This window comes from Antedon mediterranea, chromosome 9 (assembly GCF_964355755.1).
Source record: "Antedon mediterranea chromosome 9, ecAntMedi1.1, whole genome shotgun sequence".
Taxonomy (NCBI): domain Eukaryota; kingdom Metazoa; phylum Echinodermata; class Crinoidea; order Comatulida; family Antedonidae; genus Antedon; species Antedon mediterranea.
Window position 1 is genome coordinate 1,270,826 of NC_092678.1, and position 56,491 is coordinate 1,327,316.

The window sequence follows — 56,491 nt, forward strand, 5'->3', positions numbered from 1 at the left end:
AGTATTGACTGCATTCTACCTTCATTACTCGTGTACGTGGCCTATCTGGTAGCTGCAATGGTAACCATTGTTTGAATTCTCTCAGCTCTACTATTAATAGCTGGGGTTCGAATCTTACGGACTTATTTTTTTAATAGAAAAATAATAGAAATTTATGTATACTTTTTTTTCAATGTTAAAATATTGGGTCTGATCTGTTTTTAGATGGAAAGAAACGGTACAGTTAAAATGGCAGTAACATTCGATCATGCCATGAATACAAATATTTTGGCATACATGGCGTTCCATCAAATTAAAAATGCTCACTGGTGGTGGCGCTCGTAAAGGGAAATTCCCCCATCCATTTTTTATTATTACATGTGTGTTTTTTGTTGTTGTTTGTGTTTTACAATTATTGTTGTTTGTTGGTGGTATGAAGATAAGATAGGTCCAGGCGCTACCATAGGCCTATTTATTATATATGCCCAATATTATTAATTGTTTTTGATGAATTGACTAGGCCTAGCCTTAGTTAGCTAGGCCTAGCCTACCAAGATCAGGGAGTTCCCTGGCTAGATAGTAGTATGCTATGCCCTACATACATTACATACTAGGCTAGGACTACTGGCACTAGCCTAGTATAGTAGTACGTAGTTAGTACTAATTATAGTATGTATGTCAGCCAGTGGAGGGCCTGCCATCATGAGACCTATCTAGAGTCTATGTTTATATTTATAAACTTAGTATTATTATGCCTATTCTATTATTTTAGTTACAGTTTGATGGCAGCAGGGGGATCCTGGCGATGGATAGGTGCATTACGGGTGTTTTCCTGGGGTTGCGGAGCAGGCGCTGTTACAACATTAACATTCTTTGACAAAGTTGGTTATTTTGCACGAGTTGATGGAAAGTCAATGCAGGTAATGTAACACAAACTGTAACGTGACCAATATGAACTCAAATAATTCAATTTTAATTCAATAATTTACAAAAGGAAGTCAATGTTAATCTCTCTGCTTTTTTTTTCAACACAGCCAGCCTTAAACCCAGATGGTACTAAGAAGACAAGTCAAGATATTGTGTTTTTAAATCGATGGGCTGTAAAAGAATATGTTATTCATCGAGGAGATGTTGTTTCTATGATGTAAGTTAAAACAGACACAAAACGTAGGCTTTCATTCAGAAGCCTGGCCCGCAATAATAAAATCTAATAAATAAATAAATTGCAAACTGTTTTCTCAATGGAGGTCCTTCAGTTAAATGATGCTACTCCAGTGGTAAATGATGCTACTCCAGTGGTAAATGATGCTACTCCAGTGGTAAATGATGCTACTCCAGTGGTAAATGATGCTACTCCAGTGGTAAATGATGATACTCCACTGGTAAATGATGCTACTCCACTGGTAAATGATGATAAATTGTTAACTAAAGTTTCATTTGTTCATCCATTATTTGCTTATATCACAGATCACCACGGGAACCAGATGAGATTATCATCAAGAGGATTATTGGCATAGCGGGCGACACTGTAAGGTAACTTTGTAACACAATTACTTTGCTGCTTACACGTTTGTATTCTTAATCTTACAGCTCAAGCAAATTGAGTAACTAATTGTTGCCATCAATATGACAGTATGATTTATCTAACCTGTGTACAAAGGAAACTGTTGATTTACATTTTCAATACACTTAACACTTTTAAATTTAATATTTATCAGAACACTGAAATACAAGAACAGATATGTAACAATCCCAGCTGGACATGTTTGGATTGAAGGCGACCATTCTGCTGTAAGCCTAGACAGCAACGTGTTTGGCCCTGTGAGTACTATTCAAATCTACCTTCATCGGATATCAGCTAGTTACAAATTTCATTAAATATTGATATATGACTTTACTGCTAACATGTTTGCATTTCTAGGTATCTCTCGGTCTCTTACATGCCAAAGCATCGATGATAGTGTGGCCACCGCATCGACGACAGATGCTTAAGCCGTTTGTGCCAGAAAATCGAAAACCAATTAATTGTAAACAATACCATTAAAATGGATACAGTAAAAATGGAAACCTGAAATTATTTTGATGTAGAACGTTAAATTAAACGACAATTACAAGATTAAAAGAATTCAAAAGTATGTCAAAGTTCTGTGCCAACACTCGAAGTCAAGGATGGCAAATATCTGACCAATGATCCGGTGTTTATAGACTATAGCGTAAGTCTGGGTCGATGTGTGGTCAGCAGGAGAGCAATACTGTTATGGACTTCCTCATATTGCAAATACAATTATTTAAATAACTGGTTATATTACAATAAATTATTTTATTGATTAAAAATTGAGTCAATACTGTACTTGTTGATAATATAATCTTATTATTACATAAGACATACACTTTTAATACGTAAATACAGAATGAGAATTGTATTGCGTAAAACATTAAAAAAAGCACAAAAAAATATAATCCACGATTCATATAGGATATAAAACTGCATACATGTATACTTTGGTGAGAGAAATGGCGTCGGTGGTCCTTACATAGGAATAAAGGCCACATTATGAATCAGTGTTTAACAATTTACATTTACAGTAGCTACTGTATGTGTTCAAATGATACAGTGTAAACAAAATCAGTATTTGTACTATTTTAAAATGTTGACATTTTTAGAAATATTTTTTTTGCAACAATATGCTAAGATTAAAATATACCAATACATAACTAAAATAAACATATACGTTAATAATAAATTTTCCTTTATATAATACATTTCAATATAATTATATTTTTACCAATTATACTGTAGTATACTGTAGAAATGAACATTTAATTTGTAGTTCAAAACAATTGCTCATTAAATAGCACACATATGACCAATTGTACATACTGTGTCTGCAAAATACCATCTTCTTTTAAAGTACCCTTTCCAAACATACATTTTATACAGTAATTTTGACATTAAAGACATTAAATAACTCAACTTATGTGGTATTGTAAACATGCATGTTCTTTGGTAATGTGATTTTTAGATATTTACTTATTTTAAAATGTTTAATTAAATCTAGGTAAGGGGGTGCAACCCAATGATTTTGTTTGCTAAGTGTTCCTATCAATTTAAATTCTCTTGTTTCTAGAAAGTTTTGCTTTTGTATTTTGGATTAAGAATAAGGCAATATTTTTTGTGCAATTTGGAAGTAAAATTTGGTCACAATTTTATAGCCTCAGTTCTCTTTGACATTTGAATATTACTATATTATAAATCTATGTTCTGCCATAAAATACAAATTATTTGATTTCATTGAGTCCAACCCGACCCTTATTTTTAAATTTAGGTTTAGACAGTGTTAACGTTACTCTAATAGTTTTGTTTCAGATTCATGTTAGATTACGATGAAATTGCTTAATTGTCATTGGTTAATAATTCTATTCAAAATAACCTTTACAACGATTAATTAATTAATATTAACAATACAGATGTCCAGCAACAGGTTGTTGGCGCTAATCAAACTCAACGTCCATTTGCTTGATTGTAGATACATCTTTGGCCAGAAGGGCGTAAACGTCCCGCGCTGCTTTAACCTTCGCTTCAGCATATAAAATCAGTGACTTTTGAAAATCCAGGGTGCGCTGTTGGTGGAATTTGGTAATCTGTCGATAAAGAACATTGTTATATTGCTGTGTTGCAATCAACAAAGAAGTTTACATGCCAAGCAATTGAGAGGCAAAGATATAAAACAATTTCTTTTGTCTAACTTTTAGGTTGTTAATTTCTCCAGTGCAATACGGGATGCTGCAACATCTGGGTCACAACTTACCTCCTTTTTTGCTACTTCTGAAATTGCATTTAGTTCTTTTTCAGCGTCTTCTTTAGCAGCCTCCGCCTGAAAATAACAATGGAATAACACTGGAATAAATGTTTTTGTTGCCATGTGCATGATATAGGACAATCGATTCACATCATGTTGCTACTAGACATAAATAAATCACCTTAAGCTCTGTCTATACTATCAATTAGTTTGACAAAAATGTGTGATGTGCCCAAATATGGTAGTGATAATAATACCCAATTATGGTAGGATATCATCATGTCCATATATGGGCACATCACATCAAGTTTGATAGTGTAAACAGAGCTTTACAAAACTCCAGAGTTTACAGCCACCAGGGCATGTATGCCCATGCCCAATGTGAAAGGGGCTTATAGTCTTTTAAATCTTACCATAGGCTTCTTGAGTGGCTTGGCTTTCTCTAATGTTTTTGATGCGTTATCAAATTGAACTAAGGCACATGTTCTTTCAAACAACATTTCCTAAAACAAAGATGACAACTGTTATTTTTATCACCAAATAAATGAGGAGCAAGCAAATGAAATTGCAATATACAGTGACTCAGATCTAAAGGTACATCAAGGGTCTGGGTCTATGCAGTAGAATGTCATTTGAATGCAAAACAACCTAAACTGCAATGTACAGTACCTATGACAATAGAATATCAACGTAGTGAGTTTAAATATACATGCATACTATTGAGTGGTTACTCACTTTACACGATAGCCAGTATCTGGAGTAAAGATCTAAGTGAAAGCCCAAAGTGGTTACTCACTTTACACGATAGCCAGTAATCTGGAGTAAAGATCTAAGTGAAAGCCCAAAGTGGTTACTCACTTTACACGATAGCCAGTATCTGAAGTAAAGATCTAAGTGAAAGCCCAAAGTGGTTACTCACTTTACACGATAGCCAGTATCTGGAGTAAAGATCTAAGTGAAAGCCCAAAGTGGTTACTCACTTTACACGATAGCCAGTATCTGGAGTAAAGATCTAAGTGAAAGCCCAATGTGGTTACTCACTTTACACAATAGCCAGTATCTGGAGTAAAGATCTAAGTGAAAGCCCAAAGTGGTTACTCACTTTACACGATAGCCAGTATCTGGAGTAAAGATCTAAGTGAAAGCCCAAAGTGGTTACTCACTTTACACGATAGACAGTATCTGGAGTAAAGATCTAAGTGAAAGCCCAAAGTGGTTACTCACTTTACACGATAGCCAGTATCTGGAGTAAAGATCTAAGTGAAAGCCCAAAGTGGTTACTCACTTTACACGATAGCCAGTATCTGAAGTAAAGATCTAAGTGAAAGCCCAAAGTGGTTACTCACTTTACACGATAGCCAGTATCTGAAGTAAAGATCTAAGTGAAAGCCCAAAGTGGTTACTCACTTTACACGATAGCCAGTATCTGGAGTAAAGATCTAAGTGAAAGCCCAATGTGGTTACTCACTTTACACAATAGCCAGTATCTGGAGTAAAGATCTAAGTGAAAGCCCAAAGTGGTTACTCACTTTACACGATAGACAGTATCTGGAGTAAAGATCTAAGTGAAAGCCCAATGTGGTTACTCACTTTACACAATAGCCAGTATCTGGAGTAAAGATCTAAGTGAAAGCCCAATTTGGTTACTCACTTTACACAATAGCCAGTATCTGGAGTAAAGATCTAAGTGAAAGCCCAAAGTGGTTACTCACTTTACACGATAGCCAGTATCTGGAGTAAAGATCTAAGTGAAAGCCCAAAGTGGTTACTCACTTTACACGATAGACAGTATCTGGAGTAAAGATCTAAGTGAAAGCCCAAAGTGGTTACTCACTTTACACGATAGCCAGTATCTGGAGTAAAGATCTAAGTGAAAGCCCAAAGTGTTTTCATCGTTGGCAGTACACACGTCAACAGCATACCCATAATGGTCTATGGATTTCGCAAATTCAACCTGAAGTCTATAATAAAAAGAAATACAATACCATAACGATTACCAAAGCCCTATTCACCAAAAAATAGTCATACCCATATGCTTATCACAAATAGTGACCCCGATAAGCATCTCACAAATAGTCACACCAATAAGCATATCACAAATACTTTAATCATTTACATCAAGTACTTACTTGTTAATGATGGCAGACGCACCATTATCCTCTGCACTCATTCCCAAACACAGGGCAGTTGATAAATGGTTACAGGCCATAGATATTCCTGACAAAAGAACAAACAACATTAATAGACAAACTAGTATTATCCTAAAGCTCTGTCCACACTATCAAACTTTATGTGACAAAAAAATGTGATGTGCCCATACATGGACATGATGATGTCATATCACTACCATATTTGGGCATACCACTACCATATTTGGGCACATCACACTTTAGTCAAACTAGTTTGATAGTGTAGGTAGATTTTAACAACGAACTATAAAATGTTGTGAACGTTTGGTTACCTAAATTATATACATACTGTTTGTTATATTTTGTGCATTAACTGATGCTGTCCACCATAGAATTTCTAATTTGATAACAATTGGTTGTTTTTATCAAAATAATTTGCTATTTAGCTTTACTTACGGCACAAGCTGTTCACCATTGTGTCAAAATTAAGGCTAGTTTCCTTAGCAATTTTTTGCATATCATTTGCTAGATCTCGTTCTTTCTGGAACATTTCATCTATGTCTTTGTGGCCACCCTTTCGTACACCATCTACTGCACGTGATAAGTTTGATAAAATACCTTTCTTCAGTTTGGCCCTTACTGGTGGCTAAAAGACAGTAAAACACTACTGTCACTATATTTTCAATGTATTCGAGTTGGGAGTATTTTGTTTACTGTCCCACACGCAGTTGCTGATGGTTTCAGTTAAAAACTCTTTGTTCTTCTATATCTGGCATTATATTTGGATTTAATCAGCTTACCTCTTTCTTTGTAAGAAAATTAGACAACGCCTCACATTTTCCAATCGCTTCATGTCTCACAATCCCCTGTAAATACTTCTCTAGTTTACGGCAATCTTTGTGAAATTCATCACCTATGCAAATAAAAAAAAGCTCTGTCTACACTATAAAACTAGTTTGACAAAAAAGTGGTAGTGATATGCCCAAATATGGTAGTGACATAACATCATGAAAATCATCAAGTCCATATATGGGCACATCACATTTTTTTGTCACATAAAGTTCCTTCCCTTGTCATCTTTAGAAATCTTAATATATTATTACCTTTTATATTTTTGCTTGCAGTTCCAAGTTGCTTGCGTGATTTGGCTTCTGCTTCAGCTGCAGATACTATTGGACGATCTGGCAAGGGTGGAAACTGAAATCATATAAAAAATTACTGGTATGCATTCATGTGTTGTAGTAACATGATTGGACTCCACTTTTTAAGACCTGATTAGAGCTTTAGTCTTTACTGTGTATGTTCCTTATGTATTTAAAATAGCTAACTCCTTTACCATTAGGCAGTATGTTTAGGCAGTGCTGTATTCTGTTCAATACACTTACTATAACTCCTTTAACATTAGGCACTATATTTAGGCAGTGTTGTAGCCATTCAAAGTCTTCATATTGCCGGTCTACTTCGACTTCTTCTTTGCATTGTTCAAGCTAAAAATAAAACGAAAAACATTTTAAGTTATCTTTAGACAGTACACAAGTACACACATAACTTTGCCAACCACCTGTGCTGCAGTATACTGCAGTAGATGATTTAAATGTACCTTGACTGTTGTGATTTGAAACATGACCACTTCGCCATTCTTACTAGCACCTTTAATCTGCACAGAGTACCACGGTTGAAATGGTTTCAATCTTATTTCTTCCTCTCCATTTATTTCACCATTTTCTTTTTGATGTTCGGGCTTTTCATCCTACAAAAAATAGATATAAAATAATATAAATGATAAAATGGTTTAGACTATAGTGTATGTATAATTATTTTGCAAATGCATTTTCATTTTAGTTTGATAAGATCACCACACTCACTTAAATTAAACAAATTTCCATCTGGCTTTACTTTATGAGTATTGCCCTCTTCCTTCATATTACAATTTGATCATTGACATTGTTTTCCTTATTTTTATGCCTTTTCATCTCTGAAATCGCTTTTGCTACTCAATAATATTTAATCAAGAAGAACATTTGTTTTTATATGTGGAAGAAATAAATGTTGATTTGATTGAAATAATATTAAACCTAATTTGTAGCAACGCAGATTAATTGCATGAATATACAAAATAATAAAAAAAAAAAACACACATCTAAATAGGATATAAAAATTACATACATCATTTCAGTATATTATTATTACTACTGTATAAGGAATAATTAATAATTAATATAAATTTAAAATCATTTGAAAACAATGTATTTTGAAGTGAGTCGGTATGAACAAATAAAATGTATTCAATGACCTATATTATATATCTCTATGATTATATATAGGATATCTATATGAAAATGAATCTTAAGTTGTTTGTGTTTTATTTCCTTGTAACGCTGTGTTTAGATTGCAAAGCTTCATCATAATTAGAGACTAGAGTTTGTATAGGCTAGGTCTCTATCTATTTTATTATGCCTATTAGAGAGTAGTAGTAGGCCTAGTAGATCCTCTCTAACTTTAGTTTAGAGCCGCCTATTAAAGTATTAAAACAAAGATATTATTTATTCATTAATAATAAATTATTAATAATATTAATAATAATATTTAATTATTATCAATATTTAAAAAATTATTCAATTAATTATTTTGTCAGTACTTACAGAATCAGACATTATACTCTAGTATCTTGAAAAAACAATCTTAAATTCCAAAGGACTGTAGGCCTAGGCCCTGTCAATGTGCAGAAGATGTTCTGTCAATATTATTTTAGGCAGCTCTAACTGCTTCTTGTGGGGTTGAAGTTTCCTGGTACGCAATTTATGAGGCCTAGCCTAGCCCACCAAGTCAACTTGTGATCAATTAATGTGCAACGTGACCCAACTTGACCTTGAGTTTGCGCCACCTACCGCAATATTAATACAGTAATATAATTGGCCTTTAATTGGTTTTTAGTTAACGACTGGCTGGAGACTATCTTAACTTCTAAAATGGCGACTTCCTTTCATTTTACGACAGAAACGCCTGCTGATTCCATGTTTACAGATATTCAGACATTTAATAAATTTGAAGATGAGGTATTGTTATAACACTACCGGTCCTAGCTAGCTAGTATACCATAGCTAACATACAGACCATTTTTTTTATTCTAGCTAGTAGCTAGGCCTCCTATGCCAGACTAGGCGCGGACTCTTCTTTTTTGCATGCAGTGTCTACGCGGCCGCCGACCGGTGACTGACTGGGCGACTACTTACTGAAGAGGGCCAGGCGGCCTAGGCCTGCTACCTATATAACTAAAATAATATGGGATGGTGGGAAATTGCAATACCAAAAGGCTTATAAATAGGACATTATAATTATTATGTTAATTAATAATTCAGTACTTTAATTTTTAAATTTCACAAATGTTTATATATGGCCTACTACTAGTACTAGCCTAGCTAGGCCCTAGGCCCTAGCTCCTAGCTAGGCTAATTTAATTAATTAATAATAATATTTTATTAATATTACTAATAATTAATTTATTTTATTTGTAGAAATTTTCTCAGATCGTTTCTATAGTGTTTTCCTTTCTACTCGAACCAAGTAAGGTTGGTATTTATTCATTTTAAACTTTTTTAAAAATATAACCAGAAATGTTATCTTTTTCACAACTTTTGATGCAAAGGCATTGCAAAATGATTTCCTTCACCCGCTCTTGTTGAGTAGTAGATAATAATTTACTTTTTTTTATACTAAAAGTAAAATGTGTATATTTCTATTCCCAAAGTCAAGTAGATTCTTAAATCAGCTGGAAGAGTTTGCTGAAACACACGGAATAAATGCAACAGGACTGAAGAATGTCACCAAAAGCATGCTCACAGTCCCATACAGTAAGTTTCTGGAGCCATTCCTGTTACCATGCATTCTCACAACAACATAGGCCTACATTTCATACAACCAAAATCATTATAAAACTAGTACTGCTTTTTGGCTGCTGTTCCATCAAACAAAATCCATGTTTTGTACATAAAAAAATGTATTCATTCTGTTTATTCTTCAAGGTGCAGTCAAGCGTAACATGAATTCAGCTCAACTTCAGCAAGATATGATGCACTTAGGTAAGTACAGTTCATTTTATGCCACATAATATACACTGATATGGTGGTGTTGTTTATTTTATATATTCAACATTAGAATAGCTATAATTTGATAAAAAATACAAAACAATTGTAAAAGTACATATGCAAATCTTGTGTTTAGTGTTTATTAATTTAAACAAATTTCAAAATGAATTGTCATGTCAGTTCACGGAAATCACCTTGACACCAGCTACTCTACTTTCCACCCCCCCCCCCTCACCACCTCTTAACACACTGATTACATATTATACTAGCTCTATTGGTTGTGATGACTCAGTAATTAAGTATTTTTACATTGTTTTCTCCAAGATTTGCTGCGATTAATTTTCTTTGTCTGTTGGAGATTACACTGATACCACTTGTACTATTAATACCATCATTTTTTCCATCTATTCGTTTTATGAATAAAACATTTTTATCAAATAATTGTAATTTATTAATACTGGCTACAATTATATTTTCGTCACTGTCAGTTACTATAGCATTGGGGTACTTAACTTTCCCATCTTCTTCACCTTCAATTACAAGTGTTTTAATAAAGGTACCATTTGCATTGATCATTTGTATTCTATGATTACCCCAGTCAGCCACCATTAAATTACCTTCCTTGGTTAAAGTGACATCACGGGGGTAATGCAGTTCGCCCTCTAAACCTATCTTACCAAGCAGTCTGCCATCATCAACATTGAATTTAAATACACAATGAGCTTGAAAGTCTGTGACAAACAGAACTCGTGTTTTTTCATTAACCGCCAACCCCCAAGGATTGATCAATATTTCTTTACCAAATTGACTGATTTCTTGTAATGTGTCATTACACATTACAACCCTCTTTCCTTCTGTGTCGCTATACAGAATGCGACCATTACCCATTGTATGCATTTTATTGACTCTAACATTGTGTGCCAATTGAATATGGGCAACAAATTCACCCGAATGATTAAACTTGAGTAACTCATTAGAGTTGCTTGATACTAAGATACAACCATCTTTATCTAATTGTACATCTGACAGGCAATATTTGTTGTCTACTTTGTGGTCTCCTATTGTATCAGTGGTGTGTACAAGTCCTAGTGGTTCCACTTTGATATTCACTGGTGTTCCTTTTAAGTGTGCTACTCCAGCAGTGATCTCCATCTTCCAATCACCTTCCTTATCACATCTTCCTTTTATTCTGTACTCTCCACTTCCCATGTATTCAACTTCATCAGTGGCTGTTGTTTTCCCTGATGGCTTTATCAGAGTAGCAGCTACGTTACATCTATCAATTTCATCCAGGCTTGATACAATCACTTCAAATGCTTGTCCCTCTGTTACAGTAATAGCTTTATCATCTTTGTCAATGGCGTACTTGTTATCAACGCATACAATTGTACCGAGGCCTTTGATAATGGCATCATCTACCTTTGTATTTAATCTGAAGGTTGGTGTCACTTTTTTGGGATACGATTGGTTGTTTCGTGATTGCATTTCTTCAATGTTTTTGTTAACGTCATCAATATTTCTCATGTAATCATCAAGCGTTGTTGTATTTCCTGGTTTGTTCATTGTTGTTTTTGTAATTAATCTCTTCAAACTTTGTGCTTTCTGTTGGTGTGACTCTAGCTCCCTCACTTCACTTTCAGTTGATTTGGTCTTTTCCTTACATACGTTTTCAAGATCTAATAATAGTTTTTTACCCTCCTTTTTAACCTTTCTAACAATTTCGTCTGTATGCGCTTCTATAGCTGTGCGGCAAAGCTGTACATGCATCTCAAAATGTACTTTATCATCTATTATAGAATTATATATAACTTCCAATTTCTGTTTGATATCATCAACTGACTCAACAAGGTTAGAGACTTGTTTGTTAAATGCATCTATAGCGTTCCATATCGGTTTAGCATCATGTTCTTCATAACACTGCATAAAATGTGTGCATTTCTTGCAAGCACTTTTGCTACAATTTGCACAAAACAATTGTAAATTGTTATCTGGATGGTCTTGGCATTTGCGTGGTACTTCTTTTGACATCTGTAAAAACAGGTTTAAGAATTTTATTCTATAGTTAGTAAGGAGGTTTCATTTTTGGAATGACATACAGTACATACATAGAATCCACAAGGATTTTGAGCTGATTGGTCTGTTTGTCAAACTCAATAATGTTAAGAGTTCTTATAACTTACATTTCTAGCTGGACTTACTACAAGAACGTATCAGCTGACATTGTGAAATAGTAAAGGACATTGTGAAATGTTATAATTTAAAAAAAAAATTAATATAACATTTTATATACTGTTATTTAGTTATTTAGTATGTAAATTACCTTGTTTTCTTGATGTAGTTCCTTGTACTCTTAAACGTTTTGTATACAATACTGTAGTGATAGAATTAGGTACAGTTATTACATTGATATTATTACTTAGTAGTCTAGCTTTTCTCATGCAAATTATGAATTTGACAATTTTTCAAATACTAACTGTATGAAGATAGAAAGAAAGTAGAATCCATTGTGTTGATGATAATCAACAATGAGGAAGTATTATAAAAAGCCTGCAGCCATTCAAAATTCAGATGTGGGGTCACTAATGTCAATTTATACATATTCATTTCTTGCATGATGACAGTCGCAATATTTATTTTCAATTTCAATAAAATTCTGTTTTTTTCCTGAAGTATTCATTCATTCATTCAGACGCTTTGTCTGACTTTATTCAAACTTTATTCTATGGTTTTTGATTAACTTGTACAATAATTTTATAAAATTAATATAGATAAATATCATTTTCTTAAAAAGTATTCTGAAATTATAAGCATGATTAATATATTTTAGATAGATTATTAATAATTATTGAATCCATTAAATGAAAGTATGCCATCCATATCAAACAAAAGAAAACAGAAAGAACAAATTTACAGTAATTATGAACAGTGTGTTTTATTTAAAGGTAAAAACATCATTATGTCTTAAATATTTACATATGTACAGCCGTTTACCAGAATATACGGTAATTAGAGCAAATAATTAAATTAATACTAACTATACAGTATAAAGCCTCACATCACTTAAATTACTTGCAAATTAATTCATACAACCAGGGGACGATTTAGGAGAGGGGGGGGGGGGTGTCGGGCCCCATACTGTATAGATATTATGCACCCATTTACATACAATTTTATCAACGATTTTACAGGAAAAGGGGGTACAAATCAACATTAAAAATCGTTACGTTTTTTTTTAAAGTTGAACCGAGTTCAACTTCAACGTTACGATCGGTAAAACTGACTGACCAATCAAATAGTTCATAAATTACGTCATCATTGTTTGTGAAAAAATACGTACGCGCTGACAATGTTTAAACACAAAGTCAATGAATATTTTAAGAATGTTACTTAATGTTTCTTTTTGTTTCTCTCATGAAATTTCGTTTAAATAACTTTTTATTAAGATGTCAATTTGTCTCAGTTAAATGTACATTAGGACTTTAATAGATGGAAATAAGTTACACTGAAAATGTGAAACTTTATCTAATTATCCTTGGTTCATTTTGTTCTGTTTCCATTGTTTGACACCTGTTTTGTTGTACTTTTCTGGTGTTGTCTTTTGAATTTGATGTACTGTTTATCGTCTTTTTTATAATGTATTTTATGTATGAACCAAATAAATTCAATCAATCAATCAATTCTTGATTTTTTACAACGCGACGATGTTTTTTGTACTCTTTTAAAACCTGATAATTTAAAATAACAAGTGTAAGTAAAATTTAATTTTAATATAAAAACAATTTAATTTAATGTTTGTCTTTAGTGTAAAAACTAGATTAAGATATAAGCGAAAACATGTCCTAGGCCGGATTGGTTGAAGCATCAAAACCCGTAACTTTTTCAATTTTCTTACGGGCCCGGCTGCACGTGACCGGCCTTGGCTTTGCAAAACTCCACGTCCATGTGTCCAAGCAACGTCGAAAGAACCAAGAAACCATTAAAGATAACGTAAAAATGTGTAAAAATTCGCAACGGGAAAACAGGCTTTAGGCACCAAAAAAAACCAGTTCCGTATAGGCTATTAAATATGGTCTATAAAACCCACTATATTCAGATAATTATATGACAAGAATCGACTGGCCAAAACGCCTCAGATGCTATCTCCGGGCGTCTAGAAAAATCCCCCTAGACGATTATTTTTCCCATATCGGGCCCCCCCCCCCCCCTCTTTATCAAAATCCTAGATCCGCCCCTCTTGAATTCACATGATATTGGTTTTACACTAATCTATTTTGAATCCATTTGTTGCATATTTTCTACATAGAATTGCTGTTTAGTAATTAAATATTTTCACATTGTCTTTTCCACGATTTGCTATTGCTAATCTCCTTGGTCTATTGGAGATTACACACATTCCCCATGGAAAATCAATACCATCATTTATGCCACCTATACATTTAATGAAAATGCCATTTATATCAAATAATTGTAGTTTATTTCTACTGGCTACAATTATATTTTCATCCATGTCCATTACTATAGAATGAGGATACATAACTTTCCCAATTTCTTCACCTTCATTTACAAGTGTTTTAATAAATATACCATTTGCATCAAACATCTGTATTCTATGATTACCCCAGTCAACCACCATTAAATTGCCTTCCTTGGTTAAAGTGACATCACGGGGACAATCCAGTTTACCATGTTCTTTACCTTCAGAACCTATCTTACCTAGCAAGTTACCGTTTTCAACATTGATTTTAAGTATACAATGAGAATGGAAGTCTGCAACATACATAACTTTTGTTTTATTGTTTAGTGTCAGCCCACTTGGAAATCCCAATAATCCTTCACACAATAGATTGGGTTCTTCAAATTTACTATTACACTTTACAACTTTCTTTCCGTCTGTGTCACAATACAGGATATGACCGTTGCTCATTGCATGCATTTTAGCGACCTTAGTTTTTTGTGTCACTTTTATATTGCCAACAAATTTTCCTGATTTGTTGAATTTCAATAAATTATTAGAACAGCTTGAAACTACTATACAACCGTCTGAGTCTAATAATACATCTGTTACTCTGTATTTATCTAATTTGTGTTCTTTCATGTTTTCAATCGTATGTACAAGTCCCAGTGGTTCCACTTGGATCTTCACTGGAGAACCTTTGATTTTCACTTCACAAGATGTGATCTCCATCTTCCAATCACCTTCCTTATCACATCTTCCTTTTATTCTGTACTCTCCACTTCCCATGTATTCAACTTCATCAGTGGCTGTTGTTTTCCCTGATGGCTTTATCAGAGTAGCAGCTACGTTACATCTATCAATTTCATCCAGGCTTGATACAATCACTTCAAATGCTTGTCCCTCTGTTACAGTAATAGCTTTATCATCTTTGTCAATGGCGTACTTGTTATCAACGCATACAATTGTACCGAGGCCTTTGATAATGGCATCATCTACCTTTGTATTTAATCTGAAGGTTGGTGTCACTTTTTTGGGATACGATTGGTCGTTTCGTGATTGCATTTCTTCAATGTTTTTGTTAACGTCATCAATATTTCTCATGTAATCATCAAGCGTTGTTGTATTTCCTGGTTTGTTCATTGTTGTTTTTGTAATTAATCTCTTCAAACTTTGTGCTTTCTGTTGGTGTGACTCTAGCTCCCTCACTTCACTTTCAGTTGATTTGGTCTTTTCCTTACATACGTTTTCAAGATCTAATAATAGTTTTTTACCCTCCTTTTTAACCTTTCTAACAATTTCGTCTGTATGCGCTTCTATAGCTGTGCGGCAAAGCTGTACATGCATCTCAAAATGTACTTTATCATCTATTATAGAATTATATACAACTTCCAATTTCTGTTTGATATCATCAACTGACTCAACAAGGCTAGAGACTTGTTTGTTAAATGCATCTATAGCGTTCCATATCGGTTTAGCATCATGTTCTTCATAACACTGCATAAAATGTGTGCATTTCTTGCAAGCACTTTTGCTACAATTTGCACAAAACAATTGTAAATTGTTATCTGGATGGTCTTGGCATTTGCGTGGTACTTCCTTTGACATCTGTAAAAACAGGTTTAAGAATGTTATTCTATAGTTAGTAAGGAGGTTTCATTTTTGGAATGACATACAGTACATACATAGAATCCACAAGGATTTTGAACTGATTGGTCTGTTTGTCAAACTCAATAATGTTAAGAGTTGTTATAACTTACATTTCTAGCTGGACTTACTACAAGAACGTATCAGCTGACATTGTGAAATACTAAAGGACATTGTGAAATGTTATAATTTAAAAAAAAAATTAATATAACATTTTATATACTGTTATTTAGTTATTTAGTATGTAAATTACCTTGTTTTCTTGATGTAGTTCCTTGTACTCCTAAACGTTGTGTATACAATACTGTAGTGATAGAATTAGGTACAGTTATTACATTCATATTATTACTTAGTAGTCTAGCTTTTCTCATGCAAATTATGAATTTGACAATTTTTCAAATACTAACTGTATGAAGATAGAAAGAAAGTAGAATCCATTGTGTTGATGATAATCAACAATGAGGAAGTATTATAAAAAGCCTGCAGCCATTCAACTATAATCCAGAATAAGGTTCACTGTCTTTTTATAAAGCAGTTTAAAATGATCAATATCAACAACAACAAAACAGAAAGAATAAAAGAGAGCTGAAAGAAAAATTGTATGAAAACAAATTTATATTTAATTTAAAGTATATTTTAATTTTTTTTTTATTAATTATTATTTTGTTTTATTACAGGTCTTTCAGAAGATAAAGCCAATTATTTTTCAAAACAGGTAAAAAATTGTATTGCTAGAAAGAATGAAAGTCAACGAATTTGTGATTTTTTTAAAAATAAAACACTCAATTCATAGCATCTCAGTATCTTTTGAAAATAATTATGTTTTATTTATGTTATTTTTTTTTTTTTTTTAGTGGCATGAAAACATCGTAGGTTTGTCTAAGACGGCTGTTGGACAGACTTTAACAGTGAACCAATTAGTTGATATGGACTGGAAATTTGGTGGTAAATAATTTGTCTTACTTATAACATTCACACCTCATACTGTAGATAATGGAAAACCTTATTTACAGTAATAGAATAAACTCATTCATTTCAGGTCTCTAACTTAAGAGTTGCATTCAATTTGTGCTGATAATGTTATGTTATGATAATGTTATGTTATGATAATGTTATGATAATTAATGTTATGTTATGATAATGTTATGTTATGATAATGTTATGTTTTGTTTATAGTTACAGCAGCAAGTAGTGAACTAAAGAAAGTTGGTAATACTTTTTTACAGGTAGGTTTTTATAATATTAATATACTTCAGATATTGTATGCAATGCTGTCTATAATATAAATATAATATGCATTGATTTCTTATAAAATGATACTTCAATATAAAACGTCTGTATGTACGCCATTTGAATCCAAACCCTGTTAAATAATATGTTAGTGCTTGTGTGTTCATTATACAATGTTAATTCAGCCAAAAGTGTTCCCTAACTGACTTTGTGTGTCCCTTGGATAGAGTAATAGCACTGTCTGTTAACTATATTAAATAAATATCAATATGTTATTTCAGTTAAAATTAGTTGTCAACAAAGGAAACAAGATGGAGAATGTGTATATGGGTAAGTCTTTCTACTTTCTACTCTCAGTAAAGTATTTTTATTTTCTGCTTGTTTTTGTATTTTTATGAATGTTTTTTTATATTTGTTGTGTGGATATTTTCTGAAATATTGATTGAAATGCTGTATTTTATCTTTATGTACTACTTGGTAAGAGGATTCACAAGCTCCTGTCAGGGATTTAGTTCCCTTTTGTGTTTCCTGCCACTTACTTTGTAGTATTATTGTAGTACTATTGTGCTATTTAAGGCATTTCTCATTTCTATAAATAACTATTGAAAAATATCATTTGTTATGTTAAAAGTAATTGATTGAGTTAAAAAATGAGTCACCTTTGTGTAATAAATTTGATAATAATTATGCTAGATGAATTGTAACATTTTCTTAATGAATCATTCTGTTTTAAAATTATTTACAGAACTGACGGTACCACAATTTTATTCATTTCTTCATGAGATGGAAAAAGCAAAAGCAAGTTTGGAGTACTTCAGTTAGTTTCATCAGGACTTTGAATTATGGGATATGGAACTTTCTGATGACTGCATTGTGGGATGGAACTGTCTGGCTTTGAATCATGGGATATGGAACTTTCTGATAACTCTGCATTGTGGGATGGAACTGTCTGACTTTGAATTGATATGGGATAAGAAACAGTACGATGACTTTGAATTATGCTGAGATATGGAACTGGAATTTGGCTTTGAATTATATTTTAAAGAAATCTAATCAAATTACAATGATAGTTAAATATATAATATATATATTGGGGTGGGGGTGTTGCTTATAGGATTATATTTTCCAAACTATATAAATGTTATACATACATTTTGTATATGAACATATATTAAAAATAATATTGTTACTTTCGACTTTCTTTGGTTTTATTAATATAGTTTCCTTTATTTTATTATATTTTATATTATTTAATTTTAATAATGAGGTTATTATTTTGATATTATGTCAAGCATTAGGAAAATTACATTGGCGGTTTAATTAGATTTGTTTGTCAATGCCAGGATCATGTACAGTAGAATCAAATAGATAATAGATTATCCTCCATGGATTATTTATATTCTCTTTGACAAATTTGACACAGTTTTTGAATTTGAATGCCTTCCATGCTACAAATAAAATCCTAATCTAATCCTTTTTGACAAATTGTGCTTTCCATATTACCAAAGAACAACTAAATCGATACCTTTTTGATGAGTTTTGCACACCGTACTACTAAGGAAGATTTAATTTAAATTCATTTTTGACTGATTTAATCCTTTCTAACGAAATTTGCTTTTCATACTAATCATATTTGTTATCCCTTTGGAAAATGTTGCCTATCATGACGATGAGATGTTAAAAAATTTATAAAAATTAATTTGTGTTTGCCGCCCTCTTTTGTTAGCTTTGAACAACCTCGCAATATATTGCACTTTTGGCGCTTCGTATTTTTGTGCAGTAATTTCTATTTATACATGGGCTATCCTTTTCGAACTGTCAAAATGTTGTCATAAACATCGCTATATTTAGCTCATTGATGGTAAGTATAAATGCAACAGCATGTTCAAGATTATTACAAGGGCGATAAGGGCTGACTGCGGAAGTTTGGTAAGGAATATCCTTTTTATATTAGTATAGGCTAATTAATAGTATTTAATACTCTCGATTTATTGAGTTAGGCCTCGCCGCCTCATCATCGGCCTTCGTTTTTATATGAATGAGTGAGGTGAGGCGTGGCGGGTTTCTCTCTAGCTACCTTCCATTAGTGGCCTACGCTAGCCTAGCCTATAAGTTACAGTACTATATATAAACCCCTCCCAGCCACTCTGCATTGTGGTTAATAAGATAATAATTATACGTTTTTGACCATTGAGTAGGCTATTCTATTATTTTTTTAAAATAAACAAATTTTATATTATTAAAAAAAAATAATATTATTAATAGGGATAACGATGTAAAATTAAAAGTTAATATTTTTCAAACAAATTATACATTGCCTGTTAGTATTTTGTATCAATATTATAATAAAGAAAGAATTATGAAAATATGACTTGTAGTTTTCGAAATATAGGGTTTAAAACATCGCCGAAAATGATCGTTTTTAGCCACGAACGATGTAAACAAATTGCGCCCTCAGTCGACAATTGTATGAACTAGTCATTTTTCGTAAAAATAATTATATAAAATCACGATTTTAAGTAACATATTTTATATATCAACATTGTAAAATTCAATAAAATATGATATTACTTATTTATTATATAAAAAAGAGTGTTTATTTAACCTCGTTCGAAGAATTTCAATGCATTATTTTCCTGTGTAATTGGACAGGCCTGACACCATGTGACTTCACGGCACTCGCGAGAAAATTATTCCGCTGTGTGTTGAATCGCGTCAACCAATCAAAGGGCGAGAATCCAAAATCGTTCAACCGTGAGACTTGCGGAGCGGTCGAATGCGGAGGTTTGATTGGCTTGCGATGACATCATACCATAAAATGGCGTTTTTGTAGTTGAGCCCCTCGGAATTTTTCAAAAATTATTTAAAAAATGGACTAAACGGATATTTTTTATGGTATATGGGTTGTTACTATGAAATATTCGAATCATAAAGGCCTCATATCTGGATAAAATTGTTTTTTTAGCAGTTAAAATTAATATTTTTCTTAGTAACAAGCACATGGTATGTGGAACTATATTATCTTGGTGTAGGAATAAAAAACATTTTGAGGTCATAAGAGGCTCAACTACAAAAATAAGGTTGAAATGGTAGGTCATTGAGCCTTCCGAGGGTTTCGTAGTAAACAAAAGCTATACGCGCTAGGCGATAACGATCTTTTAACCACTATATTCACATTTTTGGTTGAATGAAATGGAAATAAAAAATACTTGATCTTATAGAATAATAGGTAAATAAATATATACTCAAAATAATATATTTATAATTAATTTATTTTCAGAACAATTACCTAATAAAAAGTGTTTACCAAAGTAAAAAAACACCGCGTCAATGACATTGCGCGCATAGTAACGTGCGCGCTGTTTAATCGTGGTAATGAAAATGGAGTCAGCTCTCGGTATCCCTATTATTAAATATTATGTTCTAGAATTGTACTCTACTTGGACGTAATTACTAATGATGATGAATCTAAAGGTGACAGTTGTGGGTGACGGTGCAGTCGGCAAAAGCTGTATGCTAATAAGCTACAACACGAACTCATTCCCATCGGAATACGTTCCCACTGTGTTTGACAATTACGCAGCTAACGTATTGCATAAAGGAAAGGCGTATAACATAGCATTTTTTGATACAGCTGGCCAGGTACAAATATTATAATACAGTAGAACCCTTTCTTTAGGACACTCCTGTTCATGGGACACTCCTGTTCATGGGGCACCCCTGTTCATGGGACACCCCTATTAATGGAACACCCCTGTTCATGGGACACCCCTATTAACAGAACACCCCTGTTCATGGGACACCCCTATTAACAGAACACCCCTGTTCATAGGACACATCTGTTCACGGGACACCCCTGTTCACAGAACACATCTGTTCATGGGACACCCCTGTTCACAGAACACCCCTGTTCATGGGACACTCCTGTTCATGGGACACCCCTATTAATGGAACACCCCTGTTCATGGGACACTCCTGTTCATGGGACACCCCTATTAACAGAACACCCCTGTTCATGGGACACCCCTATTAACAGAACACCCCTGTTCATGGGACACCCCTATTAACAGAACACCCCTGTTCATAGGACACATCTGTTCATGGGACATCCCTATTAACGGAACACCCCTGTTCATGGGACACCCCTGTTCACAGAACACCCCTGTTCATGGGACACTCCTGTTCATGGGACACCCCTATTAATGGAACACCCCTGTTCATGGGACACTCCTGTTCATGGGACACCCCTATTAACAGAACACCCCTGTTCATGGGACACCCCTATTAACAGAACACCCCTGTTCATGGGACACCCCTATTAACAGAACACCCCTGTTCATAGGACACATCTGTTCATGGGACATCCTATTAACGGAACACCCCTGTTCATGGGACACTCCTGTTCATGGGACACCCCTATTAACGGAACACCCCTGTTCATGGGACACTCCTGTTCATGGGACACCCCTGTTAACGGAACACCCTGTTCATGGGACATCACTGTTCATAAGACACCCCTGTTTATGAGACACCCCTGTTCATGAGACACCCCTATTTATGAAACACCCCTTTTCACAGAACACCCCTGTTCATGGGACACCCTTGTTCATGGGACATCCCTATTCACGGAACACCCCTGTTCATGGGACACCCCTGTTCATGGGACAGCCCTATTAAAAAGACACTTTCCTGTAAAACAAGTGCAGGCCAATGTATATTTTAACACTACTGTATATCGAACCCCATATTCAGAGGACACCCTTATTTAAGGGACACTATTTTAAGGGTAAACTCTTTAATGGGAACAGTTCTGAAATCTTTAAAAAAAAAAAGTTAATTCTCATGATAATTTCTTATTTCAGGAAGATTATGATAGGTTGCGTCCATTGTCCTATCCTGGAACCGATGTCTTCCTGCTGTGTTTTAGCGTTGCTAGCAGAGACTCATTAACTAATATTCCAGAAAAATGGCTTCCTGAATTAAAACACTTCTGCCCATCTACACCTATAGTACTAGTTGGCAATAAATCAGGTAAGTTTCCTAAGTTTTTACAATACCCTACATTTTTTTAAAGTCCATTAAAAAGACTTCTTGATCTCTGACAGGATTTAAACCAGGAATCCACTTTACATGGTTATAACATATGCATCATTGTTTTTCTGCCATCAGATTTAAGAAGTTCGAGTCGAGCTTCTGAACATTTGGTGCCATTGAGTGAATGTAAGAGTGCAGCCAAGAAGTTTGGCCTGACATATCATGAGACAAGTGCTCTCACCATGGACGGCTTGAAGGAACTATTTGAATATGTGGTAGGTAATCTTTATACAAATCTGCTAAATATCTATTTTTACATAGTTTATCTGTTTTTTAAATGTTATATACCACTCCTGTAGTTTTATATACCTTTGACCCTTTTCTATATAATCAAATTGTTTGTTTGAGCTTGTTAACAAAATATTAGACCAATAAAGAGTGTATTGTGTATAAAATCTATTCAGGATCCCCACTATTAAGAGCACACTTTGTTTTATGTCCCGAAGGTGTCCCTTAATAGAGCTTCTACTATAGTGTATTATATATAGTGTATATTGTATGGGGCAAAAAAATGTGTTGTGCCCATATATAGACATAATGATGTCATATCACTACCATATTTAAGCATATCACTACTATATTTGGGCATGTCACACTTTTTTCATACTAGTTTAATAGTGTAGACAGGGCTTAATATTCCAGCTCTTAATTTTGGTTTTATTCATTCAAGATTGATGTAGGCGTGGCCCAGACTACAAAGTCAAAAAGGAAGTCAATTTTTGGCAAACGTAGTGCCAAAGCTGTTCCGCTTCCTCCAGTGATGCCTCCAGCTGGTGAGTACAGATTTCTTTGCAGTTACTGCAGTAACTACTACTTGTTTACTCTTTAACCTGTTTATACCTTTTTCTGGATAATCACACACACACAGGTGTTGTAATGTATAATAAATCTAAATTATTTTGATTTAATTAATAATAAGTTATTGTCTTATATTCTTTATTACAGGTCAAGCACCATGGATAGAAATAAAGACATCTGTATTTGGAGAGCACTGGTTAAATGCTCTTCGTCAGCCGCAACACGCTGATGTAACATTTCTCGTTGGCAATGCGCAACTACAGGCACATAGGCTAGTACTATGTTGCGCTTCTAAATTCTTCGCCCGCTTGTTTGCGATAGAACCGCCTCAAATGGTATGTTGTTTTTAAATTCATCCATGCACCTACAATAAATACATAAGACTGAATATAAAAAACTTTGCATATAAAGGAACACTTGAATGGAACAACCTTAGTGTTGACATTCACTCGTCTACGGCCATACAAACTTGATTAAAACGTTTACATATATATTTATATAATATATGACATAATATTATTAAAACATTGTTGAAATTGTATTTGTATTTTGTTGTTTGTGCACAGCCCAGGAAAAACAACCATGTGATGATCTGGGCCTCTGTGGTTAAATAAAGTAGAACCATGTGATGATCTGGGCCTCTGTGGGTAAATAAAGTAGAACCATGTGATGATCTGGGCCTCTGTGGGTAAATAAAGTAGAACCATGTGATGATCTGGGCCTCTGTGGGTAAATAAAGTAGAACCATGTGATGATCTGGGCCTCTGTGGGTAAATAAAGTAGAACCATGTGATGATCTGGGCCTCTGTGGGTAAATAAAGTAGAACCATGTGATGATCTGGGCCTCTGTGGTTAAATAAAGTACAACCATGTGATGATCTGGGCCTCTGTGGGTAAATAAAGTAGAACCATGTGATGATCTGGGCCTCTGTGGTTAAATAAAGTAGAACCATGTGATGATCTGGGCCTCTGTGGGTAAATAAAGTACAACCATGTGATGATCTGGGCCTCTGTGGTTAAATAAAGTACAACCATGTGATGATCTGGGCCTCTGTGGGTAAATAAAGTAGAACCATGTGATGATCTGGGCCTCTGTGGGTAAATAAAGTAGAACCATGTGATGATCTGGGCCTCTGTGGGTAAATAAAGTAGAACCATGTGATGATCTGGGCCTCTGTGGTTAAATAAAGTACAACCATGTGATGATCTGGGCCTCTGTGGTTAAATAAAGTAGAACCATGTGATGATCTGGGCCTCTGTGGTTAAATAAAGTAGAACCATGTGATGATCTGGGCCTCTGTGGGTAAATAAAGTAGAACCATGTGATGATCTGGGCCTCTGTGGGTAAATAAAGTAGAACCATGTGATGATCTGGGCCTCTGTGGTTAAATAAAGTAGAACCATGTGATGATCTGGGCCTCTGTGGTTAAATAAAGTAGAACCATGTGATGATCTGGGCCTTTGTCGTTAAATAAAGTAGAACCATGTGATGATCTGGGCCTTTGTGGGTAAATAAAGTAGAACCATGTGATGATCTGGGCCTCTGTGGTTAAATAAAGTACAACCATGTGATGATCTGGGCCTCTGTGGGTAAATAAAGTAGAACCATGTGATGATCTGGGCCTCTGTGGGTAAATAAAGTAGAACCATGTGATGATCTGGGCCTCTGTGGTTAAATAAAGTAGAACCATGTGATGATCTGGGCCTCTGTGGTTAAATAAAGTAGAACCATGTGATGATCTGGGCCTCTGTGGTTAAATAAAGTACAACCATGTGATGATCTGGGCCTCTGTGGTTAAATAAAGTAGAACCATGTGATGATCTGGGCCTCTGTGGTTAAATAAAGTAGAACCATGTGATGATCTGGGCCTCTGTGGGTAAATAAAGTAGAACCATGTGATGATCTGGGCCTTTGTCGTTAAATAAAGTAGAACCATGTGATGATCTGGGCCTCTGTGGTTAAATAAAGTAGAACCATGTGATGATCTGGGCCTCTGTGGTTGAATAAAGTAGAATTGAATAATAATAATAATACATATATCCTAAAATGTGTGATAACAAATTTGCCATTAGTTAATACAAATATATTTAAAGAATAGGAGAAACTATTGCAAAGTAAGTTCCTCTATACACAATATTGAGTTTAATTTTGTTCCTCATCTATCAAGATTTATAATAATAATAATTATTTTTACAGAATAATAAGAAAGTTAATAACGCAGACAAGCCTTACAGCAATAGTGATGTGAATGAAGGGAAGATTCAAGGACTTGCAGGAATATTGGAGGAAAAGAAAGAGGATAAAACATCAATGACGTTTGTTACAATCAGTGCGGATGTCGCCTTCAAACCGTTCAAACAGTTGTTGGAGTTTTACTACTCAGGTACTTAAAGTTTTATTAAAGCTCTGTCTACACTAACAAGTTTGACAAAAAAAGTGTGATGTGCCCAAATATGGTAGTGTTATGACATCATCATGTCCATATATGGGACACATTTTGTCACATAAAGATAGAGCATTAGAGTACAGAAGCCTCAACTTGGAAAAATAAAATATTGGAATATTTTATGAAAGCATAAACAAACAATAGAGGGCACTATATTACAGAAAAAATAAACCATAGAGGGCATCATTTAAACAATATTTATCCAGTTTTTTATCATTTCTTTATCTAATTGGAGTTCTTTGTAATAATAATATTCGATAATTTTAATATATAATATAGAATATTATTAATAAAGAGATATTCATTTATTTAACTCCACAGGTTTACCATGTTTAGACGCCGAAGAACCTGAAGAAGATTTAAAAGCGCTAAGAGATGTTGCCAAGATCTTCAACGAGCCCCGCCTAGAAGAGGTTGTCAATAACTTGGAGAATGATGAGGAATTTCTAAATCCAAGTATAGGAACATACTTAAATGATGAGATGGGAAAACAGGCCAAACAACTGTTTTTTAACCAGCCTGCTTTATCTGATATGAAATTCAATGTTGAAGGTACTGTATATATATTTTGAATTCTTTAATTTTAAGAAATTGGTTGGTAATGAAATAAAAACATTTTACATTTCATTGCAACTCATTTGTCGTATTCGATTGTGAACTTCCGTACTTTTTGTATTCAAATGGTAAATTGTAAATGGATTGTGCTCAACAAAAAATCATTGGAATAGAAAGCATTAACAACACAAGCTTTTTCGTTAAGAACAATCTCAACGCTATAAATACTTGGTTAAATAAGTACACAACAGAAAAACTGTACTCAAAGCTAAAGTCCCATTGTTTATTCTATTTGTGCAATATTATTTTCAAATGCTGTAATTTATTGATAAAATATTATCCACTTTTTCTTCAATTAGGTACAACTGTGTATGCTCATAAAATTGTCTTAGCAACCAGAAGTGAAGTCATGTCAGCCATGTTTAGTGGTAACTTTGCCGAAGGGAGCTCGGGAGAAGTCTCTATAACGGACACAAATCTTGATAATTTCTTAGCGCTTTTGGAATATCTCTACACCGACCATTCTCCAATTGAAGAAGGGGATTCTATCGGTATCATGATACTGGCCGACCGCTTTTGTCAACCGCGTCTCAAGAATTTATGCGAGTTGTACATCACAAAAGAGGTCGAGGCGGCAAGTGCTAATAGTATCAAAGACGCTGATATTGACGTTATACAACTTCTAGAAACATCACAGGTACATAAAAAATGATAATTTTTTTAACTGAAAACTTTGGAATTTAGATATTTATATCCTACTTGTTTCAAATAATGAACTGTATTGAAAGTAGTTTTTATTTAATTCATAAACACTTATGTAGTAGAATTCCTGTTTAGGACACCCTTATTCAGAGGACACTCTACTGTAATTTAGGAGACATTTTTTTTCAACAACTAATAGAATAAGATATTTAACTATAGCGAACCCTTATTCAGAGGACATGTCTATTATGGAGAAACTTTATTGGGTCTCAAAACTGTCCCCTTAAATAGAGGTTCTCTATGAGTTACTTTGATAATTATTATATATTCCTTTCTTTATCAGATGTACAACTCAAAACAACTCTCAGATTGGTGCCTTCATTTCATCTCCACCAATTACACGGCATTTGAACAAAAGGAGGAGTTCACGAATCTAACTGAACCAAATATGGATTTTGTTACCAAGAACCGCTGGCCTCCAGTCGATTATTTGAAAGAAGTTGAGGAATACGAAAAGATGATGGAAAAATCTGGAGAAAAATGTTCAGTTATGTAATAGGAATGTGTAAGAAAATGTGGACAATGTTATTTTCTTTACAGAATTAGATTTTATTGAGAATGTCCAGGTCGACATGATGATAAATTGTTGTGCGACTGTTTTGTTTGAAAATCATGGTAAACGAATGTAAATAAAAGTCCACATTGCATCATAATACAGATAATAGTTCTATGTTTGTTTAAACAGGGTAACAAAATTAATGTAAATAGAAGTCCAGAATGCGGTTGATTAAATGTTCATTACGCTAAAGTATAATTATTGTTATTGAAGTTGAATACTTATTATATCTAGGAATTTAAGGAACACAATATTATTCATATTATATTATAATAGTCAGTATTATATAATAGTCAATAGGGTCTTAATATCTAACACGAAAGTAAATGCAATACATATATAATAATTCACTATTTTGTTAAAAAATAATATATAGTCTTGTCTATTTTATGTCGCAATATTAATGTGTACTTGAATTTTACTATGCTTATTAAACTTTTTTATTTCTGTGTAAAAAACAAAAATGAGAAGTTTTGTTAATAAAATTGAATTCTTCAATACTGCAATGTCTATTAAGAATTTCAAGTCAGTTATGCGTATTAAGCTCTGTCCACACTATCGAAATGTGACAAAAAATGCGATGTGCCTATATATAGACATGATGATGTCATTACACTACCATATTTGGGTTTAGATAGAGCTTTAATAACAGCAGAACCCTCATTTAGGACATCACTAATCAGAGGACACATTCCCTAAAACGAACGAAAGGCAATATGATTCACTAGGGCCAATCCTTCCATTGCACTCCTCCATATTAAGGGAGAACTTTTCTGTGAAACGAAATTGGTGAAATATATCTCTTTAAAGCCCTGCCTACACTATCAAACTAGTTTGACAAACAAAGTATGATGTGCCCAAATATGATAGTGATATGACATCATCATTTCCATATATGGGCACATTTTTTGTCACATCAAGTTTGATAGTGTAGACAGCTCTTGACACTAGAGTCAGTGGACATTCTTATTAAGAGGATACTGCTATGTCCCTGTGTGCCTCTTTAGCAGCTCCACTTAGTTTAGTTAATTCCGATGGCATCTTTGAGACACTTTGCAAAAGATTTATTTCTGATAGTATAAATTATCGGATTCATAGCAGAGTTCGAATAAAGAACTACAGTTACGTAATAATAAGCCGTTATGAAGGTAGCAGGATTGAAAGTACAATTACTTAAAATATAAAACGCAAACGTCATCAAAACCAGCGTGTAGGGAATGAAACACAATATGTAGCAGCCAAACACAATAGTTGTTGTTTTTGTTGCTGCGTCGATCTTGGTTGGTTTCCGCTTAGTGTTTCTCTTGTCGTTGTCAATGGACACAACCCGCCGGTTACTTCTTCTTGCTGTTGTACATATTTTGTAATTCATTCGAAATAAAATTATTAACATCAGTAGTTGTATCACAGCGTCCAAGAGGATGTATACGTTGATAAGGTCGGTTAACTGCAATGTTGATACGGCTGCACCGTACAAGAAACCAACCGACCATCCGCAGTATATCAACGTCTTTATGTGCTCACCAGATGTCAGTTTAATAAAGTGGAACGGATGGACAATGGCCGTGTACCTCTCTATTGTGAGAACCATGATATGGAACTGAGAGATGTACATCAACCACCAGAGGATGTGCTGGAAGAACAACGTCATAGGTAGACTGATCCGAATGATGTTGTTTAGGATCCAGATGCAGCCAATGATGCCTGTCAGAAGATCAACAATGTTCAGACTTCGTTGAATATGCTTTGTCGTGTGACGACACTCCTTCTTCTTCATGGATACAAAAATCACAAGAGAGTTGCCAATGTTTATGCAAATTGACAGAATTATCCACACTGCCACATACCACAGGTCAACCTCGGCGTAGGAGATATAGTTTTGTTGGATGCCATTACTTCTATTTGTCATTGTCATGATGTCAGAGAGTTTTTTTGCTTTACAAATGATGGTCAGAGGAATATGAAACAGGAATAGAACAAGTACGTGTGTGCACAAGCTACGGATAATGCAAGTTATCTTTGATTTCCTATGTGTACAACAATTTTAATGTAGGTTACAATATTCATCCATTAATTCCATTTCATTGGCAGAGATCACGTTTGACGTAGTAAATGAACCATTGACGTCAGGAATCTAGAGATATATTCCAATGGAGTAAGTGCGATTTCCTTCGTATGCTTATTTCAGATCAGTTAAACGCTTTGTAGGCCTATATCCACTCTCACCCGTATCCTTAAATAGTTATTCAGGTACTGTACTAGTAAAGATCACCAGCTTGTTTGGTATGTTTTGCCTAACGAACGGCTATTAACACAATTATCGCGCGTATCAATAAGACCTATCAACGTCAAAACACTAATTAATTCCTATCTGTCTTAATAATATCTACGATATCTTTTATCTTTTAATTGATCAAACACAGCGTTGTTTTAGTAAATTTAATAGATTTTCTAAAAGGGTTTGAAGAGCACTTGACATAGGGTACACAGAGTTAATGAATGTTTGTCAAAAAGATTGGCATTCACATGGTTACTAGGCTATATTTGTTCTTGATAATTTTGCCTTATTTGGTTTGAGATGATGATCTGATGGAAGAGACGTAGTAGCAGCAATACAAATAGGCCTATCAGATCATTCTTGCTTGCTTGCCAAGATCTAGAATGTTCCTAAAGTAATAACATGTTAAATATATGGTATGTCTAATATTAATGTGTTATTATTTTTATAATATGTTATGGTTAACTAATTCTTGAAGAGAGCACGTAATTGAAAAATGTTTGTTCTGCGCCTGTGATACCCTCTCAGCTAGATGTCGAGAATGTTTCTTTATAACACAATAGAAGGCTATTGTGAATTATAGAGAAAAAACAGTAGTCTAATCAGGGAGTTGTAAACTTATTTTACAACTCCCTGGTCTAATTACCGATTAAGTTCGTTGCTTAGATACTGTAAACGATCTCTAATTTTGAGGGCTCCCTTCATATGATTGGTTGATCGCAAAGAAGGCAGACGATTAGGATGGTAAATGGCTTTTGTAGTTAATGACTTTTATAATATGTAACATTTATTCTAGAATGTGTAGAAAGCCTAGGTCCTGCTTATTATTATACACTGCATGTAATCTTACATCTTTCTGAGTAAATCTAGGCCTAGAGGGTAGGCCGCCTAGTGTTTAGCTAAGCTAGACCCACCATATCAGAGGGTAGGTAGGTAGCCCAGGCCTAGCTAGAGGCCTACTAGGGTCTAGGGCTAGGCCTAATGCCATCTAGTTCCTGTCAGTGTCAGGCCGGCCTTTCTATCTAGGCCTAGGTAGGCCTAGGCCTATACTAAATTTAACATTGTAACATTTTATCCTCTTTTCATTTCAGAAATATTTAGAATGGAATTTGATGACTTCCAAAATAAACTGACACTGCGTTCTTTAAAACGTAACTTTAGTGTGCGTCAACCCATTAGACCGTTCATAAGTTCTACATTCACAGACTTCCAGATTGAAAGAGATCACCTTGTTAAAAATGTATTCCAACAGCTCGATGCAAAAAGCCGCCAGCATGGAACATCCTTTTCGCCGATAGACTTGCGATGGGCCATCACAGAGGAACAGCTTAACAGCGGCCATGTTGTCAAGCTTTGTTTAGACTATGTCAACCAATGTGTACCATTTTATATCTGTCTTTTGGGGGAGCGATATGGGTCTCACCGATCCCTGGAGGAACCCCCTCTGCCAAAATCCTCCAAAGAGTTAGAAAATGATGCTAATTGGCTTGATAAGAATTTTATGAATGCGGCTAAGAATGGGTTTAGTTGGGTCGTGCAGGAATCATTGCAGAACAGCAGCATCACGGAGCTTGAGGTCATCCAAGCAGCGTTTCTTAATGCCAGCCCACATGTACGATTCTACTTTCGGGAAATGGACGGACTTGAAGATTTATTTTCAGACCTCACAGAAGAATGGAGAGAAGAAAAGTTAAAGGTACTTTCATTTTCTACCTCAAATAATATTCTATATTTTCCAAAGGGGTCATTTCACGCGTGTGTAATTAAACATTTTTTATAGGTACAGTAACCGTGTCTATAGCCAATGTTTGATGCAGAGGCTATTGACATTGTACAGTAACTGTGTCTATAGCCAATGTTTGATGAAGAGGCTATTGACATTGTACAGTAGCTGAGCATTCATCATCGGTATGGTCAATGGTGCAACAAGGGGAATGCGCTGTTTGGAGCCCATCATACTAAGCCTCGGTATTACAGTATGTGGGAGTATTTTTTTAACCAGGACTGGCAGTTGTTCTTATCAGTAATTGACCCCTGTTCTCACCAGTAACCGCACGCCTCATACACTAATACTGATTTTTTATTTTAATATTTAATAGTTGTTTAGAAGTGAGAGTGAATATGCAGAGCTGAAGATGGCTGATCTTAAGAAGCGTATCACCAACAAAGGATTACAAGTTGAATTCTTCCGCTCACCAGAGCAGTTAGGAGATCTGATTCTGAAAGACTGGAAAGAAATAATAAATGAATGCTATCCACCAATTACATTGCTTCTAAACGAATATGGTAATTGTAATTAGTGTTCACATTTTCCTAATCAACACACACATGCTAACACTACCAGGTGGCATTATCTAGGATAAGAACGCCCTGGGTTGTTCCCATGCAGACTACACTATTGTAGATCTCAATCTGGATTTACAGACTGCTTGTGTGAACCAGGCCTTAGAATTGAAATATAGGTCTCTGCCATCACCAATTTCTGAAACATTTAAACACAATTGTTTAATTGTTCTGTCTTTTATGCAGGAAAGGAATATTTTGACGATTGGTGCGCGCATCAAGCATTAGCTGCCACAAGAACACATCAGTATGTCACAAGTACCAAGACCCTTGACCTGTTTGAGAAGTTAAACAGTAATGCTGTGGATACTCAAGAAGACCAGTACGACTCACCAGATGATGTAGAATCTGTCAAAGAAAAGTGAGTTTAGAAGCTGCTGTTGGATCATGGTTTCATCTCTATAATTTAGTTGATATTTGTACACAAATTTATTCTCTGTATTGTATTTTATTTGTGCCTTCAAAAAAATACTAGTACATTACGAAGAATTATTTTCCATAAAGGTTCATCAAAGTTTTTCAAGCCCTTTCATGGAACATAAAGTGTGCATATTGTGATTCTCTTCTGAAGTTTTGTCTACACTTGTGATGTACCCATATGAACACGATAATGTCATATCACTACCATATTTGGCCACATCACACCTCTTTTGTCAAACTAGTTAGATAGTGTAGACAGATATTTAGACTCTAAATTAAAACTATTTTATTTATATTTTTTAGGTCTGAAGATTCACCTTCTGTAATGGTTATTGTTGGCAAGAGAGGATCTGGCAAAACAGCATTGCTTGCCAATTGGATCAAGCAGTTCAAACAGGTTCATTCTGGCATGATGCTCTTGTCCCACTTTGTTGGAAGCAGTGCTCAAAGTCTTGATATCACGACATTCATGCGGCGTGTGACCTTTGAACTCAGGGAAAATTATTCAAGTATGTAATAAAAAATCAGACTTTTTTCTTCATGTTAAGTTATTTTTTGCATCTAAGAGAAAGAAGCAAAAACTCTGGCTCTGGTCTTACTGTTTAAATTCCTAATGTCTTTCTTAATATTAGAAATTCTGTTCCACCATCAACCATGAATAATGAACATTCCCAGAGCTGTTAATACTGTCTTTTGTAATACTGCTGGTAAAAAAATATAAAAATTGAGGCTTTGCATAATGCGCTATATAAACCAAATTTATTCTGACTGATTGAACTACGGTAGGCTAGGCGGCCTAGCTAGGCGGCCTAGCTAGGTCTAGACTCAGGAGGTGTAGGAAGACACCACCAAAGCTCATGTAGTGGGTAAAAGACCTTTTTTTTTATAGACGATGAAAGTGAGGAGTTACATAGACAAGATAGAAATGATATGGATTTCAACAGCTTAAGCGAGGCCTTCTCAGCAGCTCTCCTGATGGGACCTTGCATCTTGGTAATAGACGGTCTGGATGAACTGAGTGGAAGCTACTCGGCAAACGCTCAGCAGGTATGATTATAATAATGTCTGAAAGCTTACCACTAAGAAGTAAAATTTTGACATGACTTCTTAACAGACTACCAATCCAGTTTCTGTAGCCAATCTCAAACGTTTGATTATTATGATTTCATATATGTGGTATTAAATTCAGGTTATAAATGTTTTCATAGGTGAAAGAGATGACGTGGCTGCCAAATCCAATTCCACAACATTGCAAGATCATTGTCTCAACCGTCAAATCAGACTTATCGTACAAGTCACTCGTTTCACGTCCAGACTGCATGGTTTATTGCCTTCCGATACTGTCCGATTCCACTTCAAAAACAGCTATTATGAAATCCCATTTTAAAAGTATAATGACCCAACATATTGACCAGGCTCTCAGGTGTCCATTGAATGACCGTCCACTGTTTCTCACAATTATTGCCAACGAATTGAGCATATCTGACTCGTGTGAACTAGACAATATGCTAGCACAGTATTGTGAATGTACAACGTTTCGTGAATTATGGCGGTGTATTATTGATAACTGGTGTAAGACATATGGCTGGCAACGAGATGGGTTTAGATCATCCAATTCATCAGGCTCTAACACAGGTAGGTTTTCTAAATAAGAATGTGAAAATACACTAAACACTAATTTAAAACATATCAATTAAGCCCTTTATTTTTCACATCAATTACACATTTTGTTGGGAATTAAGTTCTTTTTTTTCACTCCTAGAATCAAGTTTGTCAGGCTGGGTAGCAGACTTACTCTGCCTCCTTGCAACATCCAGGCAAGGCATGTCGGAACCTGAGCTGCTCAGCTGTTTGAAACTGTTAGGCTACTCTGGTCAGACAGAGGTGACTCGTTTTGATTTTGCCAGATTTCGTCTAGCTACTCAACACTGTTTGTTTGAAACACCTGACGGGATTATTGCGTTCTTCCACAACCACCTACGAGAGGCGGTGGAACACGCTTTATTAGGTAAGTTAAATGTTAGGTATCACAGCGTCAAATCTTTTCAACTACATATCACCAGATCGCAATGTTAATAGCTTATGAAAGAGTAGACTCCAGTAGCATCATACATAGTTATTAAGCTAAGGGAACACTTACCCTTTAAATTTAATCATACTCTTCTCTAGTGTGATTGATGGACACAGCTACATGTGACTAAACCAGCAGAACATGTTAATGTGTATATTATTATTTAAATTATAGGTGTTTTTGGAACTGGTGCATCAGACAATCTGATTGGCTCGTCCTCTGTCCTCATGCAGTCTGTTCTTCATCGTCAAAAGCAGTTCTATAGTGACATCATTGCAAAATATTTCTGGGAACAACCTCACTGCATCAGACGAACATTTGAGTTACCTTGGCAATTGGATAAAATTGGGGACACGGAGTCACTTTCGAATGTTCTTTCACAGCCAGAGTTAGTAAAAATTTATTTTAAATGTTGATTTGGTCAAAAGATTTTACAAGAGTTAAGAATAGAGGTTGTGGGGTTTAATTAGCTTCCTTCTAAAACAACCTTGTACATAAATTAATTTTGCCATGATTGAAGAATGTGGGTTACTATGCTTTGAAGATTGAAGTATGTGGGTTACTATGCTTTAAAGATTGAAATATGTGGGTTACTATGCTTTAAAGATTGAAATATGTGGGTTACTATGCTTTGAAGATTGAAGTATGTGGGTTACTATGCTTTAAAGATTGAAGTATGTGGGTTACTATGCTTTGAAGATTGAAGTATGTGGGTTACTATGCTTTGAAGATTGAAGTATGTGGGTTACTATGCTTTGAAGATTGAAATATGTGGGTTACTATGCTTTGAAGATTGAAGTATGTGGGTTACTATGCTTTAAAGATTGAAGTATGTGGGTTACTATGCTTTGAAGATTGAAGTATGTGGGTTACTATGCTTTGAAGATTGAAGTATGTGGGTTACTATGCTTTGAAGATTGAAGTATGTGGGTTACTATGCTTTGAAGATTGAAGTATGTGGGTTACTATGCTTTAAAGATTGAAGTATGTGGGTTACTATGCTTTGAAGATTGAAGTATGTGGGTTACTATGCTTTGAAGATTGAAGTATGTGGGTTACTATGCTTTGAAGATTGAAGTATGTGGGTTACTATGCTTTAAAGATTGAAGTATGTGGGTTACTATGCTTTGAAGATTGAAGTATGTGGGTTACTATGCTTTGAAGATTGAAGTATGTGGGTTACTATGCTTTGAAGATTGAAATATGTGGGTTACTATGCTTTGAAGATTGAAGTATGTGGGTTACTATGCTTTAAAGATTGAAGTATGTGGGTTACTATGCTTTGAAGATTGAAGTATGTGGGTTACTATGCTTTGAAGATTGAAGTATGTGGGTTACTATGCTTTGAAGATTGAAGTATGTGGGTTACTATGCTTTGAAGATTGAAGTATGTGGGTTACTATGCTTTAAAGATTGAAGTATGTGGGTTACTATGCTTTGAAGATTGAAGTATGTGGGTTACTATGCTTTGAAGATTGAAATATGTGGGTTACTATGCTTTGAAGATTGAAGTATGTGGGTTACTATGCTTTGAAGATTGAAGTATGTGGGTTACTATGCTTTGAAGATTGAAGTATGTGGGTTACTATGCTTTGAAGATTGAAGTATGTGGGTTACTATGCTTTGAAGATTGAAGTATGTGGGTTACTATGCTTTGAAGATTGAAGTATGTGGGTTACTATGCTTTGAAGATTGAAGTATGTGGGTTACTACAGTATGCTTTGAAGATACTAATGTGTGATGTTTATCTTCATAGAGAGCCAGTTGCTTTTTTTGCAACATAAAGTTTGATAGTGTAGAAAGAGCTTAAGGATAAATACAATAGTTTGAAAATCATGCAATTTTGTTTTTTTACAGCATGTTCTTGTCAATGTATGGTGAAGACGGCAACCACCAGACAGCTTTGAAGATTGAGTTAATGGAATATTGGAAGGTGTTGCTTAACCATCATGAACCTTATGACCCTGCTCAAATATACAAGGATATGGTGCTCATTGCAATGCAAAAACATACATACTTAGAAAAGGTACACTCCCTCAGGTTCCCACCCATATTCTGTTGCACGTACAGTAGCTTCTTATGTATTAGCCATTGCTTTATATTCTGTGCTGTCATATCACAGGTTTTTTTTTTGCATAAATGCCGATTTACACAGACAAGCAGTATTGGTAAGCGGAAAACGTGTAGCTTCTCCCCACAAGAATCTCTGTCTATCCTGAGTGAAAGCGCCCGTCCACTGCACGTTGTGTGTAAACCATGTAGCTTCTCCCCACAAGAATCTGTGTCTATCCTGATTGAAAGCCCCTGTCCACTGCAAGTTGTGTGTAAACCATGTAGCTTCTCCCCCACAAGAATCTCTGTCTATCCTTAGTGAAAGCGCCCGTCCACTGCACGTTGTGTGTAAACCATGTAGCTTCTCCCCACAAGAATCTGTGTCTCTCCTGAGTGAAAGCCCCCGTCCACTGCACGTTGTGTGTAAACCATGTAGCTTCTCCCCACAAGAATCTGTATCTATCCTGAGTGAAAGACCCCGTCCACTGCACGTTGTGTGTAAACCATGTAGCTTCTCCCCACAAGAATCTGTATCTATCCTGAGTGAAAGACCCCGTCCACTGCACGTTGTGTGTAAACCTTGTAGCTTCTCCCCACAAGAATCTGTGTCTATCCTGAGTGAAAGCCCGCGTCCACTGCACGTTGTTTGTAAATGGTCTTAAGGAATAACATAGATTCTATCCTGAGCAGAAACCACCCGTCCACTGCACGTTGTGTGTAAATGGTCATAAGGAATAACATAGATTTTATATTTGTATTACTGTTACTGCTTGTCAGTGTAAATTGGTCTTTAGTGGTGATATTGTCTGAGATTGGTCTTTAGTGGTGATATTGTCTCAGATTGGTCTTTAGTGGTGATATTGTCTGAGATTGGTCTTTAGTGGTGATATTGTCTCAGATTGGTCTTTAGTGGTGATATTGTCTCAGATTAATGCACATTTTATTGGTTTATAAAGTTTATAAATTATTATCAATATGTTATGTGTATAATTTGTTTTTCAATTTGTAACATTTCTTCAGAATGTATGTCCAACCAAAGATTATGAAGAAGTGCAATTGAAATTTACGGAGTTAAACTTGGATGAAGAAGACAAAGAAGGAGAACCAGATGATGGAGATGACAAGGATGGAATGGAACCAGAAACCATCAATGAAGCACAAGAAGATGTTACCAATAGCTCTTCACACTCTGAAGGTATATACACTTTCATACCATTAAAAAAATGTTTTAGTACAAAAGAAGCAATAAAAAGTAAATAATTTTGTTATTGAACTATTCAATGACTAACTATTCCATGGCTAACTATTCAATAACTAACTATTCAATGGCTAACTATTCAATAACTAACTATTCAATGGCTAACTATTCAATAACTAACTATTCAATGGCTAACTATTCAATGACTAACTATTCAATGGCTAACTATTCAATAACTAACTATTCAATGGCTAACTATTCAATAACTAACTATTCAATGGCTAACTATTCAATGACTAACTATTTAATGGCTAAATGCTGCATTTTTCAAATACAATACCCTTTGTACCAGCAACATTCATATCTTTTATTACTATGATATTGGTTTTTAGGATTTCTTCAAAGTATTTTTCATTAACTTATTTATAAAAATTGATAAAACACTGGAGATCTTAGTGAATATAAAATATATTAATGTCCTGAATATAACAACTCCTGACTTTCCAAGCATAAAATTAAAGTTATAGACGAGAATTATATTCATTGTTTTATGAATAAGTCATACTAATTTTGCGAATCAGTACACATGACTGCAAAGTATAGACTAAAGCTCTGTCTACACTATCAAACTTGTTTGACAAAAATAGTGTAATGTGCCCAAATATGGTAGTTATATGCTCAAATATGGTATTGATATGACATCATCATGTCCATATATGGGCACATCACATTTTTTTGTCACATAAATGGCTACTACTGTATGACATCTTATTTTAATACAGTGCACCCAATCACTGGTGTAACGCACAGGGCAAAGACTGCTCATACTCTGAGACTCTTTAAGCTCTGAGGCTCCTTAAGCTCTGAGACTCTTTAAGCTCTGAGGCTCCTTAAGCTCATAGCCGTTACGCCACTGCACCTGATTATTAAAGCTTGATTTTAATATTTATGTTTTGATCGTGATAAGGTTATAAAGTTATATAGCATTACTAATGTCACACTCAATTTTTAAATTTGATAAATGACCTTACATCATTTTATCAAGTTTTTCTTTTTCAAATTAGAAGCACAACTTTATGCTTTTGTTTTCTAGAATCATTTGGTGAAAGTGAGGTTGATAATGTACCTCGTCATGAGACTTACATTGCGAGGCTTGCATTGGATGCTGGGAAGTTTTTAGTGGAATTGGGCAACGTTGAAGTTTCACACCAACTCTTCACAATCGCTCATGAACAGTTAGTTAAGGTAAAGACAAATAAATGTGTGGTAGTCAACATGCTTTAAACTGAATAGTGTTGTGAGGAAGTTTATCAATAATTGTGTTTACACTCAGTATATCCATTTTTATTATAATTACAGTAATTTAAATTAAAAATAGTAGGATATCTCATTAAGCTGACATAAATTGTGAGGCACATGCATAATATATAAAACGATTAATGTGTTCATGGTCAGTGACTAAAATTGGATAGTGGTCAGTGGTCAGTACGTGGTCAAAATTTAGGGATGTTACATATACTGTAAAAAAAAAATAATTATGCTGTAATAGTTGTGAATGTGAATATTAATGTACAGTATAGAGTCAAATCTTTTATTTCTCTAGAGTTATCCACTTTCCTCGGAAGAACAATTCCTTCTTGTGAGTGTGAACGAAAGCTTAGGTGATTGGAACGAGACACAGTCGAATAGTTCAGAGGCCGCGCAGTTCTACCAAACAGCACTGGGGATCATCGGTGAAATACCTGATGAAAATGACCTCAAAAGATGTCAAATGGAACAATGCAAAGGTATGCTTGTAGAAATTCTTTAACATTCAGAATTCAGGAATAAGCGCATATTTAATTTTTATTCAAATTAAACTTTGAAATCTACATACCCACAATAGTCATAGTATCTCATCTCATTGTCCATTTAAAAATTAACAGAAATTTGTTTTGAAAACTGGCATATCATATATAAATAAACAGTAAATATTACGCAAAAAAATTGCACCAACACAGATAAGCACTAAAACAACACAAAAAACAACAACATTCTCTGATAAAAATTGCTCACAAAATTAAAAATTACTTTTTATAATAATTATAATAATTTGATGTGCTTACAGTGCCAATTTTATAGAGATAGTCTTTTTTTGAAAATATGAAAAATTATGTGTTTTTTGTATTATTTCTTAATGTTTCTTTATGCATACAAAAAGTATACAAACACCAACTAAAACCATTTATAATTTAAAAAGATAATATTTAAAATGATTTTCGTAGCAAGCATCCTAAAATTAACAAATCAAAAATCAATAAAATAATACTTGAAATAAATGCTATACAACATTAAAAACATATAAAAAACATTGTCATTGAACCAAGATCTTCAGCTAATGCTCTTTCAACATTTTAAGCATATTATTAAACCGCAGCCAGATTTGGTATAATTTAGATTGATATGTGTTCATTGTGGTTTTTAAGCACGTTGGCATTGTCCGCCCACGCGTTAACATTATCATTTTTCCCATTGTGGTAATGTAGTTGTGAATAGCCTCTAGCTGTTTGTATCAAAGTAGCTATTTCCCTTTTCCGATCTTTATCATTTTTGATTTCATTTTTCTCATCTTCTTTCGCTGTGAGCATTTTCCTACTTACGAAGGTTACTATTAATAGAAAATAATAATTAAAACAGAAATTAATTTTAATTTGATGTTTTTATGAGTGTTACTATAAATAGAAAATATTACTACAAAACAATTACTCTATTTAATAATAATATATTCTTTTTATACTGTAGTAACTTTTGTTAAGAAGGAACTACTATAAAGCTCTGTCTACATTGTTAAATATAATGTGACAAACAAATGTGATGACGTGCCCGACACAATGATGTCATATCTCTACCATATTTGGGCATATTACTACCATATTTGGGCACATCACACTTTTTTTGTCAAAACTATTTTATAGACAGAGCTTGATAGAATATGTTTCAACAAAACGCTTATGTTATATTTATTATATTCCTTTATTAAATATTACCTGTAATATAAATGAGGTAATTTCTATTTATAGTAGTTTTTTGACAAGTGTTACTGTAAACAGAAAAAAATTACTATCTATAACAATTACTGGCATATTTTGTAATAACCATTGTATGGATTATTATATATAGAAACATTAAATATAAATAAATGTTAGCCAAAAAAATATGAAAATCACTGATTAAGGCCTAAGAGATTCCACGGTTCACTGCACAGTACTAAAAAATCATCCTTTCTAAAAGCCACTTAATTATTACATTTTATTTAAACACATAGGTCAACTGATGACCCACTTGGGACGTAAACGAATGCTTAATGATGATGTCATTGGAGCCGAGGAACTACTTAAGGGCGCTGTAGATGCCATGAAAAATGCGAAAAGTACAGTTGGCCTAGCAACAGCCTATTTTAATCTGGGAGTATTAAAGTAAGTGTCATTGCATTTTATCGCTGTTATAGAGGTATAGCATTATTCCGGTTCTTTATGTATTCATCAAGAAAGTTTGTGTGTACTTTAACCAAGGCAATCTAATAACAGGATGCTGAGCTCTGGAGATCAAAGGGTTTATCTGTGGCTGCGACATAATCAGTTTTACGCCCCTAAACTTTTCGATTGGTGGCCAATTGACTTTCTCAAATGTTTGGCTGCGGAAAATATGTAACATAATACAGTATTGTTGGTATTTGTTGCAGCCAGACATAAGATCAAAGGACTGTTACAAGTTCCTATCTTGGCAAGACAAGTTCAGTGTCCTGTTGTTAGATTGCCTTGCTTTAAATCTTACACAAATGTCCTTACCACACCTGATAAAGCAGAACATAATATCAAAGGACTGTTACAAGTTCCTATCTTGGCAAGACAAGTTCAGTGTCCTGTTGTTAGATTGCCTTGCTTTAAATCTTACACACATGTCCTTACCAACACCTGATAAAGCAGAGCATAATATCAAAGGACTGTTACAAGTTCCTATCTTGGCAAGACAAGTTCAGTGTCCTGTTGTTAGATTGCCTTGCTTTAAATCTTACACACATGTCCTTACCACACCTGATAAAGCAGAACATAATATCAAAGGACTGTTACAAGTTCCTATCTTGGCAAGACAAGTTCAGTGTCCTGTTGTTAGATTGCCTTGCTTTAAATCTTACACACATGTCCTTACCAACACCTGATAAAGCAGAGCATAATATCAAAGGACTGTTACAAGTTCCTATCTTGGCAAGACAAGTTCAGTGTCCTGTTGTTAGATTGCCTTGCTTTAAATCTTACACACATGTCCTTACCACACCTGATAAAGCAGAACATAATATCAAAGGACTGTTACAAGTTCCTATCTTGGCAAGACAAGTTCAGTGTCCTGTTGTTAGATTGCCTTGCTTTAAATCTTACACACATGTCCTTACCAACACCTGATAAAGCAGAGCATAATATCAAAGGACTGTTACAAGTTCCTATCTTGGCAAGACAAGTTCAGTGTCCTGTTGTTAGATTGCCTTGCTTTAAATCTTACACACATGTCCTTACCACACCTGATAAAGCAGAGCATAATATCAAAGCAATTTACTTTATACTTACAGAAGAAATGAGGTACTCGTATATCTATTGAAGATGTTGCTAATTAGTGGGTGAAGAATAAAGTAAAAACGAACCCAACAAAGCGTAAAGGTGTTAGAAGTGTCCTACTGTTTAAAGATGTATTTTCCGTCATTTGTTTAAGATGAATAGGAGTGTCCCAAAAGGAGGGGTTCTTCAGAATTAACACTAGTCTTCTTTTCTTTCTTTCAGAGCCAAACAGCGAAAATATCAATCTTCAGAAAGATCCTTCAGAGATGCACTTAAAATGAGAGAGAAATGGTTTGGCCAATCACACCCAGTCGTTGCTGAAGTCTTGCATGACTTAGCGTATGTCTTATGCAAGGATCATTACAAGAAGTAAGTATTTAAATTACTGTTTAAAGCTCTGTCTACACTATCAAATTTTCTGTGACAAAAACATGTGATGTGGCTATATTATGAACATGATGATGTCATATCACTACCATATTTGTGCATATCACTACCATATTTGTGCATATCACTACCATATTTGTGCATATCACTACCATATTTGGGTACATCACACTATTTTGTCAAACTAGTTTGATGGTGTATACGGAGCTTTTGAGGTGGCTTTGCTTTCCACTGTCAACCGCTTCTAATCTGAACTCAGACAGCATCATATGATGCAACTTCCAACTACCCTTCATTGGCCGTCTTAAAACATTTAGAGATTGTTTCTTTTATGTTTCTGCTCTGAGGATCTGAAACCAACTTTCATTGACTGTGTGCATGTTGTCATGGTTTAAGCGCATAGAGACTATTTTCTGTATTTCAATTCAATTCAATTTCTTTATTGCTGCAAATGCCATCAATGGCTAATATGCCTTATAATATTACCATTTGGTATTCTCCCGTCTCCTGATGCAGTACTGACAACACTTTGCGTTGACAACTTGCTCACACATACCCGGATTGTGTCGTATAGCACTATTGGAGTTGGACTTCAGTGTCTTCTATATATGTAGATATGATCAAATGCTTGCTAAGCAGTTAGTTATAGGTCCACAACCAGTTATTAATTATAAAATTATAAATTACTATCTCTATTGTAGTTTTGACAAGGTACAAGCTGAAGAATATTACAGAAGATCACTATCCATCCGTGAAACACATTTGATGCCGGATCACCTACTAGTGGCAACAACACTTCTGGAACTAGGTAAGTTTTATTTTATTATACAGTACTCTATACTAGGCATTGGATTTGTATTAGTTCAAGAATTGGCCATTTTCTTGAGTTTTGCTATTATCTATCAACAAGTTGTTTTATATCAACACTAGAAACTAGGCCTAATAGCCAACAGCGAAGCATTGGCAGTAGGTTATCCGTGACCTCTCTATCATGGCCGTCCTTTCTGTTAAAAAATTAATTAGTATATAAAATAATAATTTTTGTATATTTTATGAAGCCACATAAATTTAAAAAATATATCTTTTTAGGCAGTAGAGTTTGTTTTAATGGAAACTCTATTTGAATTAATAATTTTGTGGAAAAATTGTTACAATATTGTATATACGAAAATCATTTTAGAATACTTGTGGTGATACGCTCATACATGCTGAGCAACGCGGGCATAGTCTTGCATGCCCGAGTAGGGGCGCTATTTTAAACTGGCATTACTGATTGGCTGATGTACTTCAGCCATATGAGGCAGTAGCGTTGGCACGGTCGCTCGCTTTTTGAGCTTTGATTTCATCGGAGTTAACAGTCTAATACTTTATACTCTTAAATTTATTGAAAAATGTGTGGTTTAATGTTTTAGTCGGTTATTTAGTAATTGATAAAAAATATTACAAAAACATTAAAAAAGCAGGCAATGGCAAACAAGTTTTAAAATAAATTATTATTTCCACTTAGGTCTTGAAATACAAATAACTAAAAAGTTATAAGTAAAAACAATAAAAATGAAAGAAAAATCCTTTTAATAGCAAAATGTACGCTAGCATAATTCAGCTGTCTATATGTTTTAGGAAAGCTACTGAGATCAATAGGAACATACCAGTACAAAAAAGAAGCAGCCAGCCTGCTTCAGAGGTCTTTAGACATACACACCACAACGCACAGGTCTAACCACAAGACAACTAAATCAATCCGCTCTAGTCTAAAAAGTCTTGAGAAAGAACTCCAGCAAGGCAATTACACTGATGCCACTTCCAAACAACCGGATAAAAGATCCAAACGGCAGCCATTCAGCAGGATGTCGTGGCATGATAAAGACCTTGTGGAGTTTGAAAGGCAGTCGAGGGAGAAAGAGAAAAAGATCGTGGAGAAAATGACAGTGAACAGGAATTCGCAAGAACAGGAGAGGTACAGTAAATATGGTAGTGAAAGGTCTTATCCTCAATCACCATCACCTTTTAAACTTGAAGCACTCCCTGCAACAGATTATTTTAATCTATCACCTGGAGAAACAGAAAAAGTTAGAACAAAATCACCAGGTATCATTTCCAACTATTCCGGTATTCAAAGATCCAATACGCCGAAAAGTAAACAGGTAAATGACAACAAGAAGATCGAGTTTCACCAAGATGCAATAGATTATGAAGAGTTACTGTGGGAAACGCCGGAGATATTAGCAAAACGAATATCTTGCAGTGCTCCCATTGGCCAACGAACAAGACATCTTGTCAGTAAAGAGCTTAAAGATCGCCCCTTTAGCAGTATGAGCCAAGTATCTCATGTAAGCCACTGGTCAAAATGCAATATCTCAAGTAAGTTCAGCATTGATGTTAGCAATGCCATGTCTGTTCAGGGCCCACATAGTAATCTTGATTCTTTACTCGGCGACCCACCTTGCCCGAGGGATGTATATCGCAAGCCCAAGTACAATTCGTCTTGGTATCATGTTCCAGGCAGATATCCAAAACATGCGCTTGATTACCCAACAAAGAGACAACAATCTAGGCCTAATAAAAATAGTTATTTAGCTAGCATTTCAAATAAATCAAGCCATGAATCTCAACATAAAGGTGAATTTAATTTGCCTTCTGGATATCAAGAATAAGCTTCATCATTTGAATAACGAAGATAAATGATACAACCTTTCTACTTAGGAATAAAAAATGTACTAATCTTTCTATTATAGGTGCTTTGTATCAACTGAAATCCTCTTAAAGGAATCACAGAGTAATTTAGGAATCATGTCAAAATTATTCTACTGCAGTAACTGCATTAACTCATTTTGTTTTCTGCAATAGAATATAATTTTAGGTAATATTTGAATAATGTACTGTAGGAGTTTATGAGGCAGTGCAATATGATTACACAGAAAAAGCCTGCTAAATAATTGCATAATTTGTAGTTTCTGCAGTAACTGCAGTAAAATAATTTGACATGGTCCCTTATGTTCAGTAAAATAATTCAAAATGTCTTCAACTTTCAAAAATGTATTTATTTGTTTATTTTCAATCTAATATCAAATCAACTTTATAAACAATCAGTTTGAATTGTCACATTGCTAAGTGACATAATATAATTTAAATTTTCAAAGCTAAAGTGACATAAAAGAATGTCATTGTCACAGATATATGACATAAAATAATTGAAATATTCACAGAAGTGACTTAGGTAAATATTACAGTAAAGTAGGCCTAATGTAATTTAAATATTGTCACAGTTGATAATAATAATGATAATATTAATGGTAGTCTTATATAGCGGATACTACAATGTTTCTAATAGCTTTACACACAAACATTATCCATTACATATCCTAAGATAAAACAAATGAAGAAGCAGAGAAACTATTTAGGTTTACACGGCTCCGTTCTCCAGAACTTTGAAGCTCCCATACGAGAGCTCGTCGTAACAGTAACATAAAATGTCACAGCTAAGTAACATAATATCTTTAAACTTAAAAAACGCTTGGATTGTAACCTAGAGGCATACTTACAAATTTGCATTGAAAATTTAAATATTTGAGTTCTATAATTAAGCCCAGAAGATATAGGCCTAACCACAACAATACGAAAACATTTTTTTCACGGCCTTAAATTTTTTTACGATTTCAAAATTAAAATTATTTGGTGGGTTGTAATTTTTAAAATATAAAATTGATATTATCATTATGTACAATTAACTTTTTTGATTGCCCTTAATTTTTGCTGTTTTGCCGTGAAATAAAAGAGACAGTTCTTTTAAATAGAAACATATTAAGTAGGATAGTTATTCGAGACTCGGTCTTAAGGAAAAGAAATTACATTTATTCCTATCTTGTCCTATTTTCAAAATAGGTATAATTTGTATATAAATACATATAATAATTTACAGGTATAGAGAGTTTTATATTTTTATATTTTTTTCAATAGATATTTTCCGTATTTATCCGTATTATTGTACACGTTTTTAATGACATTCGCACAAACCAATAAATGAGTCTTAAAAATATAAATCATATCTAGTCTCATGTCCGACGAATGTAATTTGACTATTCTACGTTCTATTCTAAAAACTACATATTATATAAATTTTTAAAACATTTTAGAATATTTCCGGTTTAAAATAACATTCTTCAGACCGATACAATTATTTGTCTTGATTTAGCATCGATAAAGTGTCATCAACTTAACCGCCTGTGGCAACCAGACGTGTATGTATTATTATTTATAAGAAATGCATATTTACATTTTAATATACGTTGTCATATTCAATAAATGTTTTTTGCCATGTAATATATTTCAACTGAAAGCAGAAGCATAGTTAATATTTTGAAAAAAAAACACTGTTTCCAATTTATATTTATTTTCTTTTTAGCTCACATCAAACATTGAGCTATACAGGATAAAACTAAACACATAGGTTTTAATTAAATGATTTTAGTTTATGCACATTCCCACAAGGACGCAACGACGTAAGCCCTAAGTAAGTCATTTGACCAATCACGACGCGGTAAGTCATTTGAACTGTCGCTTGTTATTGGTCAATCAACTAATTTGTGTTGCGTCCAAGTGGGAACCAAACTTTATAATCCTTGATGGATACTGAAACAACAATATGAATAATAAAAGTAATGTAGTAATATTATAGATAATATACAAATAATGAATGTTTATGAGTGTAATGGTACAAATAATGAATGTTTATGAGTGTAATAGTACAAATAATGAATGTTTATGAGTGTAATAGTACAAATAATGAATGTTTATGAGTGTAATGGTACAAATAATGAATGTTTATGAGTGTAATGGTACAAATAATGAATGTTTATGAGTGTAATGGTACAAATAATGAATGTTTATGAGTGTAATAGTACAAATAATGAATATTCGTCCAATCAAATGACAGGAATTTATTTAGGGTTATATAATATAAAATATTAAATACTTAGTACTTCAAAATCACCTTGAAAGGAAGCGTTGTTTAGTAGTTGTGTAGTTGTGTGTAGTTGTTGTGGTGCCATTTTTAGTTCAAACTAAATATATTTTTATATTACTAAATATATTTTAAACAAAATACTAAAACTATAATAAATATAGTTCTTAGATATACAGTAGTGATCAGTAACATTGTAATAATGTTGGTTTATTTTTATTTATATATCACTGATTTCGTAATTATATAATTGCATTCGTAAGCATTATTAATGTCGGCATCCCATTGATGTTGTGGTGATTATTAAATGCAGTTTCATTTAAACATACAGTAATTATTACATAAACTACTGCACTACGTTTGCTCAATCAATTCCAACAAAATAACATTATTTTAAATATTGAATATGATGACATTGTTTGACATTGATGACATTGTTTGACATTGATGACCTTGTTTGACATTGATGACATTGTATGACATTGTTTGACATTGATGACATTGTTTGACATTGATGACATTGTTTGACATTGATGACATTGTATGACATTGTTTGACATTGATGACATTGATGACATTGTTTGACATTGATGACATTGTTGACATTGATGACATTGTTTGACATTGATGACATTGTTTGACATTGTTTGACATTGTTTGACATTGATGACATTGTTTGACATTGATGACATTGTTTGACATTGTTTGATATTGATGACATTGTTTGACATTGATGACATTGTTTGACATTGTTTGACATTGTTTGACATTGATGATATTGTTTGACATTGATGACATTGTTTATTAGAATCACAAGTGTCTTTGTGCTTTTTGTTTTTACCATGAACATTTTACACATTTTTTCAGATTTTGCCTTTTTTAAGTTATTCTAAATTAAATGAAAAAAAAAAACCATTTCAAAACAGTAATAATTAACATACATTGGGTTTAAAATTGCAATTGTATGTTTACATCCAAATACAAATGTTTCCGTATCCCTATACTTTCATTATCAGCTTAGAATACAACAGACAGTGATATAACTTGGCTCATGGTGCTTTACTGTAGACCTACGTCGTCGCAGTTGGTTACAATTCAGGTCGTTAATGCTTAGATATAATTTAATTTTAGTGTTATTTTTATGTATACATTTGTAAAATTGTGTCATTTCTATCATATTCTATTTGATATATATCATGACCAGGTTTATATAGTATTGCCTAAAAAATCAACCTTCGGACAGATTTATTGTTAAACCTATGTAGTACTCCCGGCACTTCAACGAATCTTGAACGAAATATATTGGGACATATATGTTGAAAGATAATCAATAATTGAATTAAAGGGTTTATAAACACTTCGTAGTATACCATGTCTTCATTGCCCTTTATGTTCTCATTCTGTACGAATTTCTTCATAGTAATTTTCTCTTTTTTTCATAAACTTCGTAATGTACTATTTCCTTGTAGGCTTCGTCATAGCCAAGTTTCGATCTGTATCCAATTCTCTGCTACAGCATCATCTACATCGTTCTCTTCTTTGACTTCAAAAAAAGTAAAATAGTTCATGCAATTTCTCATGTCTTCATTGCCTTCATGTTCTCTTTCTTCACGGATTTGTTCATAGACATCTTCTCTTTCGTCATAAATGTCGTCATAATGTACTCTTTCATTGTAGACTTCATTATAACCAAGTTCTTCGTTCTGTATCCCATTCTCTGTTACAGCATTATCTGCATCTTTCTCTTCTTTGACTTCAAATGAAGTAAAATAGTTCATGCAATTTCTCATGTCTTCATTGCCTTCATGTTCTCTTTCTTCACGGATTTTTTCATAGTCATCTTCTCTTTCGTCATAAACGTCGTCAGAATGTACTCTTTCATTGTAGACTTCATTATAGGAAAGTTCTTCGTTCTGTATCCCATTCTCTGTTACAGCATTATCTGCATTTTCTGTGCTCCTATTGTCAGTTATTTCAGCAGTGACATCTACCATCTTGAGACCGCTACTGGCTGGCGCTTGTATGGCATTTTTTCTCTTATACATCAAAAAGATTATTATGAAAATTAAAAGAAGAATGACTGCACCAAAAGACAATCCAATAATCAAAGACTTATTATAATTAGTAAAAATAAGTATAGTAATAGTAAAATCATCTGATGCAAAAGCTGTCGGATGAATTGTTGGTATATTTAATGCAGTTTTTCTGCTGCCTGTTGTAAATACCATGTCAAGTGGTGGCTCTGATGACTTATCAGAACTAATATCATCTGATGCGAAAGATGTCGGATGAATTGTTGGTATATTTAATGCAGTTTTACTGGTGCCTGTTGTAAATACCGTGTCAAGTTGTGACTCTGATGACTTATCAGAAGTAATATCATCTGATGCGAAAGCTGTCGGATGAATTGTTGGTATATTTAATGCAGTTTTTCTGCTGCCTGTTGTAAATACCATGTCAAGTTGTGACTCTGATGACTTATCAGAAGAAGTATCATCTGATGCAAAAGATGTCGGATGAATTGTTGGTATATTTAATGCAGTTTTTCTGCTGCCTGTTGTAAATACCGTGTCAAGTTGTGACTCTGATGACTTATCAGAAGTAATATCATCTGATGCGAAAGCTGTTGGATGAATTGTTGGTATATTTAATGCAGTTTTTCTGCTGCCTGTTGTAAATACCATGTCAAGTTGTGACTCTGATGACTTATCAGAAGTAATATCATCTGATGCGAAAGATGTCGGATGAATTGTTGGTGTATTTAATGCAGTTTTTCTACTGCCTGTTGTAAATACCGTGTCAAGTTGTGACTCTGATGACTTATCAGAAGTAATATCATCTGATGCGAAAGCTGTCGGATGAATTGTTGGTATATTTAATGCAGTTTTTCTGCTGCCTGTTGTAAATACCATGTCAAGTTGTGACTCTGATGACTTATCAGAAGAAGTATCATCTGATGCAAAAGATGTCGGATGAATTGTTGGTATATTTAATGCAGTTTTTCTGCTGCCTGTTGTAAATACCGTGTCAAGTTGTGACTCTGATGACTTATCAGAAGTAATATCATCTGATGCGAAAGCTGTTGGATGAATTGTTGGTATATTTAATGCAGTTTTTCTGCTGCCTGTTGTAAATACCATGTCAAGTTGTGACTCTGATGACTTATCAGAAGTAATATCATCTGATGCGAAAGATGTCGGATGAATTGTTGGTGTATTTAATGCAGTTTTTTTACTGCCTGTTGTAAATACCGTGTCAAGTTGTGACTCTGATGACTTATCAGAAGTAATATCATCTGATGCGAAAGATGTCGGATGAATTGTTGGTATATTTAATGCAGTTTTACTGCTGCTTGTTGTAAATACCGTGTCAAGTTGTGACTCTGATGACTTATCAGAAGTAATATCATCTGATGCGAAAGCTGTCGGATGAATTGTTGGTATATTTAATGCAGTTTTACTGCTGCTTGTTGTAAATACCGTGTCAAGTTGTGGCTCTGATGACTTATCAGAAGTAATATCATCTGATGCGAAAGCTGTCTGATGAATGTTTGGTATATTTAATGCAGTTTTACTGCTGCTTGTTGTAAATACCGTGTCAAGTTGTGACTCTGATGACTTATCAGAAGTAATATCATCTGATGCGAAAGCTGTCGGATGAACTGTTGGTATATTTAATGCACTTTTTCTGCTGCCTGTTGTAAATACCTTGTCAAGTTGTGGCTTTGATGACTTATCAGAAGTAATATCATCTGATGCAAAAGATGTCGGATGAATTGTTGGTATATTTAATGCAGTTTTTCTGCTGCCTGTTGTAAATACCGTGTCAAGTTGTGACTCTGATGACTTATCAGAAGTAATATCATCTGATGCAAAAGATGTCGGATGAATTGTTGGTATATTTAATGCAGTTTTTCTGCTGCCTGTTCTAAATACCGTGTCAATTTGTAGTGTCGATTCTAGACTAGTGTATTTATCGACTGAAGTTAATGACTCTGTCATTGTAGTCGTAACAGGAAATTCCCTAGTAGTAGAACTGTCTGTATGTTGTGGGCCTACTGTAGTTCCCATAGTCACCAGTAAGGCAGTTTCATGCCTTGTTGTCTGACGGAAAATTGGGTTTTGTGTTGTCTGTGATGTTTCATTTACTTTACATGTTGCAATTACATCGTTATTCCAAACAAGCCTGCATTGGTATTCTACTGCGGATTCTGATTGTTGAAGAACATAATTCAATGAGTATAGTTTATATCTGTCGGGATAATTGTAAAATATTGTTCTAGTTATCACATTGACTTGATTGTTCCACCATTGAATGTACGTTACGCCGGTGCCTTGTTGAGATGTACAAGTAATAAATTGCTGACGCGGATCACTAGTATTGTGACTACAGATCGGATATTGTGCTGGCGGTGGGTAGTAGATCCTCAGATCAATAAATCCATTTATATCGGTACTGGTTTCTTTTACTTTACATTCATAAACCCTGGAACTAAGAAATATTGCAAGTCCTTTTCCTACGGTTATTGTCAGTTCTGCTTCAGTGGAATTGTTAATTGAATATGCCTGTGCTTCTTGACCTAAGTCAGACGTTAATAGTTCTCCATTTTGGTACAATATTCTGTTCCTTCCATCATCGTCACGTCTGTACCAGATTATGTAATGTTCATCTATAAGAGTTTCGTTAGTGCATTTGAGGTCAAATATATCACCGACTGTGCCATCTCCTAACTCATTTGAATCTCCTATCAAAAGTTGTCTAGATCCAGCTTTAGTTGGTTGCAATCCATTCATCATGAATGAAACAATGCACAAAATATGAAGTTGATTCCCTGTCATGACTGCAATGTAATCACGTGTGGTACTGTGATCGTCTGTCGCTCAAATATAAAGCTTTTGAATAATATTATATTACAAATTTCCTTCCAAAAATGAAACCATTTAAAACAGTATTTACGGAAATTGGTTTGCCTTTGCGCTAGTCCAAGCATAATGTGTGTTAACAATGTAGTGCATTCCTCCTTTGATTAATATTGAAAATCTCCGTGCATACATAGCTTAAAAAAACCCGAATCATTTATTCAGGCGTATTGCCTCATTTTATCAACTTTTGGCCTCTGGCCCCTAGTTTTTAGTCGCGTCGCGACTCTACGGCTCACTATGTCGGTCGGTTGGCTGATCGGTCGGTCGGTTGGTCAGTAAACACTAACTCAAATTTATGGCCTTGTTGATAAACTTTGTATTTTACTTTATTCTGTAAAATTAAGCAATTATGACAAATTGATTAATTTCTTCAATGAAATCAGATCAGAATGTTACATATTATACAATGCAACAATTAGGAAAAATACAATTTTTAGAATGTTAAACACAATCTTTAAAATGTAAATATAAAAAATATAGAATAAATATGAGCAGTCCCAGAGGAAACAATATGTTAGGTGTATGGTTATAATACATCCTTATTAAAGAAACAATATTTATATTTCTTTCTTCTGAGAAATTATTTTCATCATAACTTCCTTTACAACCTTCCTTCCTGGAATGAAGACATTTTATAGATAGTAAATCAATTCATATAAATAATTATTCCTAATAATATTTTGATGGGCACATCACATTTTGTTTTCGCATAAAGTTTGATAGTGTAGACAGGGCTTTACACCGATGTTTACATGTGCATATATTCGGCGGTAGCTCTTTCATTAGACACGTGTTTATTGTTCGCATTTTCTTTGGTTTCAAAAAGAATTAAATCAGCTATCATGTGATCACTACTGTTTGGCAGTTGGTTGAGAATGTTGATCTTGCACATCAAACAGATTATTATGAGAATCAACAGAAGAACAACTGCACCAAGACCAAGAGACAATCCAATAGTCAAAGACTTGCCGGAAGTAATATTGTCTGCTGGTAAAGCTGTTGGATGATTTGGTGTCACTTTTCTTCCTCTCTTTGTCAAAACCGTGTCATGCTTAGATGTTTGCAACGTGTTGATTCTAGAGTACCTGGTATAGAGTAGAGAGTACTGGTTGTCAGAATCGTATTAGGAAAACTGGTAACACGTTCTGTATTTTGTAGGCCTATACGAAAACTGGTAACACGTTCTGTATTTTGTAGGCCTATAATTTCCGTAGTCAATGGTAAAGAAGTTTGATTGTTTGTTGTCTGACTGGAAATTGGTTGTAGGTCATTTAGGTCATTTAGTTTACAAGTTGCAATTACAGTGTTATTCCAAATAAGCTTGCATTCGTATGCCGCTGAATCTGTTTGCTGAAGAACATAGTTTAATGAGAATGTTTTTCTGATGTAATAAGGGTACCATATTTTTCTACTAACAACCTGAACTTCATCTTTCCACCATTGAATGTATGTGACTGTACCGCCTGGCTGAGCTGTACAAGTAATGAATTGGCCATGGGAATCACTAGTATTTCGACTACAAATTGGATATGGCGCAAATCAAATTTATGAAACCATTTATCTCAATTAACCTGAATCCAGTTCTGGTTTCTATTACGTCACATTTATGCAACCTATCATTAAAAAACATGTCAAGCCCTTTTTTGACTGATATTGTCAGTTCTGCTTCGGTGGAATTATTAATTGAGTATTCCAGTGCCTCTTGGCCAAGGTCAGAGGTCAGCAGACCATTGCTGTACAACATCGTAACAGTTCCATAGTCTGTACCAGATGATGTAATGCTTCTCTATAAAAGTATACATTTGAGGTCAAATATATCGCCGACAGTGGCATGTACATGCTGATATGAATCTCCCATCAACAATGGTCTAGATCCAGCTTCAGTTGGTTGCAATTCATTCATAAATGAAACAATGCACAAAATATGAAGTATATCTCCCACCTCCATTACTGCAGTTCCGTTTAAATCATTAGTTGATAAGGACAATTTTTACTTAGGCCTACTGTAGTGATCTGATGTGAAATAGTAACAATTTCAATTACAAACTGAATTCTCTGTACCATTTCCATGACAGTAAAAGTTATTATCGTTAATTATTCATTATTATTCCTATAATATTCGTGTTAATAAACATAGCAGTTGTGTATTAAGTAACTAAACAAGACTTTTCTGAAGTCGGTAATAGATGCAAATGAATAATTTGTACAGATACAACTATTATGTGTTATGTGAAACTATACACAAAAAGGAAGAGTTTATCTTGACTTCATCAGATTAGGATCAATTATGTATACTGCAGACAACAACTAGCAGACTAGCTAGGTATAGTCAATTTCCAGAATAATAACGCCTTTTATCTCAATTTTTTAGTGGTGCTGGGTTATATTACTTTATTAAATTCATGTGGCCTATGATTCAGAGATACTTACGCCCAACATCCTTCTTCTAAAGTTACTTGTTGCTTTCTATATGTTGTGCCTGAATGTAAATCAGTTAGTCTGTATGTCGCACATTTATAAAAAATATAAAGAATGTTAAGTTATCGAATTAAACATTGTTGAGTGTGTATTAAAAGAAGAAAATCACTAGCAGCTATGGCATATAACAAGCTGAAGTCATCGCTAGAACACAAAACGATGTCTATAGACGTGAAATCCCGTTTGTTTGACGCATACATAGCAAGTATTTTCTTATATAACAGTGAACTCTGGGTACTAAACAAAAAATTACAAGATAGTATAGATATATATCACAGGAAAATGTTGCGAAAGATGATAGATATTAAATTAACAGATAGAGTGTGTAACACGAAAATATACGAGATAACAAAACAAGAAGAATGGAGTACAGAATTAAACGAAGGAGACTAAAATGGTATGGACACATAATTAGATTACCGGATGATACCCCAATCAAACAAACAATGAAGGAAACTAACAGGAAAGTAAAACGACCCTTAGGAAGACCAAGAAATAACTGGATGAATCAAATAAAGAAAGACTTACAAGGACTAGTAGACACTAACACAATAACAAACCATCCTGCCATAAACAGGAAAAAATGGAAACAAATTGTGGAAAGCGTAATGTCGGAAGACGGAAAACGTTAACAACAATGAGTGTGTATGAAAAGTAGACGGTAAGACGTTATTGAAACATCAATTATTGTGGTGAGGGAGAATTGCTGAGATTTTGGAAGAAGTTGCGAAAAAGTGCATTATTTATTTTGCATAGACGCACATTACGAAAGACACTGATACGCCTGACAGGTTTTATCTCTATATATGTCTATTAGAACAATTGTGTTAAAACGTGAAAATAGCCAATACAAGGCAATAGAAAGCTAAACAGTATTCAATTAAGGTTTGAATAATGGATTTGCATTCAGATTTCCAATGATTTTATCCGCTGAGTGCCAAATTGCATCATAGCAATCATTTACCAAATGGCAAGAAAACATGATTCAAGGATATATTGAGAATCTGTACGTGATAAGCATCAGTATAATAATGTTAAACGCCGAATAAATCAACAGAGTTTACTGTTGTTTGGGATGATATACCTGTTCTTAGAATTCACCGTTGAAAAATACTTATTTATCGTTGTGGCTGGAATAGACCTAACAAGCATAGAGAAGGTAATTAGCGAAATATGTATTTTGCTTTGTGTATATGTTGTTTATTAGCACGATAACAGTACACAATAATTGATTGTTAATTGATTATGTCGTAATATG

The 56,491-nt window shown here is 34.2% G+C and overlaps 6 protein-coding genes across 11 annotated transcripts; 4 read left to right on the top strand and 2 right to left on the bottom strand.

The window, feature by feature from the left end:
• Positions 1–308: 308 nt before the first annotated feature.
• Positions 309–2,042, top strand: LOC140058840 (mitochondrial inner membrane protease subunit 2-like). Of its 3 annotated transcripts, none has more exons than XM_072104596.1 (6): positions 309–359; positions 752–899; positions 1,014–1,123; positions 1,447–1,512; positions 1,698–1,800; positions 1,901–2,042. In XM_072104596.1, the coding sequence occupies exons 2-6, from the start codon at positions 762–764 to the stop codon at positions 2,021–2,023; spliced, it is 540 nt and encodes a 179-aa protein (XP_071960697.1). In that variant the 5' UTR covers positions 309–359; positions 752–761; the 3' UTR covers positions 2,024–2,042. The 3 variants fall into 3 exon arrangements, with proteins under 3 accessions (XP_071960697.1, XP_071960698.1, XP_071960696.1); XM_072104597.1 differs by having other exon boundaries at positions 352–427; XM_072104595.1 differs by lacking the exon at positions 309–359 and having other exon boundaries at positions 490–899.
• Positions 2,043–2,968: 926 nt separating this feature from the next.
• On the bottom strand, positions 2,969–8,746 carry LOC140058839 (sorting nexin-5-like). The gene is made up of 11 exons (XM_072104594.1): positions 8,551–8,746; positions 7,509–7,658; positions 7,294–7,395; positions 7,012–7,105; positions 6,709–6,821; positions 6,365–6,554; positions 5,909–5,996; positions 5,614–5,740; positions 4,193–4,282; positions 3,789–3,854; positions 2,969–3,621 (listed from the first exon to the last, which is right to left on the bottom strand). Exons 1-11 carry the CDS (start codon positions 8,560–8,562, stop codon positions 3,472–3,474), a joined length of 1,182 nt encoding a protein of 393 aa, XP_071960695.1. The 5' UTR covers positions 8,563–8,746; the 3' UTR covers positions 2,969–3,471.
• A 94-nt stretch (positions 8,747–8,840) lies between these two features.
• Positions 8,841–18,512, top strand: LOC140058814 (COMM domain-containing protein 7-like). Of its 2 annotated transcripts, XR_011847063.1 has the most exons (10): positions 8,841–8,964; positions 9,424–9,477; positions 9,657–9,759; positions 9,931–9,987; positions 16,771–16,808; positions 16,948–17,038; positions 17,270–17,319; positions 17,605–17,653; positions 18,069–18,231; positions 18,263–18,512. XR_011847063.1 is itself a non-coding variant. In XM_072104558.1 (9 exons), the coding sequence occupies exons 1-9, from the start codon at positions 8,878–8,880 to the stop codon at positions 18,143–18,145; spliced, it is 606 nt and encodes a 201-aa protein (XP_071960659.1). In that variant the 5' UTR covers positions 8,841–8,877; the 3' UTR covers positions 18,146–18,512. The 2 variants fall into 2 exon arrangements, 1 of the variants encoding a protein (XP_071960659.1); XM_072104558.1 differs by having other exon boundaries at positions 18,069–18,512.
• LOC140058594 (tripartite motif-containing protein 2-like) lies at positions 14,306–16,480 on the bottom strand. Its single transcript, XM_072104273.1, has 3 exons — positions 16,347–16,480; positions 14,548–16,054; positions 14,306–14,421 (listed from the first exon to the last, which is right to left on the bottom strand). The coding sequence occupies exons 2-3, from the start codon at positions 16,052–16,054 to the stop codon at positions 14,306–14,308; spliced, it is 1,623 nt and encodes a 540-aa protein (XP_071960374.1). The 5' UTR covers positions 16,347–16,480.
• Positions 18,513–19,121: 609 nt separating the features above from the next.
• On the top strand, positions 19,122–27,958 carry LOC140058721 (rho-related protein racA-like). 3 transcript variants are annotated; one of them, XM_072104437.1, is made up of 10 exons: positions 19,122–19,252; positions 20,751–20,965; positions 22,186–22,354; positions 22,493–22,632; positions 23,088–23,190; positions 23,363–23,550; positions 25,413–25,599; positions 25,984–26,214; positions 26,577–26,914; positions 27,263–27,958. In XM_072104437.1, the coding sequence occupies exons 2-10, from the start codon at positions 20,780–20,782 to the stop codon at positions 27,473–27,475; spliced, it is 1,755 nt and encodes a 584-aa protein (XP_071960538.1). In that variant the 5' UTR covers positions 19,122–19,252; positions 20,751–20,779; the 3' UTR covers positions 27,476–27,958. The 3 variants fall into 3 exon arrangements, with proteins under 3 accessions (XP_071960538.1, XP_071960539.1, XP_071960541.1); XM_072104438.1 differs by lacking the exon at positions 20,751–20,965; XM_072104440.1 differs by lacking the exon at positions 20,751–20,965 and having other exon boundaries at positions 19,135–19,184.
• A 2,584-nt stretch (positions 27,959–30,542) lies between these two features.
• On the top strand, positions 30,543–48,212 carry LOC140058933 (putative tetratricopeptide repeat protein 41). The gene is made up of 17 exons (XM_072104726.1): positions 30,543–30,557; positions 30,905–31,509; positions 31,913–32,099; positions 32,343–32,517; positions 32,880–33,085; positions 33,466–33,623; positions 33,785–34,211; positions 34,339–34,584; positions 34,822–35,035; positions 36,505–36,673; positions 37,720–37,894; positions 38,991–39,142; positions 39,501–39,684; positions 41,202–41,352; positions 42,709–42,855; positions 43,575–43,681; positions 44,494–48,212. The coding sequence occupies exons 2-17, from the start codon at positions 30,916–30,918 to the stop codon at positions 45,525–45,527; spliced, it is 4,326 nt and encodes a 1,441-aa protein (XP_071960827.1). The 5' UTR covers positions 30,543–30,557; positions 30,905–30,915; the 3' UTR covers positions 45,528–48,212.
• Positions 48,213–56,491: the final 8,279 nt, after the last annotated feature.

Bases quoted from the DNA above. Each gene is read 5' to 3' on its own strand.
- LOC140058839 (XM_072104594.1), bottom strand. The intron at 7,106-7,293 runs GTAAGTGTATTG...ATATGATTTCAG, and splicing joins CTAATGTTAAAGGAGTTATA to TTTCCACCCTTGCCAGATCG. The intron at 5,741-5,908 runs GTAAGTACTTGA...TTTTTATTATAG, and splicing joins GCGTCTGCCATCATTAACAA to ACTTCAGGTTGAATTTGCGA.
- LOC140058814 (XM_072104558.1), top strand. From the start codon at position 8,878: ATGGCGACTTCCTTTCATTTTACGACAGAAACGCCTGCTGATTCCATG. The intron at 9,988-16,770 runs GTAAGTACAGTT...GTTTTATTACAG, and splicing joins GCAAGATATGATGCACTTAG to GTCTTTCAGAAGATAAAGCC. The intron at 16,809-16,947 runs GTAAAAAATTGT...TTTTTTTTTTAG, and splicing joins CCAATTATTTTTCAAAACAG to TGGCATGAAAACATCGTAGG.
- LOC140058933 (XM_072104726.1), top strand. From the start codon at position 30,916: ATGGAATTTGATGACTTCCAAAATAAACTGACACTGCGTTCTTTAAAA. The intron at 32,518-32,879 runs GTGAGTTTAGAA...TATATTTTTTAG, and splicing joins GTAGAATCTGTCAAAGAAAA to GTCTGAAGATTCACCTTCTG. The intron at 39,685-41,201 runs GTATGCTTGTAG...TTAAACACATAG, and splicing joins TCAAATGGAACAATGCAAAG to GTCAACTGATGACCCACTTG.
- LOC140058840 (XM_072104595.1), top strand. From the start codon at position 651: ATGTATGTCAGCCAGTGGAGGGCCTGCCATCATGAGACCTATCTAGAG. The intron at 900-1,013 runs GTAATGTAACAC...TTTTCAACACAG, and splicing joins TTGATGGAAAGTCAATGCAG to CCAGCCTTAAACCCAGATGG. The intron at 1,124-1,446 runs GTAAGTTAAAAC...CTTATATCACAG, and splicing joins GGAGATGTTGTTTCTATGAT to ATCACCACGGGAACCAGATG.
- LOC140058721 (XM_072104437.1), top strand. From the start codon at position 20,780: ATGATGATGAATCTAAAGGTGACAGTTGTGGGTGACGGTGCAGTCGGC. The intron at 23,551-25,412 runs GTATGTTGTTTT...TTATTTTTACAG, and splicing joins CGATAGAACCGCCTCAAATG to AATAATAAGAAAGTTAATAA. The intron at 26,915-27,262 runs GTACATAAAAAA...TTTCTTTATCAG, and splicing joins AACTTCTAGAAACATCACAG to ATGTACAACTCAAAACAACT.
- LOC140058594 (XM_072104273.1), bottom strand. From the start codon at position 16,054: ATGTCAAAGGAAGTACCACGCAAATGCCAAGACCATCCAGATAACAAT. The intron at 14,422-14,547 runs GTGAAGAAATTG...TTAAATGTATAG, and splicing joins TAAAACACTTGTAAATGAAG to GTGGCATAAATGATGGTATT.